At 44.1% G+C, this 71,481-nt stretch overlaps 2 protein-coding genes across 4 annotated transcripts; one reads left to right on the forward strand and one right to left on the reverse strand.

Moving 5' to 3' along the window:
* The first annotated feature begins 310 nt into the window (after positions 1-310).
* EBPL (EBP like) lies at positions 311-41,670 on the forward strand. The gene is made up of 4 exons (XM_014851429.3): positions 311-708; positions 34,498-34,567; positions 39,671-39,809; positions 41,142-41,670. Exons 1-4 carry the CDS (start codon positions 541-543, stop codon positions 41,380-41,382), a joined length of 618 nt encoding a protein of 205 aa, XP_014706915.2. The 5' UTR covers positions 311-540; the 3' UTR covers positions 41,383-41,670.
* Positions 41,671-68,741: 27,071 nt separating this feature from the next.
* Positions 68,742-71,191, reverse strand: ARL11 (ARF like GTPase 11). Of its 3 annotated transcripts, none has more exons than XM_014851426.3 (2): positions 70,811-71,191; positions 68,742-70,012 (listed from the first exon to the last, which is right to left on the reverse strand). In XM_014851426.3, exon 2 carries the CDS (start codon positions 69,992-69,994, stop codon positions 69,446-69,448), a length of 549 nt encoding a protein of 182 aa, XP_014706912.1. In that variant the 5' UTR covers positions 69,995-70,012; positions 70,811-71,191; the 3' UTR covers positions 68,742-69,445. The 3 variants fall into 3 exon arrangements, with proteins under 3 accessions (XP_014706912.1, XP_014706913.1, XP_070376727.1); XM_014851427.3 differs by having other exon boundaries at positions 70,717-71,188; XM_070520626.1 differs by lacking the exon at positions 70,811-71,191 and adding an exon at positions 70,627-70,792.
* Positions 71,192-71,481: the final 290 nt, after the last annotated feature.

Here is a 71,481-nt window from a genome sequence, read left to right on the forward strand (position 1 = left end):
AGATAAGGTGGGCAAAAGCTTCTAGTGCCCAGCCAGCATGACTTATCGCTCCTCTCTCCCATACTTTTACTGCTTTTCTGGATTTTTAAGAAATAGGGTCAGAGTAAGCCACAAGGGCTTTAAAAAGCCTGCTGGTGGCTGAAAACACCCTTGGCCGTCACCTCTCCTGCAAGACTAGAAAGGACCTAGTTAGAAACTTTTGTCCTTAAAATTCTCCCCAGTCCATTGGCAAAATTTCTCCCATTTGCACTTCACGTTGTGGCTTAAGGTTTTGAACCGTGTTAAAAATCAAGCCTCATCAAAAGGTGTGGCCCTCTGATCGGTCCTTTGGGCTTGGTCTGGGAACATGTTTGCACAACCCGACTCCAGAAAACCCGGGGATTCAGCGGGCTGGCAGGAGGCGAGGCGGGAGCGGAAGCCGCTCCGGCCCCGCCCCCTCCCGCCAGGCCCCGCCTCCCCCTCCCCCGCTCCGCCGCGCTTTTTCTGGGCGGGCTCTCCTTTCCTGGCCCGAGAATTGGCAGCCAAGCCGGAGCCGGCTGCATGGACGCGGGCTGGGAGCCGGGGGCGGTGGGCGCCTCGCTGCTGCTGTGCGCCGCGCTGCTGGGGGCGGGCTGCGCGTTGGGCCTGCGCCTGGGCCGCGGGCGGGGGGCGGCGGACCGCGGGGCGCTCGCCTGGCTCTGCTACGACGCCCTGGTGCACTTCGCACTGGTAAGTGGAGTCGCCCCGGGCCCCCCAAACGCCGGCGGAGCCCGCCTCCCTCGGGATCCTTCCCTCCCGCTCCCCAGGGAGTTTCCTGGAAAGCACGGGGACGAGTTGGCCGCCCCATCCCCTACGGCGGGAAGCCCGCGGAGCCCGGGAGGTACCTGGAGGCCGTTGTACTCGAGGCCTTGTGGCCGGTTGCGGCACCTCTCGGAGTTCCCGACTCTCTAAAGAGAGCACAGCTTCCCCAGTGGTGCCAATTCCTCTAGCAAACAAAAAACAGAACACCCTGAAAGTTGTTATTTCTGTACCGTGTTATGTTGGTGTGATTTTAAGCTACTCAAAGCCTTTGGCTTGCTTAACTTTGGAACCTGCACATAAATGTTGAACCGAAAATAATTGGGAGTGAGGTCGTTTCTGAGGGCTCCAGAGGAGCGGGCAGAGGTGATGCGGCCGCGCGGAGTCCGAAGACCGAGGGCCTGCTCCCAGACAGAAGAACCCGCGTGCCTTATCACCGTTATTGAGTAATTGCTGTGTGCAGACACACTACTGTGTTTAAAATTTCTGATCTTTACAGCATCCTATAAACTAGTTATTGTCCCTATTTTCCAAGGAGAAAACAGGCCCTGCGAAGTTAGGTGACTTGACAATGCCACACAGCAGACATGCTGGAGTTAATTTGTTGTGGCTTCTTTACATGGCGCCAAGCTTTAGGAAACTCGTCCCTAAAAGTTCAAGCCACTTTATAAATAGCCAGGAGGGTTGTATTTAAGGGAATTCTATTGAAATGCTCACCCCCCCCCCCACCCCGGCACACACATGCACTCACACTTTTTCTAAAAGTTTTTTAAACTATGACAAAATATCTTTTTTGTAACTTTGACCTCGCTTAAATCTAGACCAACCTGTGGCTCATGTGAAGCTAAAGGCTATGGCATTGAGAAAGAAAAAGCAAAGTTCAGTAATCAGTCAGGTCTGTATGTTTTTATCACTTGTATATGTGCACACACCAGATGTTGCTGGAATGATGAAATTCCCTCTTTCCTAATAATTAACTTGTGGAGGTAAGAGACAGTGAATATTTCCCTCAACTGCTTTATTTATAGAATTGATTTTTAAGTTATCATTGAACAAGGTCTCTCAAAAAAACAGGCAGCAAAACAGGTCGCTAAGCCCACTTAAAGAAAAATGTATTATAATTTTAGACATACAGAAAAGGTATAAAAATACTAAAACATATACCCATATGTCCACCACCTAGTATAAAATTGTCTACTTTTCAAGCACAGACTCTTACAGGTTACACCACACGTGGCACCCTGATGGGTATCCCGATGTCTGGCATCTTTGCTCCGCTCTCCCCTCTTCCTGTTCTGAAGGAAATGTCCTCCACACCACCTGCCCTGTGCCATTTACCTGTGCCAGCTGTGAAATGTTCCACTGTCTGAATGCACCATACCTTAGTTCTTCAATTCTGATGTGCACATTTTTCCACATATTCAGACAATCAATGATGAACCACTGTGGACCATTTTATTGATATTTGATCTGAAATTGGGATGTATCTTACAGTTGATGATGAAATATGGTATTTAACCAGCCCATGTTAATGGGCATGTCTTTATTTTACTGTTTATACTTAATGCTTCAAGCAGCATCTTTGTATACGTATCTTAGAGATGGATGAGGAGGGTGCTCGAATGTGGTTATGTGGTTGAGGCCTGCAAGAAAAATGCAGACCCATATTATCTTTGGTTGGGAGTTTATTACAAGAATATCCAGAAATGTGACACGAGCTAAGATTGGAATGTAACGCCTCCGAGAGAACTAAAACCTCAACTCCCGTGTTCATACCAGAACCTGAGCTGCCCCTCCTTCCCCCTTTAAACTTGACCTCTCAAATGGGAGGAGGGGTTTGGATTTGTCGGTCACCATCAACGCAGAGCTCTCCTGTTGAACAGGGTTTCAAGCCAGGCATTCCCAGAGGGAGGTCAGCATCCTGATGTCCAACCAGAATGTAGTTACCTGGGCTGCAGTTCAGTTCAGTTGGTTATGGCTAGGATGAAGGAAGGGCAGGCTGACTTCCCGGCAGTGCACCCGGCGGGAGCCATGGCAACAGACATAAAGAAATCAGTGGTTTGACTCACCAGGCTCAAAGGTTGCTCTGGGTGGTCGTGCAGTGGTGCTTCGTGGATGTTCCCTCATCTGCCATCTAAGTGCAGCATTCTGGGCACGGCCAGAGCATGGAGGCAGAATGTTTGCCTCCATTTGGGAACCATCTTGAGGTCCATATTGACTAGAGCACAGAGTTCACCTTGGGAAGAAGTGAGGGGACAGGCTGGAGAGGGAGCTTGGATGACAAGACTTGGATTCTGCAGTAGGAAGCCGTTGAAGGATTTCAGGCAAGGAAGTAGCATGGCCAAAGCAGATCTTCGGAAAGATAAGTTGGTGGTGATGTGTGAAGTCAGAAACTGAAGGGTCTGAGATTTTACCCTTCTTACAAGTTAACAGGTTAGCTTGGTTGATCCCCAAACCCCACAGGGCAAGGCAGTGAAGGCCAGATAGTACCCGCACATGCCCTGGGGACGTTACAGGAGAGGAACCCCCAGTTAGGCTCCCATCTTCTATGGTGACCTGCTCATGCTTCTCTCTGGAGAGAGACCTTATCTTTACTCAGGAGTGTAAACAAATCTCTGGAGAGGAGGAGCCCAGGTCTTTATCTCCACTACCCTGGAACATCTCAGGAGGGAGAGGCTTCTATGTTTTACTCCCCTGAATGTCTCCTTATATAAATATTCTTAAATCGGTGTAAATGCCTGTGCTCAGAGACCCCAGACGTTGCAGGAGGATGAGGTATTCATGGAGAATTCTCTCCCAGTTTGGTGCAGGGTGGATTGGAAAGGATCGTAAAGGGGCAAGAAGATCAGCTAAAAGCACTTGCAGTGTTTTAGGAGTGAGCTGAAAAAGCTGAGCTAGGGTGGCATTGGAGGTTATAATGGGAGGAAAGCCAAGTACGAGAGGCTTTCCAGGGGAGAATGTACAGGTCAAAGTGACCGATTGTACATCCGGGGTGGAGATGATCTTGGGGTGTAGAAACTGGCTGACGCGGGTGATGGTGACAACGTTAACAAAGACAGGAAAGTGAGATTTTAGAGCTATGAATCTGGGGTTCTGGTGTGTAGTTGAGAGGAAATGGCGAGAAGGCAATCAAAAATGTAAGGCAAGTTGAAGAGACAGGGCAGACTAAAGAGAGTCGGAAGTTCTTTACCGCACTGGAGGAGACAGTGGGAAGCCCTGGGGACGAGTGATTTTTCTGAGCAAGAGAGAATAGAAAGGTGAAAACGCTGAGGAAGGAGAGCAGAATCTTTTAAAAATGTGTGTACTGAACAGTCAGGATGGGGAGAAAGTGGGCAAGACCAAGAACCAGGGTCGTGCTGGCTCCTGGGACCCCAGGGAGGGAAGTTCGAGATCACTGTATAGTGCTGCAGCACCGTTGAAAAAGAAAAAGAAAAAGGTGAGGGCTGGGCGGGAGCCTCTGGGTCCAGCAATCGGAAGTCCTTGGTAGAGTGGTTTTGTCTGAATAGAGGCACCAGAAGCTGAAGGCAAGGGCGTAGCAGGTGGGGTAGAGAAGAAATGGAGGCAGCATGTGCAACACCGAGAGAGAGTTGGTAGTGGGAGGAAGGAGAGTGGAGGCAGGTAGCTCAAGAGACATGGCAGGGGCAGGCAGCCGACTCTGGGTTCTGTTTAAGGGGGGAAGGTCTGAGTGCATCTGTGAGCAGGAATGTGATGCAGGGAACAGAGAAGGTGCAGACACATGTGCTGGGCAGCCCCTGCTGTCTGCTGCCGCGTGAATAGACGTCCGGCAGAGCTGCATCAGCTTGAATCTACCGCTGTCCTCTGATCAAGCCCCTCTGACTCGTCACTCCCACTTTTGACTCCCACTGTGACTCGTCACTGTGGAGCTTGGCTTAGGCTCATCCTTCAGGGTGAAACCTGGACGTCAGTTGTGTCTCCATTCATTCTACACGAACGCCCAGGGGTCGTCTTTCTTTAAGAAATCCTGAGGCCCCGTGGCTGCTTAAGTCCTTATTAATTTGGATATTGGGGGCATTACCCTTTTCCATTTAACGTCACCATGAGTTCCTCCCCTTCTGCTACAATGCTTTTCAGCCTCCCATCTTAGAACTTTCTAAAAATTTCTTCCTCATACTACTTGCTTTATCATTAGGTCTGACGTTGCCTCTTAATTCACAGTCTGTTGCTGTCTCCTGTTTCCTCTTTCCTTTTTTGGTGGTGTTGTCTTCATCAGTTTTGCCCTAAGATAGATGTCCTGTTTGGTAAATGAATTCATCGTCCTCATGCTATTTGGCAGATGTGGTGAAGCACAGTTGGTTTAGGTGTATATTAATGGTAAAACTTTGTGCTCGTTAATTTTATGTGTCAACTTGACTGGGCCGGGGGATGCCCAGATATTTGGTCAAACATTATTCTGGGTGTTACGGTGAGGGCGTTTTTGGATGAGATTAAGACTTAAATTGGTAGACTGAGTAAAGCAGGTTGCCCTCCCTGGTGTGGGTGAGCCTCATCCTATCAGTAGAAGGTCTGAATAGAACGAAAAGGCTGGTCTTCCCTTGATTCTGTGAGAATCCCTTCCGCCTGACTACCTTCAAATAAGAACATTGGCTTTTTCCTCCCTTCAGTCCTGAACTGAGACAGTGGCTTTTCCTGCATCTCAAGCCTGCTGGCCTTTAGACTACAACCACACCATTGCTTCTTGTGGTTCTCAGGCCCCGGACTGGGGCTGGAACTACACCATCAGCTCATCTGGGTCTCCAGCTTGCTGATTCACCCTGCAGATCACGGGACTTGTCAGCCTCCATAATCACATAGCCAATTCCTTATGATAAATCTCCTGATAGGTGGGTATTTATAAATAGATATAGATGTATATATACACGTATATATCTCTATACATATATAGGCATAGATATGGATAAATATATAGATGTGTCTCCCATTGGTTCTGTTTCTCTGGAGAACTAACACAAGCTTAGAAATGGTGCCAAATTGAAAGCCCAAGGGAGGGCACCCATAATGACCCACTGTCTGTTTTTTAGGGTGTAGGTAGACAGCCCTTGTACTTCTGCAGACCAAAATTCAGTCTGTTTTCTAACCTCATGAACAAGACATGTCACCTGGCAATAGGGAGGGCTGTCTTTTTAGCCACATCTCAGAATGACACACTTTTCTGTTGTTCCTCATTTCCACAAATATTTGAGTGCCTACCTGGGTGCCAGATACGGTGCTAGACACAGACAAAATGGATGGCTCTTGTCCTCTCAGAGCTTATGGAATAGCAGAGAGTTTTTCTTTTATTGTTTCATATGGAGAATAATAATTACTAATGTTACACCCAGTGTCAAACCCGTATGAGAAATTTATGTGTAAGTGCTAGGAGAAGCTTAGTTTCTCCTAAAAAATTGGTTTGTCTATTTCTCTCTGATAACAAGAACAATATAAATGTTTCTCCCTTTTCACTTTGGCTGCTTGGAAGCTCAGAACCACATTAAGCTCTGTAATAACAACAAAAAATGGTCTGCATATATATGTTCTTATTGATCCCTGATCTGGATTCTTATTCATTTTTATATTTTTTAATAACTAATGTTTAAAAATTCTTATGTATATTTTACCATTTAGTTGACTGTTTTTGTTGTAGTTGACCTAAAATCTTTTGTATAAGGAAAAAGTATGTAAATACTTTAAAATTAAATTTTAATGCTACTAAAATTTATTTCCTTTGAAATGAAAAAGACATTCTAGGGAAATATCTTGTTTGTTTCCTTTGTAACACTAAACACAATGTGTAACTGTTTCCTTTGTCTTCCTGTGTCTCTGGTACCGGGCATGGTGCCCAGCTTGTAGGAGCTCTTCTGTATTTGTTAATATCGAATGAGAGGAAGAATGAGTCTATCCTTTTCATTTATAGTAGTATTAGTCATTTACATTTTAAGCCTCAAATTGCTCAGCTGTATAAAATGTCAGAGTTCTTTTTCTATGTCAGACAGTTTAAATTGTGTATTGCCATGATCATTTTAAAATGTGTAACATTTACATATCTAAAAGGAAGAAAAGGATAAAATTACCCGGAGGTAATTGTTGTTAGTATTATTAAGAATAGTCTTCCAGAATTTGTATGAAAATATATATCCAGATAAATGTTTTTCAGAGTTCTTTTTACAAAAATGGGGTAACACTATTCATTCCTTGTTACTTTTTCTTTCATTCACTCTGTTCAGTGACCATCCGTATCAGTATCTATTGAACTACCACGTAATTTTAAATAATTGCAAAGGATTTCATTATACTTTGTATATAATTTATTTAACCAATCCCTAATTGTTGGTCTTACAGGCTCTTTCCATTGCTAGCAGTTATACAGAATGCTCTCTGTGCATTTTCATGCACTTGTCTATTTACCCAGCATGAATCCTGAAAGTAGAATTGCTGGCTCTAAGCGAAGCTAGTTTGTAAAGACTCCACAAAGATGGTACCCATTTGCATGGCCTTCTCACACCCATCCAGTGCCAGGTATCATTATCGTATCAGATACCTCATCAGACCCTTGATGATATGCTCTGCTCCAGCCACCACTACCACGACCAACTCCGACTTCATTAGGGCCCAAGCAGAGAGCACCCACTCTCACCTCCTGCCCCAGGCCTCTTGGATGCCGCCCAGGTGTGAGATCCTTGGGACTCACTCAGCTCCCTCACACATGTCCACAGAATGAAGCTTTGAGAGTGGTATTTGGGAGCCATAGGATAAATTCTTCTTCCCTCCCCTCCAAACACGGACTCCCCAGAGAAGCAGTAGTTCATACAACCTCTGGAGTAACTGAAGATGGAGAGGTCAGTTAGCTTGTTACTGAGTAGTGCTACTAAATTACTAAACTCAGCAACCCAGCCTCACCTCCTCCTCCTCCTCCTCCTCCTCCTCCTCTGTCTGTTCCCCCTCCTGCCTCCCTGGGAAGCAGTCCCCATAAAAGTAGTAGAAATAGGATAACACTTTCTGGGGGACCCAGGCAAGATACCCTTTTTCTTATTCGTTGCATACTATTCCATCACATGGATATACCATAATTGAACCAACCATGCAACTTCAAGTTATTTCTAATTTTTTTTTCCTGCCACTAAAAACAAACAAAAAACTAAACATCCTTGAACAGATATCTTTACTTCTGTAGGAGAAATTTCAAAACTGAGATTCTGGGTCAAAAAGTATGTCTCAGGAGGTCTGTTTTCCTACCACAAGATGTGTCATGTGAAAAATAGCTCTTCTTTCTTTTATTTATCAAAATAAAAAAAAGGTAAATGTGTAAGGTGATGGATGTGTTAATTAACTCGATGATGGGAATCGTTTCACAATGTATACGTATATCAAATCATCACATTGTATGCTTTAAATATCTTACAATTTTTTGTCAATTATACCTTAGCAAAGCTGAAAAAAATAAAAATAAATTAAATTGGCAAGCTCCTATCCTGCCTAGGAGTGGGAAATTTGACCTCAGTTATTAGAGTCTTCTCTCTTTTTAGGGTCTCAGGAGAACCTGGGAGACTTACATGATTCCCAGAAAAAAGAGATATCTGTGCTTTGCTCCATCCTGATCACAGCTGATACCCTCGTTGACTAAGCCTCGTGTTCCCATGTTTTCCTGAAGGAGGGCAGCTCCGCTGTTTCTCTGCTAGGCTTTGGGACAGGAATCTGGGGCTTGCATCCTGGGCTCCACTTTCTATAGCCTGTTTTTCTATGCAGCTGTTCGTCTTGTCCTCATTGATGTGAAAGAGGTGGTCATATGTTAGAACAAAGAATTTCACCCACATTTTATTATGCTTTTTTTTGACCAAGAAAGTGTCTCAACTCCATTTGTTGACTAATCCATTCTTTCTCCGCTTATTTGAAATTCCACCTCTGTCACATACAAAAATCTTTTATATGCATAGATATGTTTGGAGATTTTTAAAATTTTAGGTCTGTTTTATGAATCCTTTGGTTTCAGTTCTGTCCACTGCTTTTTATTATTTTAGCTTTATAATGCATTTTAATGTCTGATAAAGCAAACTTCTTACCACTCTTTTCCAAACACTTTAAGATTTATTGTATATCCTTCCAGACAAACTTAAGATTCACTTTGCCAAGTTCTAAAACTTGGTGTTTTTATTGGAGATTTTCTTAAATTTATAGATTAATTAGAGATTAAATGATATCTTTACAATACTGAGTCTTCCAAGAACTGAGTGAATGTCAATTTGTTTAAATCTTTTGGTATAGTCTCTTAAAATTTACTTCTAAATATTTTTTATTTTTATTGCTACTTTGTGTATTTTTCCTTTGTGTTCTAGCTGATTATCGCTGCTATAAGTGAAAGCTATAGGGATATATGTGTATCTGAGCCATCCACTGCACCACCAGGCCAGCCCCTGATCTCCTTTCTTGTCGTTGAAGTTTTCCTGTTTCTAGATTTTCATATAAATGAAATCATACAGTATGTAGTCTTTATTTAGCAAAATTTCCTGAATAGTATCCCACTGTATGGATATATCTCAATTTATTTACCCATTTACCTGTTAAAGAACATTTAAGAACATTTGGGAGGTCGGCCCGGTGACACAGCAGTTAAGTTCACACGTTCTGCTTCGGCAGCCCGGGGTTCACTGGTTCATATCCTGGGTGCGGACGTGGCACTGATTGACAAGCCATGCTGTGGTAGGCGTCCCACATATAAAGTAGAGGAAGATGGGCACCGATGTTAGCTCAGGGCCAATCTTCCTCAGCAAAAAGAAGAGAATTGGCAACGGATGTTAGCTCAGGGGTAATCTTCCTCAAAAAAAAAAAAGAACAGTTGGGTTGATTCTACTTTTTGACTGTTAGAAATAATGCTGCTGTGAGTATTTGCTTACAAGTCTTTGTGTGGGCATATGTTTTTATTTCAGTTGGGTAAATTCCTAGGAGTGGGATTCTTTAACTAGAGTAGAAACTGCCAAACTGTTTTCCCTGCCATTTTCCATTCAGCAATACTTGAGAGTTCTGGTTGCTCCACATCCTCATCAGTACTTAGTGTCTCAGTCTGCTAGGGCTGCTAGAAAAGAAAAATCACAGACTGTTACTTCAACAACAGACATTTATTTCTCATGTTCTGGAGGCTGGGAAGTCCGAGATCAGGGTGCCAGCATGGTCAGCTCTGGTGAGAGCCCTCGTCCTGGCTTGAGACAGCTGCCTTCTTGCTGTGGCCCCGCATGGCTGAGAGAGAGCCCTCGTCTCTCTTCCTCTTCTGAGGACACTAATCCCATCCTGGGGGCCCCACTTTATGACCTCATCAAAACTTAATTAACTCCCAAAGGCCCCCCCCACCTCTAAATACCACCACACTGGGGGTTAGGGCTTCAATAGATGCATTTGAGGGCGACACAGACATTCAGTCCATAACGCTTAGTATTGTTATTTTTGTGTTATTTTGTTTTAGTCATTCTAATAGATGTGTATGACCAGAACTCATTGTAGTTTCAATTAGCATTTCAGTACCATCTGGTGATGTTGAAGATCTTTTCATATGTTTATTTGCCCTCTGTATATCATCTACTAGTAAGCGTGTTCAAATCTTTTGCCCATTTTTTAAATTAACCTTTTTCTTCTGAGACAATTGTAGGTTTACTTGCAGAGAGAGAATACAGAGAGATCCTATTTACACTTTACCCAGTTTCCCTGATGGCAACATCTTGCAAAACTGTGGTAGAATATCACAGTGAGGGGAATGACATTGACACAGTCAAAAGGCAGAACAGGGAGCACATTCTCAAACACTTACGAAGTTACAGATCTGTCAGCAGCCCCCCAGCTTGGCCCCCAGGTTCTCCGGTGAGTAGGACACCCAGCCAGTGGCCCCCCTTCCTTTGGACCTGTGTTCCTATCCAGGTTTGTGCTGCTGCCAGCACCACATGGGCTGCTGTAGCCAAGGAGATTCTAGGCTGCAGTGCTGCCCCCCCGCCACCACAGCCCTGGTCGCTGAGCCTGGGGAAGCAATAACCGAGACCTAACCTGCTGACAATGGCCAAGACTCTGGAGAGTTGCCTTGTACCTCACAATCCATCTTGGGGAAGCTCAATGATGCCCGCCAGGGCTCCAGCAAAGCAGTGGCATTGAAGGTTTGGTGGCCCCACGGTTGGAAGAGCTTTGGCAGTTTAAATGCCTTGGGCAGCCTCAGTGAGTGGTGGGCATCTCCTCAAGAAGAGGGTTCCAGAAGCACAATCAACACAACTCTCCCTTCAAATGCAGAGAGCATCACTGGGGCTGTGGGCACCTCTCCATGTTCTCACTACTCACTCACTCCTCACTCTGCCACCACTTGGTCCCTATTCTGGGGTGACCAACCGTCCCAGTTTCCCGGTGACTGAGGGCATTCCTGAAATGAGTTGGTCACCCTACCTGCTCCTCTTCTTTCACTTTCTGCCTATGAACATTTTCTGTGTATCCTTGTCCTTCTGTCTCTATCAGCTCTTCTCTGTCTTTTCTGTTGTCTCCTGTCTTGTCCCACCAGAAAATCCACCTCTGGAAAATGTTATCTCATGTACCTGAAACTGCCAAAGGTAAAGAAATAGCAACCTGAGGACATCAAAACCATATTCTGTTTATATTTAAACTAAAACAGAACAATAGCTTTTAAAAAAATAATACAAAAAGAAGGGAATTAGGCAAAAGAAAGTAAGCTTGTTTATCCGAAGTCTTTAGAATGATTAGTTCCTTGTGGGGAAAGGGTTTTTTACATATTCTGGGTACACACACACACACACACACTCACACTCACACTCACTCATGTACCCAAAACCCAACTCCAACCATGTACCCTGGGAGAAACCCTTTCTGATGGCCCAAGGCAGATTTCATCACTGCTTTCTGTTTAATCATTATTTTCAATATTTCCCCAACTCTTTGTTAACTCTCTATCACGGTATTTTGCAGGCTTTTTTTTTTTTTTTTGAGGGGTATGGGGAAGTTACTATCTCCCTTGAGAGGCTTTGAGTCCCTTGGGGACAAAGACTATTACTTCCCATCTTTGCATCTTCAAAGATGCTCTGCCTGGCTGCACAGTTCATTTGCAAAGCTGATTTCATCCCAAAGACCTGTTGACCTAGAATAAGTAAACAGCCAGTTATTTTACCAGAATAGGTTTATTCAGGAACAGCAAAGAACTGCAATTTGGGACATGTGATCTATGGTGAACCACACACAAGTCTGGAGAAACAAAGGAGAGAAATGTTCTTTTATGAAGTTGGGAGGGGCTGTTGTATATGAAGGGTCCCTTGGAGGAGACTGGGAGTTCCAAGTGTGGAGACTTCTCATTGGCTGAGCTGTTGCTGGGCTAAGAGGAATCTCTTCCTTCTGCTGGGGTTAAATACTGTCACTTCCTGTGGGAGATGCAAGGTATTGTCTCTTCCTGTTGGGATCTGTAGTGTGCTTTGAGTGGCACGTGTGTGAGAGTTCTCTCTTCTGGCCTCCTGACTTTATTCTAAATGAGATTTCTGTTTATTAATTTTCACATTTTTCCCTTTTGATCAAGATCTTTCTCTGAAAGCATCACTGATCAAGGGTCAAGTTTTTCTGGATTCAGTGGCCTTTTGTCCCTCGATGCCAGGAAGTACCTTTCCTGGATGTCATGTCCCACATTGGAGGGAAAGTGAACAGATTGGAAACCTATTGAGATCACAGTCGAGTAACAAGGAGGGGTAGGAGGGAAACCTCTCAAGCATTTCCCATCTCAGTCTGTATCTTTTTAATAGGTCTGGTCTGGACATCATCAGATGTCATCTGCTTCAATTCCAGGAAATCTTTACCTTGAGGTCACCAAACGGTGTGTGGGTCCATTCAGAATTTGGTGCTTTCTGTAGACATGTCACAGGAATTCAAGAGACTATTTCCTGGAGTTTGGCTGCACAAGGTTTAGTCAGCAGTACCTGAAGGGGCCTTTCCAGCGAGGCTGACGAGGGTCTCTCTGGAGGTGTCTTTCCCAATAGACAAAATCTCCAGGTTGCAAGGTGTGATGCTCAAGATCTTCGTCTCCCTGGAGCGCATTGTGAAAAGATCGTTCTACCAGAACACAGTTATTTTTGATAGAAGCAATTAGGCCTTTACAATATTAGAGTGTATCTCCTTTTGTCAGCCGCAGATCAAAAGAGGCAGGTGCCAGGTGCGTTGGGCATCCTGTGACCATCTAAAGGGTGAGAGCTTCTGATTCCAAAGGGGGTAGGTCTGAGATTTAGAAGGACCAACAGCAGTGCTTTTGGCCAAGGTATTTGGAGAGTCTCTACAAACTTTGCCCACTGGGTCTTAATAATGCCAGTTGGGACATTCAGTTAAACCAGAGGACTGAGGGTGGTAGGCGCAGTGAAAGTGATGTAAAACCGGCCAAATGGCAAGACCTCTCAGAGCACCTGACTGGTGCAATGTGTTCCTCAGTCACCATGAAGTTCAAGACGGCTTCCCCAGGAAGGGGTCATCTTTTCCAAAGGGACTTTAGCCACAGATGAGGCAGCAGCCTGTCTATAAGGGAAGGCTTTAATTCAGTGAGAAAACATACAGGCCATGACTAAAACATATTTAGCATATTTGTATCCATGAAACAGAAGCAACTGTATGAAATCCATTTGCCAACCTCAAATGGGCCATTAGGCAATTTAAAATGTCCAGAAGCAGTGTGAACAGGCTTTGCTGGATTATATTTTGGACAGGTGTGACAAGAGAAGTGGGTGCTTTTTGCAGCCTTATTATCCCCCATCAATGTTGATTCATGAATGCTATCATTTTGTTAGTGGACCAATGGTTTAATGTATGTGCCATGGTCAGGAGTGGGAATTTTAGGGTCTGGCTTGCTACCTGGCCGGAAACAGAGTTTTCTCTTTTTATCAAACCAACAATTTCAACAAGGTTGAATTTCCAATTTTGGTTTTCCTTTTCTGAGACCGATTGTTGGGCTTCTCTAGCCAGTTTTTCTAAGTTATCATTTGGGGAAATAGCCCTTTGGACCATGACAGAGGTTTGGCCGCTATTGATTCCTTTAAGAGCAGCATTCATTGCGGAAGTGTCAGCAAGGTGATTCACTTTAGCTTTCAGAGAGTCAACTTTTTTTTTTCTTTCTTTTTTTTTTTTTGAGGAAGATTAGCCCTGAGCTAACTACTGCCAATCTTCCTCTTTTTGCTGAGGAAGCCTGGCCCTGACCTAACATCCATGCCCATCTTCCTCTACTTTATATGTGGGACGCCTGCCACAGCATGGCTTTTGCCCAGCGGTGCCATCTCTAGTAGACCCGGGATCCAAACTGGCAAACCCCGGGCCGCTGAGAAGCAGAATGTGTGAACTTAACCGCTGTGCCACTGGGCCGGCCCCAAGAGAGTCAACTTTAGAATGCCCCAGGATCTTAATAATAGCTAAAGTGGCAGGTAAAAGTATAGCATCCAATAATTCCTGAACATAAGGGCCATCTTAAATTTTATTTTCATTGGAAGTAGGAAACCATGTTGCTTCCACAACATTCCAAAATCAAGAGCCACTCCAAAAGTGTGTCTACTATCAGTATAAATGTTGGCAGTTTTGCTCTTGGCTGGGGCGCAGGCCCACGTGAGTACATATAATTCGGCTTGTTGGGCTGTGGTAGCCAAGGGGCAGAGGTGCTGTTTCAGTTACATGAAAGGGTGATAATATTGCAGACCCAGCACAATATTTACCATCATCACCTTTTAAATAAGAACCACCAGTGAACCATGAGAAGTCAGCGTTACTCAAAGGAGTTTCCTGCACTTCACCATGAGGGTCAGGAGGTGATCTGCCAGTGTTAAGTAGTCCGGCCGGACTTCATCGGTAGCAGAGGGGAAGAGAGCAGGGGGTCGAGGTGATCACAGCGTGAGGAGTTGCGTGAGGGGCGGTGAGCAAAAGGATACACAGGAGGTGAGGCAGCCGACTGCAGAATGCTGAGTGTGGTGAGAATTCAGGAGGGCTTCAGCTGAATGAGACACGAAAATGGTTAAAGGGGATCCCACAACTATTTCCTCGGCGGCCTTAACCAAAGGGGCAGTGGCAGTGACGGCTCTAAGGGAAGGGGGGTCTCCTCATGCCACTGGTCCAGTTGCCGGCTGTAATACCCTGTGGGTCAACGGGGGTCCCTGTGTTTCTGGGTGAGCAGCCCCTTCCTTTTCATACACAAAAAGGAAAAAGGGAAGCTGATAGTTGGGATGCCCAAGGTCAGGTGGGCTCGTTAAACTCTCCTCTAAGGCTTTACAGACTTATGTCCTCCTGTTCTTCCATGAAATTGCTTCAGGGTTGCTGTTCTTGAGTAAAACATACAGAAGTTTGGCCACAAGAGAGCAACTTGGAATCCAATTTTGACAATAATTAATGTGAGAAAACCTCACAGTTGGTACTTAGTTTGGGTTTGGGGAAACTTAGGACCCCATAGCAGTTTCAAAACTATCGCTGTCCAGCGTGGTTTGCAGAAAAGTAAGTTTGGGGAGTTCAAAAGTTCCTCATAATGGCTATTGGTAATCTAAATTAGTTTTAGTTAAATCGGTCCATGTAGTTAGAAATGCGCAAAAAGAGAGACTACAGTTTTTAAACATAAAACTAGCTGGGGTCTCTGAAAGAGGGAAGTGCCCTTAAAACATTTAGATGACTGGGATCCCATTTCTTATAAGTTCTTCTCTAGAACAAAGAAAAATTCCTAAACAGCCTTCAGGCCAAATGCCAGTACAGTTCCCATAGAAGAGCCTGATTCCAAAGGATTCGGACCAAAGGCTAAAGAAGTACTCACAGAAACAGCACTGTTCCAATGGGAACAGCCTTATTTCAAAGGAGTCAGGCCAAAGCACCAAACGAGTACTCACAGAAAAGATAAAGCCTTCTATGGAAAGGACAGGGCCAGATAAAGCCTGACGAGCTTCAAAATGCAAAGAGGTGGCCGGCCCAGTGGCACAGCGGTTAAGTTCGCATGTTCTGCTTCTCGGCGGCCCCGGGTTCACCAGTTCGGATCCTGGGTGCAGACATGGCACCACTTGGCATACCATGCTGTGGTAGGCGTCCCACATAGAAAGTAGAGGAAGAGGGGCATGGATGTTAGCTCAGGGCCAGTCTTCCTCAGCAAAAAGAGGAGGATTGGCGGCAGTTAGCTCAGGGCTAATCTTCCTCAAAAAAAAAAAAAAAAATGCAAAGAGAGTGGAGCTTGAGATCCAGGAGAAAACCTACCCTCAAACTCCAGAGTCAGCAAGAAAGCAGTGAGCTCCATCGGCTCTGTAGGCACTCCACCTGTTTGCCCACCAGCCTTGGAGTTGTTGGGGGTCTTCTCTGGATCCCCATATGAGCCACCAAATAAGGTTGACCTAAAACAAATAAACAGCCAGTTATTTTACCACCAAAATGGGTTTATTCAGGAACAGCAGAGAATTGCTATTCAAGACATGCAGTCTCTGGTGAACCACTGTCAATTCCAAAGCAACAAAGGAGAGGAAGGTTCTTTTAAGAAGTTGGGAGGGGCTCTTGTAAACGAAGTGGCTATTGGAGGAGACTGGGAGTTGGAAGTGTGGTGACTTTTCATTGGCTGAGTTATGGCAGTCTCTCATTGGCTGAGCTGTTGCAGAGCAAGGAGGAATCTCTTCCTTCCTTCTGCTGGGGTCAAGTAGTATCGCTTCCTGTGGGAGATGCAAGGTCCCAGTCTTTCCCAGTGGAGTCTGTAGTGTGCTTTGAGTGGCACGTGCGTGAGAGTTCATCTTCTAGCCTCTCAACTTTATTTTAAATGAGGTTTCTGTTTATTAATACCCACAGACCTCAAGATGTTTTATGACCATCAGCTCCGTTAGCTCAATGAAAAGCAAGTTGGCGAGTTGGTGTTTTCCACTCATCCATGGAGAGTTTGTTTTTGGCTGTTCAAAACAGTGGCCCCAAATCTCAACCAGTTTGAGGAAGAGATTTGAAGAAACTTTTGTGTTACCCAAGATTTTACTTGCATGGTACACTTCTTTAGAAGTCACTGTCCTGTTTGAGCACATTGTTTATTTTTGGGAAAAAAAGAAGAGGGCAGTGTGGGTTGCTGGTTTTCTCTTTAGGATACAAGTTCCTAAGGACAGCAGTATGCTCTGTGTCAAACCTGTTAGTTAAGCTCTTTGGGGCAAGAACCTCTGAATCATTTATTTGAGCTAGTTCAAGTGACAGATAAACACACCTGGCGACAAGGAGCATGGCAGGTCATGGGAACTCAGCAGAAGCTGAGATCTAGCTGAGCCTCCTGGAGTCTCGAATTGGAGGTTGGTTCTGAACCAGAGGCAGCCCTGCGTTAAGATGACTGTTACCCTCCTCGCAGCTCTTGCCTCTAGGCTTGCTTCTCTTTCTGCTACTTGCTGGCTTTCTGACACTTTATTCTTTTTCTGTGTCTCATAGCATCTACTCATATCCATGTGTTATGGGTTGAATGGTACCCTCCCCCAAAGAAAACCATGTTGGAGTCTTAACCCCCAGTACCTCAGAATGTGGCTCTGTTTAGAGATAGCATCTTTACAGAGATAAGTTAAAATGAGGTTGTTAGGGTGGGCCTTCATCCAATATGACTAGTGTCCTTATAAAAAGGGGAAATTTGGACACAGAGACATGTGCACAGGGAGAACACCATGTGAACATCAAGGTAGAGATCAGGGTGATGCTTCTATAAGCCGAAGAATGCCAAAGATTGCCATCAAACCACTAGAAGCTGGGGGAAGAATATGGAGCAGATTCTCCCTCTCAACTTTCAGAACGAACATGTCCTGCTGACACCTCGATCCTGGATGTCCAGCCTCCAGAACTGTGAGACACTAAGTGTTTGTGGTTTTAAGCCCCCAGTTTGTGGTACTTTTTTATGGCAGCCCCAGCAAACAAGTCCACCATGCTTCCTGGTAACTGGAGGTTATTCATAGTGTTGATTTGTTCTAGACATCTCATGACCTCTCTTACATGTTAGTTTTCAGAATCAGTTTGGATTTACTTTCTGTTTCTCAATTTGTGTTCCAGAGAGTGAGAATTTCATTGGCCCGGCTCCTCCCTGTTTGAGTGTGGCTTTTGGATAGGCTGCTTCGTAGGCCAGCAGCCAGCCTAAGAGTTGTCTGCTCTGGAGTCATAGCATCCTCCTTGTCCCTCCTTCTCCTCTGGTTCTGTCACCTGTAGCCAAAGGAGTGGCTGTCACACTGTCAAACACGGTTTCCCACAGCTGTTCAGTCCATGGGGACTGGGTATAGACTCCCATGCTGGGCACAGCATGCATCATGACCAAAATGTCTAAAGGAACACCCAGTACTGTGTGTGGAAAATGAGAAAACCACGTTAGTCTAGGAAGGGGCTTTAGGAGCCAAGTAGTCCTATCTTCCCCTTGAAATAGGAATTTTACTAATAGCCCAGACAGATATAGGGTCATCTACCCTTTGCTTGAAAGCTTTCAGCCAACGCCATCTTTCCAAATGGAATAGCTCTACTTATAAGAGAATTCTTCCTTATGTTGAGCTGAAATCAGCCTCCTTGTGACTTCTACTCATTGGTCTTAGTTCAGCCCTATTGGGTAATCCAAAGGGAAGTTGAATCCCCATCCACACAGCAGCTCCACCTAGTCCCAGTGCCTCCACCATTTCTCGTGACATGGTTTGCTGGTGCTTTTCTGTCCTGTCGCTCACCCTCACACATGCCACAGGTTGCCTTACCTGCAGTGCTCGTTACTCAGCACTGTTCTAGGGGTGGGTCTGACCATTATTCCAGAAGCCTGGGGCAGATGGGAAGGTAGAAAGACTGTAGGCTTTGGGGTGCAACAGATGCATTCTTGAATGCTGGCTCTGCCGTTTACCACCTGCGAACCCTTGGGCGGTACCTCTTCCCCTACTGCAAATCCTTTCTGTAGTGAGGGGAAGGAAGGAAACTTCTTCTGTCTCGGTTTCCTTATTATCTTACTTCGGGCTGCTGTAACAAAGTGCCACAGACTGGGTCACTTACAAACAACAGATACTCATTTCTCCAAGTTCTGGAGCCTGCAAGTCTGAGATCAGGGTGTCAGTGTAGTCAGGTGAGGACCATTTCTTGCTTCCTAGCCAGTGACTTCTCGCTGTGTCCTCACATGGTGGAAGGGGCAGGGGATCTCTCAGGACCCTCTTTTAAAAGGGGCCAATCGCCTCCATGAGGGCTCCACCCTTATGGCTAAAGCACCCCTCAAAGGCCCCACCTCCTAATACCATCATCTTTAGGGGGTAGGATTTCAACATATGAATTTTGAGGGGAACACATTCAGACCGTAGCACTTATCTATAAAGTATGGAAATAATATTTTCTTCAAAGGGTTGTTACGTGGATTAAATAAAGCTTTGTAATTTAGGGCAGCGCTTCTCAAACTTGGATGGGCGCAAGAATCACCCGGGGATCTTTGTACAAAGCGGATTCTGATTGCATCAGTCTAGGGCGGGCTCCGAGATTCTGCATTTGTAACAGGCTCCCAGGTGACGCCCAAGCTGTGGTTCATGGACCATGTTTGAATAGCAAGGATGTAGGACACCTGGCACAGTGCCTGGCATTTAGCAGAGCTCAATAAATGTTCATTCTCTCTTCCTCTGTCCTTTTCATGACCCCTTCTCGCCATACTCCAAACTTAGATTAACCTTTAATTTTCATCCCATCCCTATGTCATAAAGTGAGAATGCACACGTCCAATTAAGATAAGCCTTGGAAGCTCCCTTCCAAATCCTTCATCTGAGGAGTAAAGACTGTCTTGGCAGAGAGGGGTACATTCTTAAAAGGGGAGAAACGTTTTTCAAGTCCTAAATCAAACACTAAGCTGCCATGCTGTAGGAACAATAGAGCTTGTGTGGCTGTTTGTCACCCGAAGTTCTGAAAGGGCCGGCCGGGTCTGTTGTTAATATTAGGAGACAGCCCATCTGCTGGGGCAGCTTCCATCAAATGGAAGTTGTCATCTCATTAAGTGGATGACAGCTGGGCAGCATACGTTGATGAAGTCACCAAAACCTTGTCATTGAGGTGCTGTAGGAGGCTGACGCAGCTGATCCTTCCGGAAACAATATGTATGCTGTTGCCATGACATGGAAAAATCAAGTCTGATTAGGCTGAGATTTTGTGAGTCAGATTAGAAAATGCTAATAAATTTTGGCAGGAGCTACATACTGATAATTCTATTCTTTATTTTCTCACTCTTAATAATGAAGGCTGCACTGTTTTCTCTGGTTCTTCATTCAAAGACACTGAAGAAAAAAAAAAACCTCGCAAATACATCCAAATATAAATTCAGCCTTTACAAATGCAAACACAAATTCCAAAAAGAAACTGTTTTTCTTTTTTATTTCTATAGTGCCTTTTGCTGCTAAATTTTTCTTAAGGGTTGAAATGAGTCAATTGAGCATTCTCTCAAGTGGTCAATGAATTGAGCATTCTCTCAAATGGTCAATGAATTATAGACAGTGGCTTGCACAGCTCAAGAACTTTTTTTTATCTGAGCTTTACTTGTAGCTGTCTTAACGTCTATAAAATACATTGTTAAAATTACGTGTCTGGAACGCCTTTAAGTGAAAAATGAGACTCTCCTTTGTTACTTAATTTTATTTGTCATGATACATTTTAACTTTTAAGCTGATTTTGTTAGCAGTTCTGTTAGATAGATATAGTTCAGTTATGTTTTAGAGCATTGAATATAAACTTTCATATTTTTTTTCCTTTTTGTTTTATTGAGGTCATAATAGTTGATAACATTGTGGAATTTCAGTTGTACATTATTATTTGTCCATCACCATATATATGTGCCCCTTTACCCCTCATGCCCACCCCTAACCCCCTCCTCCTCTGGTAACCACTAGTCTATTCACGTTGTCCATGTGTTTGTTTATCTTCCACATATGAGTGAAATCATATGGTATTTCTCTTTCTCCATCTAGCTAATTTCGCTTAATGTCATACCCTCAAGATCCATCCATGCTGTTGCAAATGGGATAATTTTGTCTTTTTTATGGCTGAGTAGTATTCCATTGTATATATATACACACCACATCTTTATCCATTCATCAGTCGATGGGCACTTGGGTTGCTTCCACATCTTGGCTATTGTGAATAAAGCTGCAATGAACATAGGGGTGCATAAGTCTCTTCGAATTGCTGATTTCATGCTCTTTGGATAAATACCCAGTAGTGAGATAGCTGGGTCATATGGTATTTCTATTTTTAATTTTTTGAGAAATCTCCACACTGTTTCCATAGTGGCAGCACCAGATATTTTTTGTCTTGGTGATTATAGCCATTCTAACCAGTGTGAGGTAATATCTTACTGTAGTTTTGATTTGCATTTCCCTGATGATTAGTGATGTTGAGCATCTTTTCATGTGCCTATTGGCCATCTGTATATCTTCTTTGGAAAAATATCTGTTCGTATCCTCTACCCATTTTTTTGCTTGGCTTGTTTGTTTTTTTGTTGTTGAGTTGTGTGAGTTCCTTATATATTATGGAAATAAACCGCTTGTCAGACATATGGTTTGTAAATATTTTCTCCCAGTTGCTGGATTGTCTTTTCATTGTGTTCCTGGTTTCCTTTGCCTTGCAGAAGCTCTTTGGTCTGATGAAGTCCCACTTGTTTATTTTCTAGTTCCCTTCCCGAAGTAGACGTGGTATTCAAAAAGATCCTTCTAAGACCAATGGCAAAGAGTGTACTGTCTATATTTTCTTCTAGAAGTGTTATGATTTCGTGTCTTACCTTCACGTCTTTCATCCATTTTGAGTTAATGTTTGTGTATGGCTAAAGAGAATGGTCTACTTTCATTCTTTTGCATGCTGATGTCCAGTTTTCCCAACACCATTTATTGAAGAGAATTTCCTTTCTCCATTTTGTGTTTTTAGCTCCTTTGTCAAAGATTAGCTGTCCATGTGTGGTTTTATTTCTGGGCTTTCAGTTCTGTTCCATTGATCTGTGTGTCTGTTTTTGTGCTAGTGCTACACTGTTTTGATTACTATGGCTTTGTAGTATGTTTTAAAGTCAGGGATTGTGATGCCTCCAGCTGTGTTCTTTTTTTCTCAGGATTGCTTTAGCTGTTTGGGATCTTTTCTTGCCCCAAAAATGAATTTTAGGATTCTTTGTTCTATTTCCATGAAGAACGTCATTGGGATCGCATTGAATCTGTAGATTGCTTTAGGCAGTATGGACATTTTAACTATGTTTATTCTTCCAGTCCACGTGCATGGAATATCTTTCCACTTCTGTATGTCATCACTGATTTCTTTCACTAATGTCTTATAGTTTTCATTGTATAGTCTTTCACCTCCTTGGTTAAATTTATTCTGAGATATTTTATTCTTCTTGCTGTGATTGTAAATGAGATCATATTCTTGAGTTCTCTTTCTGTTAGTTCGTTATTAGAGTGTAGAAATGCAACTGATTTTGTAAGTTGATTTTGTACCATGCAGCTTTGCTATAGTTGTTTATTATTTCTAATAGTTTTCCGATGGATTCTTTAGGGTTTTCTGTATGTAGAATCATGTTGCCTAGAAACAGGGAGAGTTTCACTTTTTCCTTTCCAATTTGGATACCATTTATTTCTTTTTCTTGCATAATTGCTCTGGCCAAAACCTCCAGTACTATGCTGAATAAGAGCGGTGAGAGTGGGCACCCTTGTCTTGTGCCTGTTCTCACAGGGATGGCTTTCAGTTTTTCCCTGTTGAGTATGATGTTGGTGGTGGGTTTGTCATATGTGGCCTTTACTATGTTGATGTACTTTCCTTCCATACACATTTTATTGAGTTTTTTTTTTTTATCATAAATGGATGTTGGATCTTATCAAATGCTTTCTCTGCATCTGTTGAGATGATCATGCGGTTTGTATTCCTCATTTTGTTAATGTGGTGTAACACATTGATTGATTTGTGTATGTTGAACCATCCCTGCATCCCTGGTATAAATCCCACTTGATCATAGTCTATGATCCTTTTAATGTATTGCTGTATTCGGTTTGCCAATATTTTGTTGAGGGTTTGTGCACCTCTGTTCATCAGTGATATTGGCCTGTAATTTTCCTTCTTTGTGTTGTCCTTGTCTGGCTTTGGGATCAGGGTGAAGTTGGCCTTATAAAATGTGTTAGGAAGTGTTCTGTCTTCTTCAGTTTTTCGGAATAGTTTGAGAAGGATAGGTATTAAGTCTTGTTTGAACGTTTGGTAGAATTCCCCAGATAAGCCATCTGGTCCTGGACTTTTATTTTGGGAGAGGTTTTTGATTACTGTTTCAGTCTTTTTACTTGTGATTGGTCTATTCAGATTCTCTATTTCTTATTGATTCACTTTTGGGAAATTGTAAGAGTCTAAGAATTTATCCATTTCTTCTTGATTGTCCAATTTGTTGGCATATAATTTTTCATAGTATTCTCTTATAATCCTTTGTATTTCTATGGTATCCATTGTAATTTCTCCTGTAATTGTAATTAGAATTTCATTTCTAATTTTATTTATTTGAGCCTTTTTTCTCTTTTTCTTAGTGTGGCTAAGGGTTTGTCAATTTTGTTTATCTTCTCAAATAACCAGCTCTTAGTTTCATTGATCCTTTCTACTGTTTCTAATGGTTCCAATGTCATTTATTTCTGCTCTAATTTTCATTTCCCTCCTTCTGCTGATCTTGGGCTTGGTTTGTTCTTCTATTCCTAGCTATGTTAGGTATAGATTAAGATTGCTTATTTGAGGGGTTTTTTTTTGCTTGTTAAGATGGGCTTGTATTGCTATGAATTTCCCTCTTAGGACCACTTTTGCTGCATCCCATTTGAGTTGGTATGGTGTATTTTCATTCTAATTTGTCTCCAGATATTTTTCTATTTCTCCTTTAATTTCTTCAAAGATCCATTGATTGTTCAGTAACATGTTATTTAGTTTCCACATATTTGTCACTTTCCCATCTTTTTTATTCTGGTTGATTTCTTGTTTCATAGCATTATGGTCAGAAAAGATGCTTGATATGATTTCAATCTTCTTAAATTTATTAGGCTTGCCTTGTTTCCCAATTCTCTGTCTTTGAGAATGTTCCCATGTACATTTGAGAAGAATGTGTATTCTGTTTTTGGGGGGATTTTTTGTTTGTTTGGAGGAAGATTGGTCCTGAGCTAACATCTGTTGCCAATTTTACTCTTGTTTTCTTCTCCCCAAAGCCCCCAGTACCTACTTGTATGTTCTAGTTGTAGGTCGTTACAGTTCTGCTTTATGGGATGCCACCTCAGCATAGCCTGATGAGCAGTGCTAGGCCCGTGCCCAGGACCTGAACCAGTGAAACCCCAGGCCACCAAACTAGAGTATACAAACTTAACCACTCAGCCATGGGGCCAGTCCCCAATCTTCCTTTTTTGCTTGAGGAAGATTGTCTCTGGGCTAACATCTGTGCCAGTCTTCCTCTATTTTATGTGGGATGCTGCCACAGCATGGCCTGACAAGCATTGCCAGGTCTACACCTGGGATCCGAACCCATGAACACCAGGCTGCCAAAGTGGAGCACATGAACTTAACCACTACACCATGGGCCAGCCCCTGTATTCTGTTGTTTTTGGATAGAGTGTTCTATATATATATCTATTAAATCTGTCTGGTCTAGTTTTTCATTTAATTCCGCTATTTCCTTGTTCACTTTCAGTCTGGATGATCTATCCATTGATGTAAGTGGGGTGTTAAGGTCCCCTACTGTTATTGTGTTGCTATTAATATCTCTTTTTAGTTCTGTTAATAGTTGCTTTCTGTACTTTGGGGCTCCTGTGTTAGGTGCATATATATTTATAAGTGTTATGTCCTCTTGGTGGAGTGTCCTCTTTATCATTGGATACTGCCCCTTTTTGTCTCTCCTTGTCTTTCTTGTCTTGAAGTCTATTTTGTCAGATATAAGTATGGCAACACCTCCTTTCTTTTGTTTGCCATTAGCTTGGACTATCATCTTCTGTGCCTTCACTCGGAGCCTGTGTTTGTCTTTAGAGGTGAGATGTGTTTCCTGGAGGCAGCATATTGTTTTTAATCCATCCAGCCACTCTGAGTCTTTTGATTGGAGAATTCAATCCACTTACATTTAAAGTGATTATTGTTATATGAGGGCTTAATGCTGCCATTTTATCACTTGTTTTCCAGTTGTTCTGTATTTCCCTTGTTTCTCGTCCCATGTATTTCAGGCTGCCAATTCAGTTTGGTGGTTCTCTAGGATGGTTTTCTCAGTTTTCTCTTTATTTATCATTTGTGTCTCTGTTCTGATTTTTTCTTTAGTGGTTACCATGAGGTTTGTATAAAAGATCTCACAGGTGAGATAGTCCATTTTCTGATAGACTCTTATTTCCTTAGTCTAAGCAGATCCCTTTTTCTTCCCCATCTAATTTATTGTTGTCATAACTTATCCTGTTTTGTGTTGTGAGTTTGTGTTAAAATATAGGGATGATATTTATTTTTGATGTTTTCCTTCCTTTTATTTTTAATGTTATAATTAAGTGTTTTCTAACCTGTTCTGATAGAGAGCTGCAATTTTCTGATTTCATTTGCCTATTTATCTCCACGCTCAAGCCTTTGTAAACCCTTTTTCTTTTTCAGGTATGAGGGCCTTCCTGATCATTTCTTGTAGGGGGTGTCTTATGGTGGTGATGAACTCCCTCAGCTTTTGTTTATCTGGGAAAGTTTTTATTTCTCCATCATATCTGAAGGATATTTTCACTGGATAGAATATTCTTGGTTGAAAGTTTTTGTCTTTCAGAGTTTTGAATATATCATTCCAATCTCTCCTCGCCTGTAAGGTTTCTGCTAATAAATCAGCAGAAAGCCTGATAGGGGTTCCATTGTAGGTTATTTTCTTCTGCATTGCTGCCATTAATATTTTTTCTTTGTCATTGACTTTTGCCAGTTTTACTAATATATACCTTGGAGAATGTCTTTTTACATTGATGTACTTAAGAGTTATATTAGCTTCTTTTACTTGTAATTCCAACTCTGTCCCCAGGTTTGGGAAGTTCTCAGCTATTGTTTCTTTGAATAAGCTCTCTGCTCCTTTCTCCCTCTCGTCTCCCCCTTGAATACCTATAATTCTTATGTTGCATTTCCTAATTGAGTCGGGTATTTCTCGGAGAATTTCTTCATTTCTTTTTAGTCTTAGTTCTGTATCCTCCTCCATCTGAATCATTTCTATATTTCTGTCCTCTAAATTGCTAATTCTGTCCTCTATAATATCAGCTCTATTCAAGGACTTACGATTTTTCTTTATCTCATTCATTGTATTTTTCATCTCCAACATTACTGATTGGTTTTTCTTTATAGTTTCCATCTCTTTTGTGAAGAATTCCCTCTGTTCATTAATTTTATTCCTGATTTCATTGAACTGTCTTTCTGAATTTTTTTGTAACTCATTGAGTTTTTTTATGATAGCTATTTTGAATTCTCTGTCATTTAGCTTGTAAATTTCTTTGCCTTCAGGATTGATTTTTGGGTACTTCTCATTTTCCTTCTGGTCTGGAGTATTAATATATCTCTTCATACTATTTGATGGGGTGGATTTGTGCCTTCGTGTAGTGGTAGCATCTGGCCCTAGATTCCACCTACTGCCATTGGAAGGTGGGGGGAGGTGGCAGGAGCTGTGTATTCTGAGCCTGCCACGACCCCTGGCAGCTGTGCCTGACCTTTGGTAGCTATACTGACAGAGCCCATCTCTGTTCGCCCACTTGCCACTGCTAATTTACACACTGTATGCACCGGCACTCTGGCAGGGTCCCTTGCTCGAGCTGACTGCAGAGCTAGTGCACCAGGCAGGAGATGAGGCCCTTTCTTTCACGTGTGATCCAAGGAGCACTCCTGCTTTGCCTTTGCTCTCTGCCCTCCCGGGCTCCTCGGCTTTGTGAATACATCCCCACAATTGCTTTGTCTCCTCACTGTGGAGCTTTTGTACAGGCTGTGAAGGAACTTGGAGAGCGAAGGCATTCCACGGAGGACTGCTTTGTCCTCCTCCTCTCAGAGCTGAGCACAATCCTGTGCCCTAGGTTGTTGAAGTTGGGGGAGGCAGAGGCTATCCTCTTACACCCTTCCACTGCCTCCTGGAGGGTCCAGCACCTCCACCTTCAGCTGTGGCGCTGTGTGGGTCCCTCAGACACCTGTTGTGTTGTGTGAAAGTCCTCTGTTGGTTTATGAATGTCCTTTTCATTGTTTCTTAAGGGGGAAAGTCTAAGGGAAGACCTCACTCCACCATGATGCTGATGTCCATGATGCTTAGTCCAGACTTTCTTATGTTTTTAAACCAAAATTCCTGATACACAGAACTTTAAAATTTTTTAAATAAATAAGCATTATGGAATTTTCCTCATCACCCTCTGGGTTAATAGTAGAAAAACTAATAGCAGGAAGAAAATATTTTAAATATTTATTGCTACATAATAACATAAACATGAAAATTTTCTTGAAGGCTGTGGTGAAACCCAACAGTGGTGTCTCTGGGGAGTGAGATTGGGGGTCAGGAGAGAAGGAGACTTTACCTTTCACTCTATACCTTTCCATATAGGTTTTTTTTTTTTTTAAGTTTCAGCATGTATCTCTTTTATAATAATTTTTAATAGTTACAATAGTAAAGATACCCCACCAGAAGAAATGTCAGAAGAGTAAAGAAAAATCCACTGGAAAGTCAGCACATCATAGGTGTTGTGGGAGCCCAGATGTTGGGTGGGCCACCTCAGCTGTGACAGGGGACAGGAGCTGTTATCAGGGTGAGCAGGAGCCCAACTCTGCAACTTCTCTGCAGACCCAAATGGACAATAAGAGAGAATTCACTCAGCGTGTCACCGAGAGCCAGGAGGACACCAGAGCTGGCATTTTGATGGCTGGTCATTCACCAGAAGGGCGTAAGTAATTCAAATAGGGAATATGAGTAGTGAGAGTTTTTTCCTTTCTTTTTTTGGTCACGATCACTGGCTCTCCTTACTTTTCATCCTTTTTGTGCAAGTATCTGTGTGTGTGTGTATGTGTGTGCATGTGTGTGTGTGTGTAGGATACTGTGGTGCTGGCAGAAGAACCTACAGAAGGTAAGCAGGTTTGCCCTGTGGTTCATTGAGGCTCAGATAATCTGGAGACTCACAGTAATGATGACTGTTGAAACACTGGTTTGTTTGATATTAAAGTGCATCTGAAGGGGAAAAGGATAGCAAACAGCTTGCTTTAGGGATGAGCTTGCTCTGCATGCTGTGTGCTTGAGACCTTTTCTGGTTTTGCCGCAGCTATGCTAGTTTAGGCTGATCCAGACACAGACATCTAGGCTGCTTTGGGTCTGGAGGGGATCCTGGGAGAGCTAATCTCAGGCTGTCTGGAGTCCCAGGTGCTCAGTTTCTTGTGACTGTGGTCCAGAGACTCTGCCTTGTGTTAAGAGCATGAAAGCAGAAGCCTCTGGGACCCCAGGATCCTGAGTCAGGAGTCCAGAAATGCAAGGAGCACCCCTCTCTGAGCTCTTGCTCATACTGCATCAAGTGCTGTGGCTGGTTTCCTCTGTAGGTGCAGCTTAGAAAAGTTGCTATACATCTTTTTAAAGTTAAGTTTTACTTGTAAAAGTTTCACACATTCACAAATGTAGAAAGAGTAGTATGATGAAGAGATCTACATTTTCAAGTTTTGCTGCACTTGCTTTGTTTGTCACTTTTTTTCTTTTCCTCCTTCCCTTCCTTTTTCTTTGTTATTGCTGAAGTTTTAAAGGGCATCCAGATCCCCTGTCATTTGACCCCTACATTCTGAGTAAGTCTATCTCTAAAAATTCAGGTTGTGCTTCTTAAGGGACTGGTGTCTGCCTCTCAGACCACTGTAGGAGTACAGTAGCACAGGAGTCCTTGAAGACATCTTCATGCCCCGTCAATCATTCAGGGAGTCTACCCTAGTGGTCACCACCATCTTGTCTTTCCCATGGAGCATGGGCATTGGCAGTATAGAATTCGTGGCCCATGCCCATGGAAATGCTAGGGCTTAAATGGGCTCTGACCCCACAACCCTCTCTTGGCTCCCTCCCACCACACCTACCTGTCTCTACCCAGACCACTGCTCATGGACCTCCCAGTGGGGTCAATGGACCTCAGCAATTATGAGTCTTCCAAGTGCTGCTCTCAGGACTTCCAATCTTGTGTAAGAGATGCTCTGTAAAAAGATGAAGACGTAGATCTAGACTAACTGCTCATTACTCTTTCATTCATCCAGTTAGTCATTCATCAAACATCTGTTAAGAGCTTTACTCTGTTGCTTTTTATTAATTAGAGAATTGAAGCCCAGAGAGGTAAAAGTAGCAGGGCATGTAAGAAATAAAATCTCTTGTACTTGTTTTTGTTCAAGCTTACCCACATCTCCAGAGTGCAACACAATGCTCTTACCTACGCACCTATTTGAGCCCTCCTTCCCAGTTATAGCAACACCCTACACCTGGCCTTTTCTCCCTACTAAGCACCTTTCATCTGATCCTTAGAACCTCAGGTGCTTCTTGAGCTCAAATGTGAATTTTAGTTCCAGATGGCTAGATCTTGACCATACATCATGATTAAAGACTTTTGGAGCTGATAACCTTCCATGTTTATTCTGCAATTTAATAAAAACTTCATGCTTCAGAGCCTAGAAATAGGTTTAAGAGGGAAGGAAAAATACTTTATGGTTCATTTAATATAAAATGTGAATTCATGGAAGGAACTATGTCTGTCTCCATTCTCTACAATTCTATAGACAATTTTGGCCCTTGGCAAATAGTAACTAATGTTTTCATGACTTTGATCTTAGGTCTCTGTCTGGTTAGAACAGATTTGGTTCAGAAGCCCCCAAAGAATCTTTAGGCCCATAACAGTTGGTCTCATTCTGAAGCTGAGGCCTCTGCCCCCTGCACCTAATTTGCTCAGTTTTGCATTGAGTCTGTTACTGATGGAGATTCAACTGCAGACAGTGCAGCCTAGACTGGTGGGCCTGTGTTTGTCAATTTACATTTCTTGTGGTGAGTTCCTTTAGGATAAGATCAGGCCAGTCTAGGAATCACAGAACCCTCCAGGGATGGAGACTTAATTCCCTGAAACCATGATATTGACACACTCACCACTTTCACTCTGTTCTTTTCCTGACTTTAATCTGATGTCTTTCCTGTTGTGGGGCACGTTGAGACTCAATGGTGTAAGGAAAGGTTACAAGCCCTTAGAGTTGTCTTGAGGGAAGAATCAAATGGTTGCTAATGGTACAGAGCTTACTTTGTGAAGGAAACGCGTGCGTTTGTGTATCTGTTTGACTACCTTTTTACGTAAAACACAAGGGCAATGTCCCTATGAAGAACCACTGTACCATACCGGTCTACACTGACCCTCCAGACCTACCCCAAGTCTGTGATGATCCTATTTCTCCTGTTACATAAGGGTATTTCCTCCATGTAGAAAATGTTTCGGCCAAGGATCTTTGCAACCGTGTGTCTGAACCCGTTTCACCTCTGCTATAGCTAAGAAAAAACTGAGGACAAAGAAATTAGGAGACCCAGCCAATACCGCATGATTTAAGGATAGCTGTGCAAAGTCTGGAGATTCAGTCTAGGGTTGGCTGTTAACGCTCACCATCCGTGTGTTCTGTGTTTATTGCATGTAATCAACACATGGTCCTGATGCTGAGGAGCTTTGCTAGTGGGGGAAATGGACAGGGAAACAAATCGTTATCATGCAGACTGGTCAGTGAGTGGCAGGATTGGGTCCAGGTCTAGAGGTAGCACCGGGGAGAGAAGGAGTCACTGGGGCTTAAAAGACTGAAAAGAAGGTCCCCAGGTGACAAGAGAGTAAAGGCACTCAAGATTCCCTGCAGACCCCTTGCTCCCCTGATGGAGTGACAGGGCTTGCTCTCAGAGTCTTTGATAGTAGCCCCCACTCTGCTTTACCAAATGTCTTGACTTCAGCAGAATTATTGATTAATCTTGCCCATGCAGCAGTCTAGCCATTGAGTTCAAGTACCAAGGGGTGATAACTCCACCGCAAATTTTTATATTCTTAACAACAAGAAACAAACAATTAGAAAATGAGCAAACGGCTTTAATAGACATTTGTCCACAGAAGATATACAAATGGCCGATAAGAACATGAAAAGATGCTCAGCATCAGTAGTCATTAGGGAAATGCAAATCAAAACCACAATGAGACACCACTTTATTCTCATTAGGATGGCTATTGTAAAAAACAACAACAACAACAAGGGAAAATAACAAGTCTTGACAAGGATGTGGAGAAACTTGGAACACAGTGTCCTGCTGGTGAGAATGTAAAACAATGCGGCCTCTGTGGAAAACGGTGTGAGGTTCCTCAAAAAGCAAAACGTAGAATTACCATACAATCCAGCAATTCCACTTCAACATAAATACCCAAAGAAATTGAAAATAGGGACTCAGACAGATACCTGCACTCCAGTATTCATAGCAGCATTATTCATGGTAGCTAAAAGGAATTCATTATGTGAACTTATCATTAATTCACAGTTAGCAAATACTCAACACAAAATACCATCCTGAGTTCTTGAGGATTACGAGAGAGAAGACAACATCCCAGACCCCAGAGATGTGTGATCCAATGGGCGCTGAACCTCCATAACCAGCAGACAGTTGATTACAGAACACAAATTTAGTAACAAGGGAGAGTGAGAAGTTAATCCTCAGTAGAAGGTTTGGGGAGGTTTCTTGGAAGAAGGAGGGTTTCAGCTGGGATTTGAAAAAGGACTAGAACTTCAACAGGTGGATGTAAAAGGGAACCAATCTGTTATATGCTCATAGGTCCCTGCATGTTGTTGAATGTCAGGTCCCCATCTTCCTCTTATCCACAGAGTTGCTTCTGATGAAAGATCCTGGACCTAAGGTCGGAGTCCATGTTTTGCTTATGGCTCCAGTTGAAGAGGTTGCTAGAGGAAGTCACATCTAGTTTTAGGATGAGATCCACCATCTAATTTTAGGAAGTCCTTCGTCTTACAGATAGATGGACTGAGGCCTAGAGAGGGTCAAATTCAACCCAGTCTCATTGCCTCTACTGGCCATTCCAGTGGATGTATTTTGTCTAGAAAGTTCCCAGGCCAAGTCAGGGAAGTGGTCTGGATTTCCTATGGCTCTGCTAAAAATAAAAAATCAATTGGTGAAAATAAAGAATCACAAAGTGGACTGGAAGTACTTCTTATTTTAAAACATTGCTATTTATCTCATATGTAATTTTTAAAAATCTCCTTTAAAGAATAGAATTTTTACATATACTCTGAGATGAACCACATTTACCAGTTAAGTAACTTACAAAGTGTCAAGAAAAGACAAAATAAGCCAGCTTCAAAACTTCTATTCAACAGAGCTTGGAATGGATAAGAAGCTGAAAGGTATTAATGAGATGTGGAGAAAGTCAGGTTTCTTCTCTCAATCAGAGGAAAAGAAAGGTGATTACCAACTGTAGCAGAAATAAGAATGTCTTAAAGTCACAGCCCAAATACAAAGCAAACTAAAATATAGCATGATTTTGAGAAATTTAGGGATGTAAGAAAGAATATTCCATTTGCCACCTTCTCCTTAGGTGAAACAAGAGTCAAAATACTGGGTCTGTAAAAAAAGAAGTTGTGGCCTATTGCAGTGAACGATATTTACGTAATCACCATGTTTAAAATGCTGTTGACTGGCTTTTCAACGTTAAAATCCACTTACAGATAAAATAGGTAAGAGGAATATATTTACGGAACAAGAATGGAAGTGTAATCAGTCCCAACAATGTACAAGCAAAGTGGAGAAGTTGAGAGGTGGGAATGGTGGGGGAGAGAGAGAGCCCGGTGGGGCTGTCACATTCTTCCTATATGACAAGAAGTCCAAATGCTGCACCACATTGATGCGTGAGTAAGCTGAGGTTTTAATTTATTACCTGAGTTACAAATTTGGGTAACTAGATTGGGTAACTAATAGAATTAAAGAGAACAATATACTCTAGCTATTTGAAGGGGTTCAGAGCATGCCACTCCAAAATATGCCACTTTGGCATATTTGTTATTTTGAGCCGAAAGCACTTGAGAAGAGCGGGTGCAGGAAGAACTCTCTGACCTCCCCCTTTCTTCCTAAAATCAAGTCATTAAGTTCCCGTGGGAAAAGTGCCCTGCCTGTACCAGGAAGACAGGAAGGTTCTTATCGCCAGAGCCTGGGCCTCAGTGCCAAAATGGACCTGTACAAGCAAACCTACTGAAATAACTCTTATCTTCCATTAATTTCCCCCATAGGGTTCTTAGTCACTTTCCCACAATTTACTGTCCCTAACCCAAGTCCCTTTGTCTTGTCACATCCCCTTAATTTATCGTTCTTTGCGTGAAATGTATATAAGCTTTTGGGCCTAACAGCTTCTTCAGGTGTTTGTTTTCCTTTCAAGACTCCTGTGTACATGTAAAAACGTTAAATAAAATTTGTATGCTTGTCTTCTGTCTTATGTCAGTTATTTCTTAAGCCAGAATCTTAAGGTTCTGGCTACAGAGTATAAGAGGGTAGAAGGAAGGTTTTCCTCCTCTACACTATCAAAAACTGGAAGGACTGAGAAGGGGAGAGGAAGCAGTATAAATTAAATCATAATTTTTCAGGATGCACAGTTAATTATAATGTCTACAGAAATAGCAGTCTAAGTATATTATGAGTTATGAAGATAATCCCCAGAACTAAGACAGTGATTCTAAGTAGCAACCTCTGGGAAATGGTACTAAAAGTGAGGGAGATGAGGCAGAGACACAATTTTAATGTCATATAAGCAATTGCTTTGGTAAAAAAAAAAAATGAGAAAAAAAGTTGTATTGACTGGCAGCAAAATTTGTTCAGAGGAGTGACATGACAGTCAGATATCCTAGTGAACTCTAGTTAATTAGTTTTTGAAATTTAGTGATGAGAAAATACTAAATGTAACTACAGATATTTCACTGCCGAAAATTTAACATGTAGCCTGTAGGGGCTGGCCCCACGGCTGAGTGGTTAAGTTTGCACGCTCCACTTCAGCAGCCTGGGGTTTGCCGGTTCAGATCCCGGGCACAGACCTACACACTGCTCATCAAGCCATGCTGTGGTGGCGTCCCCCGTAGAAGAACTAGAATGCCTTACAACTGGGATATACAGCTATGTACTGGGGATTTGGGGAGAAAAAACAAAAAAGAAAGATTGGCAACAGATGTTAGCTCAGGGCCAATTTTCTTCACCAAAAAAAACCCCTTTATAAAACCCTCCAGGAAAAAAAATGTAGCCTGTAAGCTTTTTTAATTTTCTGAAATTTGCCCTGATGCAGGAAAAAGAATTAATTCAACTCTGATAGGTGAATATCACTTTTGTTAAGAAAGAGCTTGGATTTTTTTTGAGGTGAGACAAAATAAACTGCTGTGAGGTACTTCTCACAGGTGGAAAATGCCTGGCATACTCCAGAATTTAGCCTATTTAATATAACATTGAAGCTCTTTCCTTGTGCAAAATTTTCAACTTATCTTTTCCCCGTAAGAACACAGCTCTGATTTAATAATGCCAATCATTGAAAAACAGCATTTACTATATAAACATTCACTTTGGACATAGTTATTTCCAAGACCTGGGAGCCGGGCTCCAGGATCGCACCCCACAGGGCTGTGTAGGTGCAATCTTCAGGTCAGGTGCACTGACTGGGGTGTAGGCTCCTGGGGAATGCTGCCAGGCAATGCCACGTCTCCGCGGTGCCATCCTGTGGTTGTGATGCGAAATTAGAGCGTATTTTCCTTTTCTTCTCTCAGGAAGGCCCTTTCGTCTACTTGTCTTTGGTAGGGAACATTGCAGATTCTGATGGCTTGATTGCTTCATTGTGTAAGTAATTTAAAACATTTGCATTTAAAATGTTTGAGATTAATTGCAAGTCAATTAAATGAGTGCCTGTATCACGTATTGCATTATTTCATTGATATGAAATGTCCAGAATAGATGACTCTATAGAGACGGATTATAGATTAGTGATTGACTAGGATTATGGGGGGAGGGGTGGGGGAAATGGGAGATGGGAGTGACTGACAATGGGTATGGGTTTCTTTTGGGGGGTAATGAAATGTTCTCGAATTAGATGGTGGTGACTCCAATCTGTAAATATACTAAAAGAATATGTAGAATTGTACACTTTAAATGGATGAGTTATATGGCACGTGAATTATATCTCAGTAAAACTGTATATTAAAAAATGTTTGTAGTGAGTGCAGATTGAAGAGCTTGCAATATTTAAGCTGGGTGTTCATACATTTAATACCAACTTTCTTCTTATTGTGTGTGTGTATATATATATATTTGCGTATCTATTATATATATATATATTATATATATATATATATATATCTGTAGTCTTGTAGATAATTTCCAAAAATCTCCCTGCTCTGCGGAGGTATTCACTAGTTTTCCCTATCTTCTTCATGCTCACTGTAAATCAATCAACATTCAGTCAGTCAGTATCGACGCCCTCCCAGGTCGTATGTGAATTTTGACAAATAGATGAGCTGTGCAACAACAGGGTCCTTTGCCACTCTCATGGAACTGCCTTGCACAGGATAACTTCTTCAGACTTCATGTCTGAAATTCTGCATTGTTCATCACCTTTTTCCCGTGATTCTGAAATCATATCCTCCAGCCCGGATCTGTGTTGGGACAGCTGTTCACCACTAGTGTTAGGAAACTTCTAGAGAATTGAGTCAGCTACAGTTTAGTGCTTCTCAGAGCAAAACATGTGTCCTCTCTGATGCCTCTCAGGTCCTCGCCAGTGTCGCTCAGGGAGCCTGCGCCCCCGCACCTGGAATCCCACTCCTTCAGTTCCAGGGTCTGAGTGAAACACAGCGGAGCCCTTTCTGGTCATTAGGCTGGATTAAACTGTGCTTGAGAACTGCCGGGGAAGCCCAGGGGCTGAAGGACCCAGCCCAAGTCATTGTCCTTCTGTCCTGGTGGCCCTGCCTGGCATCAGAGAAAGGGAACAGCCCAGATTTGGCTCAGACCCGTGAAATGCAAATGTGTAACATGATCTTTATCCGTCATCTTCAATTTACATTTTCACCTTACAAAAAGTGGAAACTCATTTAATAGAGGTGCCCTTTATTCTCACAAAAGTGATAATCCATGATGTAAATAATATAAGGCAGTGCTTTTCGGATTTTAATGTGCACAGAATTGCCTGGGGCTCTTGTTAAACTACAGATGCTGATTCAGAGGGTCTGGGTTAAGACCTCCCACATGTTAATCGGTGGCCCGTCCTTTGATTCACCAGGATATAGAGCTGGGCTACAAACATTATGTAGACCCCATTAAAGAAAAATTATTCTTTAATTTTTAAAGAGGAACCAGTTGCAATAGGGGTCTTGCAGTAGGGAAGAGAGATCAGGCTCAACTCTAAAAGCAGCGACGACAAGTGGGGATTTACAGCCAAGGAGCCAGGTAGGGGTCAGTGGATGGAAAATTACTAAGAAGAAACATCAAGACTACAGGGATTCTTGATAGAGCAACTGAGTAGGATTCTTGCTGAAGGCAGGCCAGGTGATAAGATGGAGAGGGTGGGCGAGGAGGAATTTGATCAAATATCAAAAGTGATCAGATGTCTGCACCCCCACATTCATAGCAGCATTATTTACAATAGCCAAGACATGGAAATAACCTAAGTGTCCATCGACAAAGGAATGGATAAAGAAGTTGTGGTATATATATATATATATATATATATATATATACACACACACACACACACAATGGAATATTATTCAGTCATTAAAAAGAAGGAAATCCTGTCATTTGTGACACCATGCATGGACCTTGAGGGCATTATGCTAGGTGAGATAAGCTAGACAGAGAAAGACAAATACTGTATAATCTCCCTTATATGTGGAATCTTAAACAAAGAAACAACCTAAACTCAAAGAAACAGAAATCATATTTGTGGTTACCAGAGGTGGCAGAGGGCGGGGTAATTGAATGAAGGTGGTCAAAAGCTACGAATTTCCAGTTATAAGATAAATAAGTACTGGGAATGTAATGTACAACATGATGACTATAGTTAACACTGCTGTAAGTTGTTAAGAGAGTAGATCCTAAGAGTTCTCATCACAAGGAAAAAAACCAACTTTTTTATCTTATTTTTTTGTGTTTATATGAGATGATGGATATCAACTAGACTTTACTGTGGTCATCGTTTCATGCTATGTGTCAGTGAAGTCATTATGCCGTACACCTTAAACTTACACAATGCCGTACGTCAATGATGTCTCAATAAAGCCAGGGGAGAAAAAGGCTGATAAGATACCAAGAATGGGGGACTTTTGCTAAACTGACTCAGCAGGATTCTTGCTAAAACTGGACTAAGCAGGCCAAGGACACACCCCAAGGCTAAGGCCTTGTCAAGAAGAGGGCTCAGAAGAGCCTGACTCGAGCTCCGTCAAGAAGAAAGTTGTTGTCGCACTTACCATCCCCTAATCTCCTCCGTGGCACAGCTGTGGCTCTGCTGCTCCAGCCCTTGGTGTGCGTCTTTCCTTCTAAACCTCTGTCTACGCCTGGCAGTCAGTCACAAAATAAATGATAACCGTCACATCCTTAGGCTTATTGGTGCTCTGTTTGTCCTTTTGCTGACTAGGTGTTTAACCAGCAAAGAGATGGTCAAGGTTAAGCAGCAGAGGATGCCAGAGGCGTGATGCCCTGGGACCTGTGGGTGGCCGGCCTGCTTTTCCCATCCTCCCCACCTTCCTCTCCAGCATTAACCTTGCCCCCCCCTGCCCCACACACACACACACACTGTCTTCTTCAGCTTCACTGAATTAAATGTAGTTTCAGACATTCCATGTTCTCTCAGCTCCAGGCCTTTGCACATGCTCCTCCCTGAAACACCCTTCTCCTTCACCCTGCCCAGGGCACCTCTTGTGCTGTAAGGCCTCAAATGAAGATCCAATATTCTGTGTGCCTTGACATCTGGTGAGATCCAGAGGGCTCAAAGGGCTAACTGCGAGTCCCCTCCCCACTCCGCTTCCACCTGTAAGGTCCCCAGGCAAACAACCTTCCTCGCGGCGGGGACCAGGCCCAGTGCCTGCATAGGGAACCAGGGCTCACCCTCTCCTCTTGTTACTACCAGCCCTGCTTCCCACAGCTCCTCCTTGTTCACTCCACTTCCAGTGCAACCGCCCTGTGGCCCTTTGTGGCACACTGGCCTCCTCCTCCAGGCTGTGAGCGTAGGTGACTAATGAACTGCCCTCAGCCTCATCTGTCCAATGACGCTCGTTGTGTGGAGGGCCCTCCCCATAACTCAGGCAGGAATCCCACTCTCACCAACAACACCTCCTCTTCCTCATCTGGCTTAAGTGCCACTTCCTTCATGTCCCCATACTCTGTCACATCACTTATTGCGTGGTTTGACCTCATAGAATGTGCACCACTGGTGGGCAGAGTTTGTGTGCTAGTGTCTGCCGCATTCTTAAGGCCAAGCACAGAGCCTTCCATGTGCTCCAAAAGATTTGTGTTTTTTGTGAATGTCTAAACAGCCACTAATCTCTTCGTCCCGAAAGCAGTGGCATTTTACTTAAGTGACATTGCTTTAGATTTTGGATGTACTAGATGGTATGTTTCACCTATTGTATATATGTTTAAATTTAAAGGAAAAACTGTTACTTTCACTATTATGTTGTTTTCCAGTTAGTTCATGGCTGGCAGTCAGCTAAGGCCAGGCTGGACAGATCTGCCTGGTCTGCTCGTTGTGTCTGGCCTTTCAGAGTCTCCTCTCAGCCTGTGTCTGTGTGTTATCTCATTAAATAGCTAATCCTGTTTACTGGCCGTCCTTTCTCTCAGGACAGCCTTTCATTAGAACCCTTTGTCCCAGCTCCAAGGGATCCTGACTCTGGCCATTAAGAGACTGGAGCTTTGTGCTGCTCAGACCAATCATGACATAGTGATTTTTGATCATTCATACCTTTTCTAAATAATATGAGAACAGTGGTTAAAGAGAGAAGAGATGGGTTTTTTTTTACTTTGATGATTTGAGATCTTAGGACCTGCATGTATTACTTTGATAAATTAAAAAGGAAAGAGAGAGGGAGGGAGGGAGGGAAGGAGGAAGGAAGTGGGGGCGGGGGGGAGGCGGGGAGGGAGGAAGAGAGGAGAGGAGAGATGAAGGGAGGAAGGAAAAGAGAGAAGGAGGGAGGGAGGGAGGGGAATGTCTTCACCCAGTGCCTACCTCTCAGTCCAGCTCTAAAAAGATTTTCTGGCCTCATGGTGCTTTCTAGAAGAAACCTTCCCGATAATCGGATCTGGAAAGATTTCTTAGGGCTTACACGCTCCCTGGTCAGCACAACTGAGGCTTTGTGTGGTGGTTGTTGTTGGTGAATCCTGTCCCCATAGCAGACTGAGGCACCCCCTCTGTCCATTTTGGATTCGTTGTAGAGTCTAGGCTGTGTCATTATCATTCCCCTCCTGCTGCCCCGTCAGCACTCAGTTTCTCTTCAATTATTAATAAACTTGTGTTTTTTATAAACATTTCCTTTAAAACAATTTTCCGGCATCTCAATTATACTTACAGACTTTGTATTGAAATTTTGAAGTAAGGAACTATGAGGCATTTACCAAGGTAATAATTAAAGATTGTCTTTGCAAAATCTGACTCGGCCACATTAACTTAGAATTCTGCTGCTGATAATGAAAAGGGAGAGGGCGAAGAGGGCGCATATGTGAAAGCACCTTGGAAACTGTAAATTACTTTACAAATATAACACCATACTGTTGTTACTTGTGTCAGGTGGCAAATGCGTTTTAGTCTCGGGGTTTCTCTTGCCTTCCACTGAGGCGTGATGAAGAATGTGGAGAGAATGGCAGTTCTGCTTATCTCCTCTGTAAGGGAAAAAAGGTCATTTCCCTTGACTGTCATAAAAATGATTGCCAGATGAGTGACGAAATGTATTTTGTTTTTAGGGAAAGAATATGGCAAAGCTGATGCAAGATGGCTTTATTTTGATCCAACCATTGTGTCTCTGGAAATGCTGACCGTTGTCGTGGATGGGTCTCTGGCATTGGTCCTCATTTATGCCATAGTCAAAGAGAAATATTACCGGTAAGTGTCTTCTCCTGTCCCACTGAAAAAGGAGAGGCATTAGCTGTCCCAACACCTAAGTGACATTTGGAGTAGATTAGATCACATTTCTTTATTAGGTGAAAAGCAGAGTAGAAATGAAAATTGTTTGATGTTAGATAAGGATCATGGTGCCACCAGGATAATTTTAGACTGTTCAAAATAAAAAATGTGAGAAAAGTGACTGTAGTAACAACCTAGTCACTGGAGAGGTAAGCACAGTGTTAACAGCATTGGATGGTTTGCCACCAATATTTTTGGAGAATAAAAAGGTAACATTTCTATCCTTTTTTTCCCCAACTCACTCTAGAAAATGCCTATTCCACCTGACACAAAGTAAATTCTTTATGTAATTCTGAGTTAGACGTACAAGATAAGTCAGGAACCTTTTCAGCAGCATGTTGTGGAGGGTACAAAGACGGCAGAAGCGGAGGAGGTGGAGAAAGATGGAAGACTAACCCTCCACCAGTCAGACTCTGAGACTTGATCACACCACCCTCCCTTTTCCTTCCTCTCCTTGCGGACACGTGACCCGGGCAAGTGGATTGCCACGCTGGGGATGACTCCATGAAACAATGTGGAGTAGGCACAATTGCATTCAATTTTCCACCATCTTGTATTGAAGAAGTCTTGTCTAAGGCTTCATCACAAAATTTCAGATTTGAAAGAGACCTTGAAGGTCATTTAATCCAATCCCCTCCCCACAATTTCACATAGATAGTTGGCAAGAAAAATTAAATGTCTCCCTGGTGCCTTTATGTATCTTTGACTCCGTGATCTTGATTGCAGACTTACTACATGCACCCATCTGTTGATTGTTTCAAACACTGATAATATCTGTGTTGTTGAATACTTACTATGTGCCAGGCACAGCGCTCAGCCCTTTATCTACCTATCTCATTGAATCTGCACAATAGTATTTGAGAAAAGGACTATTATTGTTATCTCCTTTGACAACTAGTGAAATTGCAGCTTGTAGCAAGATTCACATTCAGGTCTGTGTGCTAGGTCAGGGGTGACCTCAGTAAAATCTTCCTAAGACTAGGACAGGACACCTGAGAGACCTATTTAACTCTGAGAGTAATCTTCTAGAAAGGGTAGTGGTGCTCCTCCCAGGAAAGCATGGGTCTCTGTTAATTAGATTGGCCTGCCCCATCAAAGGGGTGCTACGTGAAACCTGAGGTCCAACTTCGGAGAGGTTTTCTGCCTTGGAAGACTGTGTTGATGCTGCCATTAAAGAAAAGATGTCGTGACTCAGGGTGCCACACTGTGCCCGGCTGGCAGTTTCATCCCCTGTTTCTTTCTCTCTAACAGGCATTTCATCCAGATTACCCTGTGCGTGTGTGAATTGTATGGCGGGTGGATGACCTTCGCCCCAGACTGGCTTATGGGAAGCCCCAACCTCAACACCAACAACTGGCTCTACTTTTGGGTCTATCTGGTATTTTTCAATAGTGTATGGGTCCTGATCCCAGGACTCTTACTGTGGCAGTCGTTGGTAGAACTCAAGAAAATGCATTTCAAAGGAACCAGTTCAAGGAAAAAGTTTCAGTGAGTTTTCAAAATCATAAACAATAATTATCTTGCTTTATGAGCCAGAATAGATCAAACCTTTTTGTTTGGCCAAATGTAATACATTCCAGCCTACATTTTCTTTTTATATTGTTGTTCCTGAACAAGTTATTTCAAATTGATTGTAAGGTGGCAAGTTTTATTGTTGTTTTTTTCCAATTAAATGGCAATGTAGGGAATAAATTTTAATTTGCAATAATAACACATTTAATTATACATTTTTATGGCTAGTATTAATTGTTCCACATTAATAAAGCCTCTTATCATAAAATACTGTAAAGCATGTTATTAATTTTTTATCCAAAGAGCATGTTGCTCCAACTTTAATCTTCCCATTAGTCTTTTAGTTACCAAAGTGAAACCAGAAATGAAAGGCATGCTTCTGTTTTACATTTGTACTTTATCAAATTTGTGAAGCTAGCAAAAAATGATAGGAGTAGGAAGTTGTGAGTGGGCTCACTCCTCATGAGTGAACACTGGGGTCTCACACAGACAGCTGATTCGTTTATATCTGTCCTTTTTCAAAGAGGAAGATTTGGGATACCTTACAGACCTACAAAGTGCATTACGATAAAAAGTCCATCAGGAACTAGGAACATAGGGAAAGTAAGAGTGAGAAAGAATGAGATGAAGGTAAAGTTAATATGGAAAATGCCTGCCGTAACGTCGTATGTAATTGATAGACGTGAAGCACAAATTTGGTGCTTACCTTCAGGTTCGTGAGGGAAACATGACCACATTGTGTTTCATAGACACTAGTTTTGAGAGATGGTTAGAACGATTCTATCGGAGATGTGGAGCAGGTACTCACATGAACTTGTTTACCACCTGCCTTTCTTACTAGACTGCAAGTTCACAGATGTGTTCTCTGGCTGGAAAGGTCCCTGGCGCATGCACCAGGCACTTGATAAGTTGTGCTGGATCCTGTCACTCAGAGAGCTCAGTCTGTGTTCCCCCTCCTTCTATGTTTCCATCTTATTCTGCAGAGAACTGTAGCTTATGGTCCTGGGTTCAAAACTTGTTTCACCTTTCACAGGTACTTGAGAGAGATTTGGAGGGTGAAAGCATGGAGACTGTTTTCAACTGTTCTTTGGTTTTTTTTGTTATTTTGTGGTGGCAAGCGAGGTCATGGAAATGTGAGGGTTTGGGGCATTAGCACACCAAGTGTTCAACTTCCCAGGTATTGAGAGGCAGTTGTAGTTGGGGCAACAAGAATAAAGGGTTTGTGGGCTGAGTAGCTCCAGGGGTGGTCTCACTGGTAGTGCCTCCCTTGGGAGGGTCCATTCTGCAGTCATCTGGGAGTCATTCCTGGAAGCTTAGCCAAGCACCTGCTCTTGCAGCCCCCGGTGGTTTTTGTAAGCACCTAATTCCCTATAATTAAAACACCAGAAGTTGCTCCAGAAAACACCTGGAGTAATTGCTGTTTTCTACACTTTTATCCTGAATGATACCTGACTATGGTATTGAATAAGTGTAGCCACGTAAGTTTTAGGAATATTGTATTAGCACGTTAAAGGCTGTAGGAGTCCTGCAGAAGTGTTTAACCCAACTTTTCCCAGCATGTGTAACAGACCACTTCAGCAAGTGGGGTGATGTTTCATGGAACATCAGGTAGGGAAACAGTGAGTAACTCAATTCAGTATTCATGAGATTAAAAACAAACCAGTTCTGGGGCTGGCCCCGTGGTCGAGTGGTTAAGTTCGCGCGCTCCGCTGCAGGCAGCGCAGTGTTTCCTTGGTTCGAATCCTGGGCGTGGACATGTCACTGCTCATCAAACCATGGTGAGGCAGCGTCCCACATGCCACAACTAGAAGGACCCACAATGAAGAATATACAACTATGTACTGGGGGGCTTTGGGGAGAAAAAGGAAAAAATAAAATCTTTAAAAAAAAAACAACAAAAAAAGCAAACCAGTTCCCAATAAACAATTACAATAGAAGTTTTAAAAATACCATTCACTATAGCATCAAAACATTCCAATATTTAGGGAAAAAATGAAAGATGTGCAACACCTACACAAAAGAAAAAAAGAAACTATAAAACTTTGAGAGAAGTTAAATAAGACCTAAATAAGAGAGAGATGTCACGTTTATGGATTGGAAGGCTCAATATTGTAAAGAAGGCAGTTCTCCCCAAGTTGATCTATAGATTCAGTGTAATCCCAATCAGAATCCCAGCAGATTTTGTAAAAATGATAATTAACAAGTTGATTTTAAGATATTTTATGTAAATGCAAAGGGCCAAGAAAGCTAATAACTTTGTAGTAGAACAAAGTTGGAGTACTTATTCCACCAGACATCAAATCTTTTTTTTAAATTATTTTATTGAGGGGGCTGGCCTCATGGCCGAGTGGTCAAGTTCACATGCTCCGCTTCAGTGACCCAGGGTTTCTTTGGTTCGGATCCCGGGTGCAGACATGGCACCGCTCTTCAGGCCACGCTGAGGCGGCGTCCCACATGCCACAACTAGAAGGACCCACAACTGAAAAAAAAATATATATATATACACACCTATTTACTGGGAGGATTTGGGGAGACAAAGGAGAAAAAAAAAAGATTGGCAACATTTGTCAGCTCAGGTGCCAATCTATAAAAAAAAAAAAATTATTTAGGTCATATTGGTTTATAACATTGTGTAATTTCAGGTGTACATTATTATACATTATCAGTTTCTGTATAGACAGCATTGTGCTAACCACCAATAGTCTAATTTTTATCCATCACCATACATATGTGCCCCTTTAGCCCTTTCTCCCACCCTCCCATTCCCCTTCTCCTCTGGTAACCACTAATCTGTCCTTTATCCCTGTGTTTGTTTATCTTTCACATATGACTGAAATCATTTGATGTTTGTCTTTCTCTGTCTGGCTTATTTCACTTAACATAATACCCTCAAGTTCCATCCGTGTTGTTGCAAATAGGATGCTTTTAACCAGACATCAAATCTTAATATAAAGGTACAGTAATTAAGGAAATGGAGTATTGGCACAGGAATAGTCAGATAGACCAATGGGACAGACTAGAGAGTCCAGAACAGACCTTCTCATATATGGACACTGGATTTATGACAAAGGTGCCACTGCAGAACAATGGGGAAAGGATGCTCTTTTCAATAAATGGTGCCAGGTCAGTTGCATGTCCATATGAGAAAAAGTGAATCTGGATCCTTACTTCACACCATGCACAATATCAATCACAGGCGAATTGTTGATTTTAAAGTGAAAGGCAAATGATAAAGCTTCAAGAAGAAAAAAATAGAAAAATATATTCTTAAAAAGTATACAAAAAGTCGCAATGTTTGGCAGTACATATAACTGACAGAAGATCCAACCCAAGTATAGTTAAAGAACTGTAAATCAATTAGAAAAAGACATGGAATCTAATAGAAAAGATGGCAAAATATTCAAATAAATACTTCACAAAAGAGAATCTGCAAATGAGAATTTGGGAAATGAGAATTAAGACCACCATAAGATGTTACTACACACCTATCAAAATGGCTAAAAAGAAAAAGACTGACAGCGATGAGTGTCAGTGAAAATGTGGAGCAACTGAAACTCTCATGCACTGCTGGTTGGAACGTAAAGTGGAAAACTGTTTTGAAATAGCTATGAAAGCTGAACATGTGCATGCCCCATAACCCAGCCATCTGACTCTCAGGTGGATACTGCACAGAAATGCTTACTCAGGGCGCCAGAATGGCAGCATTATTCATAGTAAGCCTAAACCGGAAACAATCTAAGCAAATCCTTTGTGGTATATGCATACAATGGACTACTATACAATGAAAATCATAGGAACGAAAATTAACACCCTACTTCTACTCATAACAACATGGATGAATTTCACAGACATACTGATAAGTGAAAGAAGCCAGACTAAAAGAGTACATATTGTATGATTCCATTCATGTGAGTTTCAAAAACAGAGAAAACTATGGTGCTAGGAGTCAGGCCAAGGGTTGCCTTTGGGGAAGAGGGTGGGTGATGGTGAGTAGTCATGAGGGGTCTTCTGAGATGCTGGTAATGTTCTATTTTTTTTTCATTTGAGCAGCAGTTTTAATTTGTGATAATTCATTCAGCTATACGCTTAAGAATGGTCTGCTTTTCTGTTCATATGTCATAGTTTAATTTCAAAAGTTTAGGAAATTCCTGGTATGAAGACCTGAAAAAAAATGGCTCCAGTGGGTCCTCATGAAGAGCATGCTCTGTCTCGACAACAGATGCAGTACAACTCGGGCCATTCCTGACAGTGTCCCCGATGTGGGCTGAAGGCAGGATGCCAGAGAGAGAGTCCGTGCAGGCCTTTCCATGAGGGATTACCTCTTTGTTTCCAGTACTTTGCTTTCTGCTGACCTGGCTCAATCCAAGGGTTAACAGAGTAGAGAAAAAGGGATGGGCTGCATATCCTGCAGGCAGCCCTGAAAACACGATTTCTCTCAACTGAGTTTTTGCTGAGCATTGAGTGGGAGAGCAATGGAGATCGTAGACACTGACAGGAACTTTGGGTGCAGATACACTCCACTGCCGAGTCAGGAAGGATCTAAATGTTTTAACTGTGAAGTAAATGAGTTGGGAGAAGGGTTGGTGTTGCCGTATGAAAGTCTTAACAGGTCACTGTGAATAGAAACCCATCTCCCTGTCACAGGGAGGTGGGGCCAAGGTGTGCTAGGTAATACTGTATTTTATTAATACTAAGATATTCCTTCCCACATTTTAACATTTTAAAAATTTCTAATTTTTATGCATGGGGCCGGCCCAGTGGCATAATGGTTAAGTTTGTATGGGCTCTACTTTGGTGGCCTGGGGCTCACAGGTTCGAATCCCAGGCACTAACCTATGCGCTGCTCATCAAGCCATGCTGTGGTGGTGACCCACATACAAAATAGAGGAAGATTGGTCCAGATGTTAGCTCAGAGACAGTCTTCCTCAAGCAAAAAGAGGAAGATTGGCAACAGATGTGAACTCAGGGCCAGTCTTCCTCACCAAAAAAAAAAAAAAAAATTTAGAATGCATTTTACAGTGGATGTGTCATAGTTTAGTTGGCAGTGATATTTTCTTTCAAAAATATGATGAGTCTTATAATCGATGGCATCTTAGATTCAGTTAAATCAGTCACGACTTTCAATGTGGTTCCCCTCCTCGAGCCCCAATATCTCCAACTACTTGGAGGTGATAGTTTGAATTTATTTTAAAAGTCTAAATTTTGCTTGAGACCTTAGAGATCATTTACTCTAGTACCCACCACTCCCATTTTGTCCCATTTGTTGCCCAGGAGCCAGCCGTAGAAGACATATTTGGATGAATATATAAAATGATTTGCAGTAGGTCATGACTTGCTTACATGGAAGGTAACTGGATTTCTGCAAACAGTCCATCCCTCCCCAGTATTGTTTACACCATAAATTTCCTTTGAAAATTCTTCCTTTCCAGATAATGTTGAGGTAAATATCAGCATAACCCATCTAAACTCGGAGTCTAAATGATGAAGTTTCCTTGTATTTAAGTATGTCAGCTCTACAACTCCTGAAGTATTAGCACTGGGGCTCCAGGAAAAGTCTACAAATTGCAATGTGAAATTGTAAAATAAAATTTTGCTGAAGGAAGGCTTGATGGAAACCGAAATGCAAAAAGCTTGGAGAAGGTGACGGCCCTGTGGCTGAGTGGTTAAGTTCATGCACTCTGCCTTGGTGGCCCAGGGTTTGCCATTTTGGATCCTGGGTGTAGACCTACCCACCACTCATCAGGCCATGCTGTGGCGGCATCCCACATAGAAGAACTAGAATGACCTATAATTGGATATACAACTATTTACTGGGGCTTTGGGGAGAAAAAAAAAAAAAGAGGAAGATTGGCAACAGATGTTAGCTCAGGGCCAATCTTTCTCACCAAAAAAAAAAGCTTGGAGACAAATCCTTTGTTTGTTTTTCTTTATTTTTAAATTATTATTAAAATCTGTGAACCGTTTTCAGTTTGTTTGTTATGAAAGCTGGAGTTTGGATTTAAAGATAATTTATAAGATAATTTACTTGGGCAAAGCCTTGCATAGGGAAGGTTAACCATTGCCATCCTTAATTTTAATTAAATGCCCACCAGGTCACAGGTAGGGCCTGGCAGGCCTCCTCCACGCAGGGCCGTTTTGGAATCTCTGCATCTTCTCTCCCCCTTCCCACTGCCTTGACACCCTGGCAGACCCCAGAGCTAACAAAATCCATTTCCCACCACCACTCACTGTAGGGAGCAAATTGCATCCATTAATTTACATTTAGGTGTTAATGATTAATAGTGGTTTGATATATTACCTTTCCTGAATATATTTGCATTTAAAAATGTTACACAATTGATACATGTTCATTGCTGAAAATGGAAAATTCAGATAAGCAAAAAGAAAAAAAATTACCCCCAGTGTCATCAGAGAGAACCAGTAGTACAAATTTAGGTTCTCTGTCTGAAGCCCTTGTCTGTGCATGTACTGACATTTTGGGGAGAGTTTGACCTTCCTTCCTCTCGCTCCCCTGCCCTGAACTTATCGAAGAACTAGCAGTTGTACATGTGCGCACAAAGCCGACCGTGGATAGTGTTACGGAACATGCCCCCATTCGTGAGAATTCATGCGCTCACGGAGGTTGGTAGGTAGCGGTTCTCATTTATTTTTGGAAACCAGTTTCCTTAGATGCTTATGTTGATGCAGATCAAGTTGACATCTCAAAATATTTGGTTGGCCACCTCCCAGCTCTTCAAGGGAGGGATCAAGTGTGCTGAGTGTGCTGTGGGGCTGTGTTCTAGGTGTTTAATCCTCCCCTTCCAGGAGGTGTCCCTCGGTCCCCTGGGAGGCAGAAGGGCAGGATTCTGACGGTTTGCATCCCTTGTCTGTGTCACTGAAGCGGCCCCGAGTGGCTGTGCATTGTTACTTTTGACATCCACCTTCACAGATGCACAGGAGCCTCTCAAGGCCACACTGAGAATCCTAGAATCTTATGCTGCTTAAAGGGACCTTGGAGAGGGCCAGTTTACACACGTGGAGATTCAGACTCAGAGGAGTTAGATAACCTGCCCAAGGCCACACAGCTTTTTAGTGAGCAAGGACCCAATTCCCTTAAAAGTGATCTTTCTCTTCCAACAGTGCTACACATGTCCCCAGGAGCCCACAAGTTGTAAAAATTATTCAATTTTCTGGATTATTTTTATGATCTAAAAGATTTAACCTAAGCACGTTTCTGATCATCTGAGTCTGTTCATTATACTTGAGTGGCCTCTTTATTTCAGTTTGATTTTGTGTTGTCCTGTTAGTATTTTTCACTGGTTGGACCACATGGTCAGGTGACAGCGGTTCACGTGTGATACACGGGTTTTACTAGGGGGCAGGGTGACAAAGTGGAGGACACGCTCTCAGGGGTCCCCACTTTTTCAAATTTGGGCAACGCTGCAGGAGAGCTCACCACTTCTTGTTCCCCACACATGTGTTTGTTGAGCATGCATTTTAGTAAAAAATAAACCTACTGTCGTGGCCTCTCATTTCTGATTCACAGTATTGTGATGAGAATAAAGTTGAACAGATTTTTTGGCATTTTTTGGTTACGTTTTGGGAGTCGGACTGACTTCAGTTCTCAGAGGGGTGGGATCTAATTAGTAAAAACTGGAAGCCGGAAATGGATTCACCGGCATGCCCCCCAGCGCCCACGATTTGAAACGTCTCCTTAAATTCAGTGCCTGTCCCCCAGAGCTGATCACAAGTATTCGTGCTCCCTGTAACAGTGACATCTGGTGGCCCTGGGGTAATAGGACAGCAGCGGAGTCTCCGATCTGTGGATTTTGATGAGATGACCTTATTCCTGCCGCCGTGGGAGCCACTTCCCTTTCCTAGGGCACCCCTCCCCTCATGTGACGCATCCCTCTCCCATCACCCCACATCCGGTGAGCACCTGGTTCCTCGGGGCGCTCTCTTACCAGCCCTGCTGGCTCTTGAGCTGCAGACAGGCTCCTGATAGCTGCCTGGGGGAAGAGGTGAACCTAACCCATCGAGCCCATGTCAGCTGCCATCGGCCATGTTAGGCCAGGCCTGACCTGGATTCTGGTGCTGGAGGGCCAGTGATTTACTGCCTCCCCGGGCAGCAGGTGGCCGGGGTATTTTTAGTGTCTGGAGCCTTTAGGAGAAGGGTTGGGTGGGGGTGGGAGGCAGCAGTGAGGTCTGGGGGAGTCATTCTTCCAAGGTTCAAGTTCAAAGCCACCTTATTGTGGGGGTCTCTTCCCTAACCTCCTGTGCGCTCTCAGGCTGTTGGTGCAGGGGTCCCCACTTTAAAAACCGTCTTCTCGCATCTGTCTGTCTTTTTTCCTTTTCCTGGTCAGTTTGTAAGCTCGAGCTAGAGAAAGGGATAACTTTAGGATGCCACGTTGTTTGGTGTCTTGGAACAGGACTGGATGCTGTTAACACCCTGCATGCATACTCATTCCACTTCAAGCCCTTTCTGTTCATTGTGTGATCTGATCCTCACACCGACCCCGTGAACTCTGTGGACAGGGGTCATCATCTTCCTTCTATGGAAGAAGAACCTGGTGATGAAGGGTGAGCATCTGCCCAATGCCAGACAGAGTGCATGTGATGGAACCTGAAGCCAGGCCTTGCTGTAAGCAGTGCTGAGTTAGGACCCGCTTCTGCAGCTCCTGAGCAGTGGGATTCAGGGCAAGACATTTAACTGCTTGGTCTCCTTATCCAGAAGCTGAGCATCGTGGTACTTGGCACATACAGTTATGAGGATGAGCACATAGTAAGCATTTAATAAGCCGTTCTTATCCAAATAAAAGCTCACATTTATTTAGCTCTGAGTGGGTCCATGGTCCGGGTCCTGAATATACAACATCACCACTTCCTTCATGTGAGAGAAAATCTCAGAACCAACCATTAAACATGCCAGGGTGTTCAGGCCTAGAGCAGAACAACTGCCCAAAACTGGGCTTCTAAACAGACCCACTGGAGAAAACACAAGGTAAAAATTAAAAAGCCGCTGCACTGGAAGCTTTGTCAGTCCGACCATCTAAGACTGGATTTGAGTTATATTCACACTGCAGTTACTTGGTGGCGTAAATGCTTTTGCAATCCCTTGTCCTTGGCATCCTTTTGTTTCCTTTCTAAGGAAGCAGTCTGCCTGTGCCTCAGGGGACAGGGATTTTTGTCAGCACCTGAATGGAACGGTAGTCAGCACCATGAGAGACCTGGAGAAACCGGGACAATGAAGCTACCGAGCCTCCTGCGGGGAGCGAGTTGGGGATGGCTATGATTGTAGGTTGTCAACTCCTGCGTGTCACTGAGACCAGGTGAGCTGGACACCCTGGGCTTGTCCTCCCCACAGCTGCCCCTCCTATCTCCAGAGCCAAGCCTGACGAGGCATGCAACTGTGAGCCTCGAGGTCCCCAGCTTGTGGAGAGGCTGCTGTAGACTTGATTTTAGTTTTGCGTGGGTTTGTCAACATGCCGTGGATCTGTGGGCACACTGGGTCCCAGCCTCCCTCCTGGGTGCCTAGGAAACTTATAACCGGACCTCTACCTGCATTTCTTTGTTTATTTAGCCGTTCAGTTTCTATAAGGGCAGAATCTGTCTCAAGCCTCAATTCATTTGCCTGTTGGCCCTGAAACTAAGTAGACCTAGACAGCGGAGAGTAGCTTGGCGGCAATGGTGAAGGTGTCTACATACAAGGAACCAGATCCTTTTCCCGTTAGTACTGGTGCCCAACTGATGCCCAGCCCCGACTCTGGAAAGTGTTATCAGTAGTTTACTGGTTCACTGTAATGTTCTGTGTAGAAAGGATGCATGGCCGTGATCAAACACTGTACCGTATCCCCACCCACCATGCCTTAGAGATTGGCTATTCTCATCATCATATTTAAGGGCTCGGAGATGTCCTGCAGTAGAGAAATGTGTTTAATTCCATTGAACTCAGCATTTCCCCAGTTTGTTGGACCATGGAACTCTCTTTTGAAGTCAATAGCTCGTCATGTCCTTCAGAAATAGTGTATCACAGAACCCACCTTGGGAAGCACTGGCCCAAATCAAGCTACAGTCAACTCGTGATAGCTGTCAGCTGCCTTGACCCGTGGCTGCATTCCGCCCCAGATGGCCTCTCCTTCGTCACTGATCCCTTCTGAAAGTGAACCTGAGCTCATGCCATCATGAGCCAGCCCCACCTGGCCCATCTCCCTGGTTCTAATCCCGCTCAGCCCTGTCTTTCTACCTCATTCCAGTTCGCCTGTAGCTGAGCCATCCTGGGGCAGCAGAGGAGAGAGGACTCTCCTGCATCTTCATATCTGTCACAGCCATCTTCGCTGTCCCCGCCCAGATCAACACTCAGAGAGTGCAGCTCACCTCGAGGCTGGGAACCCCTTGGACAGACATCTCTTGCTCTTCCCTGCTTCCCTCCCTTCTGGTTCCTCATCCTGTGCTCCCAACATGTGTTTGGAATGCCATGGGCCTGGGAGGAGGCTTTTATTAGGTGAGCCAGTCCAGCACAGCCTCATTGCTAATTCAGAAGACTTCAGCGCTGGCTACCCTGGCCAGCATTCTGATATATCACCCCATTTTTTCCTTGAATACAAACAAGTGAACCACAGCCCTTGAATCTGCCTGTCCTTCCTCCCGGGTTTCCCTCCTCTCCACACTCCCAGACCCCAGAGCTTTGGTTGAGTCTCTCCCACCTGGCAGCCCCATTCCAAGCAGAGCTGACACTGCAGGAAAGACGAGGGATGCTTTATTACAGGGCTGGGTGCGATTGAACCCCAGTGGGTCCTGCCCAGCTAAGGTGCATTTCTCGCCCTGCTTCATGATGCTTTCCTGCCCTCTGCTTTGGTCAACGTCGTAGAGGAGTCTCTGCTTGGAATCCAATCCCGGATCTCTGGCTTCTAGAACCCATTGCCTGCTCTTTACCCTTTACTAAAACCTGCTCTCAGCATAGGATCTCATCAGTGCATTCACATGACGTTAAGATCAATTTAACACCCCCTAAATGGGAGAGCTTTTTACGGCCAGGGACAATGCCTAGGTGTGAAACTGGGAAACCAAGGAATTTAAGAGTTCTAATATGCAATTTCACACAACTTAAAGCTGAGAAGTAGCGTTGTCGCCACCCCCTCCTCCACAACATCCAGGGGTGCGTGTTCGTTCCCTTGACATGACCACGTTTATGTTGGACTCTCCCGTATAAAACGTCAGAGCATATGCTAAGTAAGTAGGAGGTCTTTTTCCATCCGCCACCCCTTTCTGAGGTGAGAACTTCTTTTCTTTAGCTCAGAAAGACTCAAACTATTTTCCTGAGTTGTACTCAGGATGCCATCCCTCAGCTTCATTTTATAAACCTGTGAAATCTTGATATTAAACCTAGAGAGGCAGTTTCCAACATTCAGTGCCTGTATTAACCAGCTAATGCTAAGGGAAGAAAAACCCACAAAAATCTCAGCAGCGTGCAAAAATAGGCATTGTTCTTCAGAGTTCTGTGTGTTGTCTGGAACTTGGCTGATCCGGGCTAGGCTCGGCCGGCCGACTCTCCCCAGGCTGCAGTGGCTCAGTGCCTCTGCCTCTCACTTCAGGTCCCTGGAGCGCCTTGGGAGCTCTGTTGTACATGTCTCTCATCCTGTCCTCCTTAGACAGCAGGCTAGCTGAAGCTTGTTCACCATGCTCACCTGTGGCACACAGCAAAAAGCCGGAGGATTTCCTTTGCTAGTTGCTGTGAGTAGCATTTTGTTGCAAAGATGCTACAGGGAACCCAGCCATCCTGGGAAACTTCTGAAGGTGAAATAGAAAGAAAAAAAAAGAAAGAAAGGGGAAAAAAGACTTGTTTCTTAGTGGCTGGTTTTCACAGCATTACTCCCCCAGGAAGCTCCTCAAGAAGCTCACAGGCTCCCTGAGGCCAGGGAACCGGGACACCACCAGAGCGATCCTGAGGAGGGACAAGGCAGCAGAGGGCCAAAGCAGACAGCAGAAGCGCAGTGTGGCAACCAAAGAACTCGTCCGTGGCTAAGGGAGGCGAACTTCACGTGCTGACAAATGGACGGCGAGGAAAGCACCAAGGAAGTGGGGGCCCCTGAGGCCCAGTCAGGTGAAGATCAGCTCTACCCAAGAATCAGAACAGGAGGGACTACCGGACAGACAGGGCGGAGACCCCGACCGAGCCCACGCTGGTTGACTGTGTACACCTAAACTCACCACTAAGTAAGCATGGTTACCAGCGGTGTTTTGGTTGCTCTCAACTTATTTATTTATTATTCAACATGTAGTTTTTATTTTTATAAAAAGAATACAGGAATCTGGTTTAAGAAGTGAAGTAAAAATAGAGGCTTGTAATGGAAAACAGCAGTCTCCTGCCTCACCCCTGCTAACTTCTAATTCCTTTTCCCCAGAAGCTACTGTTTTAGCTGCGTCTTCTGGCATTTTCCATGTTTTTCCATGCTTGCATTGCTGTTTCTTGATTTTTCAACTTTATGCATAACCTATGCTCTTCCTACCTTGGAAGACAAGAATTTAACTCTCTTACACTCTCCCCCATGCTCCCCCTCACATATGTATTTCCCTTCACCCATCTTCCCAATTTAGATATTTTGGTGGAATGAATATTTAGTGTTTATATTATTCTGACTATGTACAAGTTGTTCACAGCTGAGCCATTTATTGTACTCTGATTACACTTCCTTTCTGTGCAACTTTTTGTTTCCCCAGGAGCTGATAATTGCCTTTTTTTTTTTTCTATTTGTTTGCTTAGTTTTCTACATACTTATCAGTAATACAACCCTAAACTATGAAAACTGAAAATGTCACTGATGTAATCAAATAGACAAGGTAAACTATTGGTTTTGTTTCTTTGTTTTTTTGAGGCATCTTTCTTCTGGAAACCATTCGTCCTCTTGCTCCCATCTATACAGGTTGTCCTGGAGGCCTCTGCATAGCTCTTGTTCTGGAAAGGCCTTTGCTTCCCTCTCATGTCTAATTCCATATTGCCTGCATCCCATGTCTTTGTTTTGTTTTATTCTCATAAAAGGTGCACGAGTTCATGCATGTCTGAAAATGTCATCACTCTTATCTTCACGATTGATTGACAATTTGATTGGGTACAAAATTCTAGGTTGGAAATAATTTTCTCTCAGAGGGTTTTCTTTTGCCTTTTTATTTTTATTATTTATTTATTTTTTAAAGATTGGCACCTGGGCTAACAACTGTTGCCAATCTTTTTTTTTTTTTTTTCTGCTTTATCTCCCCCAAACTCGCCCTGTACACAGTTGTATATCTTAGTTGCAGGTCCTTCTAGTTGTGGGATGTGGGATGCCGCCTCACTGTGGCCTGACGGGCGGTGCCATATCCACGCCTAGGATCCGAATCCTGGGCCGCCGCAGTGGAACGCGCGAACTTAACCATTCGGCCACGGAGCTGGCCCCTTCCTTTTTATTTTGAAATAATTTTAGACTTATAGAAAAGTTGCAAAAACATTACAGAGTTCTATCTAATGCCTTTATCCAGCTTCCCCTAATGCTAACATCTTACTTAGCTATAATATAATGATCCAATGAAGAAATTGACTTTGGTAAACTACCATTAACTCAATTACAGACTTTGGATTTCACCAGTTTTTCCAATAATGTTTTCTAGGATGCAGTAAGGTTCCCACGTTACGTTTGGTTGTTGAGTCTTCTTAGTCTCCTCCAATCTGGAACAGCTCCTCAGGCCACCGAATCGGAACATGTACACCCAACTGCTGTGCCATGGAGCCAGCCCGTTATTCCTTTTTTAATTAATAAATATATTGGTAGACACACTTTAAGACTATGCAAATATCCTACTTATCCTCAAACTTTTACCCACTAATTTTAGCATCCATTGGTGAATCTTGCCGGTGAATCTTGCCTACAATTATTACTGCAATATTCTTTGTTTTTTAAAGATTGGGACCTGAGCTAGCATCTGTTGCCAATCTTCTTTCTTTTTTTTCCCTTCTTCTTCTCCCCAAAGCCCCCCAGTACATAATTGTATACTCTAGTTGTGAGTGCCTCTGTTGTGCTGTATGGGACGCCACCTCAGCATGGCCTGATGAGCGGTGCCATGTCTGCGCCCAGGATCCGAACCAGCAAAACCCTGGGCTGCTGAAGCGGAGCGTGCGAACTTAACCGCGGGGCCACGGGGCCAGCCCCTTATCACTGTAATATTCTTAATGGTAATTTTCTATTTCTCATTTCTCTTGCATTTATTAATGGAATTCTTTTGTAGGGTAGAGCTGTCTCTTCTCCATTTATTTATCATTCATTTATTTATATCAGCATGGACTTATAGATATTTATTTTGTTCTAGGGGCCATAGTACAATTTCATTGTTCAAATTGCCCTCAGAATTGAAGGCTTTGCTCCATTATCTTTTAGACTTCAGTATTGCTATTAAGAAGTTTAGGGACCAGCCCCATGGCCGAGTGGTTAAGTTCACACGCTCTGCTTCGGCAGCCAGGGGTTTCGCTGGTTCAGATCCTGGGCGCAGACATGGCACTGCTCAACAGGCCACGCTGAGGCAGCATCCCACATAACACAGCCAGAGGCACTCACAAGTAGAATATACAACTATGTACTGGGGGGTTTTGGGGAGAAGAAGAAGAAGAAGAAAAAGAAGAAGAAGAAGATTGGCAAGAGATGTTAGCTGAGGTGCCAATCTTAAAAAAAAAAGAAGTTTAATGCCATTCTGATTCTTTTTTTTTTTTTTTGAGGAAGATTAGCTGTGAGCTAACATCTGCTGCCATTCCTCCTCTTTTTACTGAGGAAGACTGGCCCTGCCTGAGCTAACATCCACGCTTATCTTCCTCTACTTTATATGCCCACGCCTGCCCACGACATGGCTTGACAAGCAGTGTGTAGGTCCGCATCTGGGAGCCGAACCAGCAAACCCTGCACTGCCAAACATTCAGGCCACCGAAGCGGAACATGCGAACTTAACTGCTGCACCACCCGGCCAGCCCCGCCATTCTGATTCTTGATCTTTTATATATGACCTGTTTTCTCTTTTAGGATGTTCTGAAATTTCATAATATTGTGTTTTTGTGTTTATCTTCATAAAAAATATGTTTGTATTGGGCATTTCACAGACCCTTTCAAGCTGGAAATTCATGTGTTCTGGGAAATGTTCGTGTTTTATTTATCTGAGAATTCACCTCCCTCTACTCCTCTCCTATTTCTAGAACACCCATTATTCTGATGCCAACTTTTGGACTAATCTTCAAGTTTTCTTCTGTTTTAATTTCCTATTTTTCATGCTTTATCTTTGTTCTACTTTTTAGGAGATTTTTGTGTCTGCTTTATCTCCCAAGTTCATATTGGATTTTTCAGTGTAGATTTTCAAGAGCTCTTTCTTGTTTTCTAAATATGTTTTATAGCGATCTTGCCTCATGGCTGTGCTGTCTTCTCTTGTTTCTGAGAACACTTATCAGTTGGAGGAAGTGTTCTTTCGCTTCCTGCACTGGTCTCTCTTTCATCTGAGTTGCTTTTTTCCTGTTTGTTTTTGGCTCTTTCGTGTTGGAGGCTTTTTCTCGGAGGTCCTGTCATCCTTTGTCGCCTGTTCACATCTGAGTAATGCCTTGCGCAGGGTGTTCACACTGTGCCCGCTGTTACCCACGGGCCCTTGTGAGGGAAAGAGTGGACCTTTAGCAGGGAGACAGATGTGGCCGTCACTGCCTTTGCCGAGGGGTCAGACTTCGCTCCACTGCCAGTGAGATACGCAGATGTCCCCTGATGTGACGCAGAGTGGAGTAGAGAACTTCACCCACGTGTGTTGCCAAAACAGTCTGATCTGCATCCCGTCGTGCCTTTAGGTCTGACTTCCAGTTGGCAGGATTCACAAGAGATACAGGGACAAGTTAAATGACACCACAAGCAAACAATTAGACAAATCAGATGTGAAATCTTCCTTCGGTTAAATGGCCTGGTCCCTTCAAAATGTCAACAATATGGGGCAAACAAAAGGAAGGGCGACTGTTCTAGGAAGGAGAGTAAAGAGAAATAATAACCAAATGCAATGACATTCTAGGGACAATGGGAGAAATTTGAATATGGATTGAATATTAGAATATGCTAGGGAATTATTTTAAATTTTCTTAGGTGTGATAATGGATTTGAGTTACGTCTGATAATATCCTTATTCTTTGGAGATACTGAAATATGTAGGGGTGAAATATCATGTCTGCAACTCATTTTCAAATGTACAGAAAAAATGTATGGACACATATATATATATAAAGATAAAACAAATATGTTAAGATGTTAACAATTGCAGAACTCAAGAGGTGGGTTTTTGGGTGTTCATTATACTGTCTTTTCAATTTTTCTGTATGTTTACATTTTTCCATAATAAAAAGGTAGGTGGAAAAAAGAGAAAGATACCAAAAAGCTGCTAGAAGCTTGTGTAAGCCCTAGGGACATGGGCAGGACTTATTAACTGGTGAGCCAACTATTTCATCAGAGGACCTTCAAATGTCAACATCATTTGCCTTCTCTCCAGCCTGTCAGAATTCCTAGAGAGGAGCTCCCAGACCCCGCGTGGGGTGTGTAAACCTCACTGCAGCACGTGGGAGCTGAATGGGGAAGGGGCTGAGCAGCCTCATCGGTCAGTTCACAAACGTCCACTGAATTCTCTTCTTTCCATAGATGTCTCACCTCATCCTCAACTGACTAACGCCTCCAGAGCCTAAACCAACAGGACTCTACTGAGCAGCAGAGGGGTAGTTGAATACAATAGTGAGGCCTGTGGGTCTGTCTCTTTGTACAGACTTTCCACCAATTCTGTTTTCAGCCCCACTTTGAAGTTCCCTGATATTCCAAGTCCCAAAGTCTCCTGGGGTTTGGTGCAGAAGGGCTTGCTTATCCACTGGGAGGCTGTACAAAGCGTGGTCTTGGGGCCACATCTCTGCAGAGGGTCAAATTCTGCTGCATGACCTGGGGCAAGTTATTTAACCCCTTTGTGCCTCATCTCCAAAATCAGGGTATGAACTCTTGCATTGTTGGGGGATTACATGAGTTAATACACCTTCAACACTTAGACTAGTGCCTGGCACAAAGTAAATCCTTTGAGCTATACAGACACACACACACATACACCCCCACCCCCAGCCAACTTAGGTTTCCACTTTCTCTGGTCTATAAGGTCACCTTCCATCCTCCGTAATTTTATTGCTATCTCAAGCCTGCTACTCTCTCTTCTGCTTTCTTTGTCTTTGGGGGGTTTGGCCCTTTTTTATAATCTCTTTGCTGTTTCTCTAGTGAGATTTGGGGAGAGAGTAGAATTCCATGTATGTTGCATTTCACAACATTAGACCACGAGTTTCACCGACTTTCTTTCTTTCTCTGTCCCTCCTAAAGACACCCATCAGGTAGTATATTCATCATATTCTAGCCTGAACTCACTGGAGTGTTGCAGGCAGAGCCTAAGGAGTGAATGTCTAGGCTTCTCAGTCAGGTCTCCAACCAGCTCTTAATGTTCTATCCAGACAATGCCTGAGAAGTTCCCCAGGATGAACTGCTGGTCGAGCGTTCCATGAGCTCCTTTCTAAAATCTCCTGCATCATCGTCACTGGTGGAGGGGGAGGAAGGGCTCGTGGCAGGGCCACCCCAAAGCTTGTAGGAGAACTTTGTGACCCATGGCTGTGTCAGAACAAAACAACCAGCAGGCTTCTCATCCCCACTCCCAGAGCTCTTGATTCCTCAGGATCATCTGATCGACCTAGAGAACTCGAGCTTATCTTCAAAGTGGTAGAAGGGGGTCCATTTGCAGATGACTTGCTTGAAGAGTTTGGAATATTGGCCTAAACAAATGGACTCCCTCCCCAGGTAGGATTAGGCCCAGGGATTTGTGATCTTCAGTTCTTTTTCTTCCTGGGTTATGGATGTTGTCCTACACTCAGAGAAGCCCCACTCAAAGTGTAGGATACAACTGAGGAAAAAGTGGCTTTTCCAATTAAAGACTGAAGCCACCTTCTGGCTGCTTGTCCCTTGTGATGAGGATCAAGGCGTCCTGCCCTACATACTGATCTATATCATCTCTGGGAAGCATAAGATGTCCTGACTTAATCCGATCTGATTGCTAGCCAAAGTTACAGGACCACCCAATAACAGACCCCAGCTGCACTGATACCATTTTAATGACTTTTTACATAATCTTTCCTTTGTCTTGTAAAGAGAACTCACATACCTATGCCTTAAATTTGGCCCTACCCTCAACCCATGTTTGCAGCTCTTACTGCCCATGGGTCTGTCCCCATGCTACTCCATGCTATTCTCTGAATAAAAGAGCACTACTGCCAGACCTTGACAGTCCAAGAAATCTTTCTTTTGACTCCTTGACTCACGAGCCCGCATCACCTTGGACTTTAGCACTTTCTATTGCACAGAAATAAAGAGCTGGTGCTGCTGATTTTCCAGTTGCCATGCCCCACCCTTGTGTACCCTGCTCCGCACCCTGGGAAGCCAATCCCTGATGGAGACAATGGGAGAGTGGGAGGAAGGAGGGGCCAGATTATTAATTCCCTTCTCACTCCCCATCCTGAAGGGGTGCTCCTGGGCTAGCCAGTTAGTTCTGTGCTGGAGGCCACCTTTTCAAAGTGCCTGAGAAGGTGGCCCTCCCACACACCCAGACCTTCCCTCTTGGACCTGCTTTCTGCACACAGTAGGTTCTTGCTGCGTGGGCAATGACAGATATGTGGCCCACATTCATTATAGCTTTAGGCAAGTTGTGACATTCCAGCCCTTTCTTTTTTGGCAGCACCCCTATACTTCTTTCAGCTGTTTTCAACTTTGAGCTTTGCTTCTTATAAATAAATGAAAAGCAATAGGATATATTGGTGTATATGAGGAAGCCATTGGGTTTAAAACTAACTCGGTTTGACCTTGTTTTTCCAAAAGGGCCTGACATGGCCTGTTGAGCACGCATTGTACATCTACTTAAAACGTTTACAATGTCCCAAAGACAAGAATGACGACCTTAAAGATAGGGATGTAGCTTAATCTCTGCGCCACTGGGCTGGCTCTATATCAACATTTCTTTAAGGATAAGCATCTCTTCCTGGAAGCTAAGCTTTAATTACTGAACTGCTGTACTCACATTGTGACCACTGACCTGCTGACTACAGACCTGCTGTGTCAGCTAAACATCTCATGACAGTAATAAAAGAGACATTCCTGTTATCTGTGATGCATGCTCTTTGTTCCAAGACAATATATAGCCACTCTATACACCCCACTTCTTTGGTGCCCTCCCATCCTTGGGGAAGGAAGACCCTGGGCTATAATCCTCAAACTTGGCTCATAATAAACTCACTCCAATTTTGATTTTTTAGATTGATTATAGATTATTTGCATCAAGACTTCCTTAACAAAACCTCTCCTGAAAACATCTTGAGAATTCATTCACATTTAAAGGGAAATCCCAGGGATGACTCTGTGATTGTAGAATTTCAGAGAGGAGTGGAATAGAGTGTAGGGTTCAATGCCCAGGCTTCTGAAATCATTCCTATGGATTGAACCTACAAACCTTTGAAGGAGGAGGGTGCATTTAAAGTGTGTGGAGGAGACACTAATCATGGGCTTTTGCTTCTCAGTTGAAAGTGCTTTGGACTGGGGAAGGGCAGAAGAGAAGCACCAGAACAGAGATGTTAATAGAGGTGGTAGGGAGGAGCATGGAGGCTAAGGGCCTGGAGTTTCAGAATCACAAGAGCAGTCTTGGACCCTGCACTCCCACCACCTCTACCCTTTCACCAGCCATGGCACCCTGTTTACTCCAGAACAAATCTGGGTCTGAAGAATTCTAAGAGTGGGAGAAGGGGTCTGGCCCCCAGAACTCTATGCTTCATTTGCAATTTTAACGCTCTTTAGCATGACTTAATATTAATAGTGGTCCGTTGTTGAAAGTGAGACTGTGTGTTCAAGGGCGGGGACTGTGCTTGTAGCTCCTCCTTCTTGTAGCTCTCGCACATAGCTCAGTGCAGTGCACATAGTAGGTGCTCAAGAGATACAAGTTGACCAGATGAGCACATTATCTTACTGAATTCTCACCAGAACTTTCTGAGGTACCTCTTATTATCATTCCCATTCTGAACAGGAGGCAGCCGGGGCTTAGTTGGGTTAAATAATTTGCCCCAGCTTACCCAGCTGGTGAGGAGTAGAGCTGGTGTTCTAGTCAGTTCTGACTGACTTCAAGGGCAGGCTCCCAGCCCGCTCACTCAACTGCATTCAGACAGCACCAACTGAGCAGAGGGTGGGGCTTGCATCTCCATCTTGGTAGTGATTCTCTTATAGAAGAATTTTCATAACCCTGAAAATCTTTATATACATTTCTTTTTTTTTTTAAAGAAATTTATTTTTCCTTTTGCTCCCCAAAGCCCCCCCGGCACATAGTTGCCGGCACATAGTTTTAGTTGTGGGTCCCTCCAGTTGCAGCATGTGCGACACCACCTCAGCCTGGCTTGATGAGTAGTGCCATATCTGTGCCCAGGATTCAAACCGGTGAAACCCCAGGCTGCCAAAGCAGAGCCTGCAAACTTAACTACTCGGCCACGGGGCCAGCCCCAATATATACATTTCTTTGTATCCTTTATATTTTTTCTTCCAGGTTAAGCCAACCCTTAATGCCATACAAAATTGAAGTTTGTGGAATTCAAAGAAAAGGTAGAATAAAAATTGCAAAATGATATGGTGTCATTTTCATAATCCAGAGATAATTTATAATCATGATGCCTCCTTTTATTTGAAGAATTAGAAGTGATTTTATGAGAATTAATTTGTATAGGTTTGCAATTTCACGCTTGAAGTAAGCTGCAAAGATATCCATGTGTTCCAGGCTGCTGTGGGGAGGCAAGGAAGAAGGAATCGTTATTAGGTTTTAGCTTGAAATCTGAGGCAGAACAATGCCATTTCTCATGGAAAATTTTTAATACTTATAATCTGAAGCTGCATAACCATATTTCCTTAAGGGTGAATGTGTCAGAGGAGTAGAAACCAAGACAATGTGGTAAAAATAAAAGACTTTTTTCCTTTCTAAAATTGTTTTTGTTTTTCCTGAGCTGCTGCTTTTACGAGCCGTGTGGGTAGGGAATGCATGGGTCACCGTCCACTCCCGGAGAAATCTTTCTTGGTAAGTCCAGAGGCACTCACAGGGCTTCATAATCTTGCAGGAGGAGAGTGCCCTGGGTCAGACTGAATTCATGTCCATCATTCCTGATGAAGTGCCCTCCAGAAACCTTCTAGATGTGTTCGGGTTGATTACCCACGTCGTTTTACTAATCAGGGGAGCAACTAGAACCTCGCAGACCCAGGCCAGTGGGGTCTGTGGGGGGAAAGAGAATTAAAACCAAATCTCCTGCCAACCCAGAAAACCTCTCCACAGAGGTGGTAGAGAAAGAAAACAGTTTCGTTCTTGAATAAGCGTTAAGCCAGAATGTGATGTGCATCGCAGGCAAGGCGCTGAGAGATTGCACAGACGGAAAGAAATCTCAGCCTTTACACAGCCAGGCAGATACAGCCCGTTACCTGCATGGTCTCACGATAAACAATAACCAGTCCTCAAGTCGCAGGACCTGACGGCACCATTTGTCACACAGCGTTCATCCTAGATTCACTTGGAAATTGGGGTCACCATCTGTGTTAGCTAATTGGATTCATCCTAAAGAAAAACAAACTTCTCATGTCTTTATGACAGGAGGTTGGAGCACCGCTCCCGCCCAGTTAGGCTCCTCTCCTCGCACAGAGGTTGGGAGACAGGGGCCCCATCTCCCTTGAGGATTACATTTCAAAGGGATGGTGCCCAGGTCCTCAAGAAAGACATTCCTGAGCCCTAAACCTGGCAAGAGGCTCATTTAGCTTTTAAAAAGATTTGCATACATTTCAAAGAGACAGAGGAAAGAATTTACAAGTTTTCTAAAGGAAATGCTCTAAGAAAAGGGAGGGAGGAGAAATATCTTCCCCTATTTTCAACAGGGAGAGTTAAGCCTCTTATGTTTAACCTGTATTTGCCCTTACAGGCCCAAGAGGTTGCAGCAAAGGCTGGGGTTTCCACCTCCCACTCAGGGACTCTCCCATCTTGATCCAGGCTCAGGCAAGAGGCACAGACTTATTACCACTCTCATCATTCCTGTCTGTCGGAAGGCAGAGGATGTGGGGGCAGGGGGGTTCCTGGAAGAGAGCAGCCGCCCCACCCTTGTCGACTTGCATCATGTTGGTTCTGAGGAAAAGGCGAATCTTTTTTGAGGTGACCTCACCACCTCACCTAAGGCTGAGGCTGGGACTGACGTGTCGACGAGCGACCTAAAGCCTTGAGGACGAGAAGGAAAGGCAAGGTCCCAGCTCACCCACGTGTTGGGTGACACTTTCAAGGACACAATTACCCCAGCCTCAGCCGTAGGAGGCGAGCGTGTAGAATTGTGAGGATGGACAACTGAAAACCAAAACTCAGCAGGACCAAACCAAAACTCCACTCCTGTGGTTCTTACTTTCACCACAGGATTGATTCTGACCAAGAAGGGAAGGAGAACAATCTTCAAAATCAAAGAGTCAGAAAGGGAGAAACTCAACCTTCTGCACAAAGGGGTAATCAGCTCTCCATAGCAGAACAATTCTCATTGGACACAGCGGTTGCAGGAAAAAACCATCTGATTCGTTTATACGATTAAACCGTCTGATTCACCTATGCATAAGAAGGAAACAGACACGTGCTGTTCTGACCTTACAACCACATCCGCTCTGCACATTCCCGCTCCTTGCCTCACTCTCATGGATTAATGGGGGGCTGATGGATCTGAAAGGTGTGGGTGAATGGGAACAGGGACCTCTGAGTGAAAAATACTTCTAGGGGAAGGAGAGCACCATTTAAAAAACAAAATAAAACAGAGATCGGGGCGATCCTGGTGGCGTAATGGTTAAGTTCACAGCCTCCCCTTCAGTGACAGGGGTTCGTGGGTTTGGATCCAGCACGGACTTACACACTTCTCATCAAGCCATGCTGTGGGGGCATCCCACATACAAAATAGAGGAGGATTGGCACAGATGTTAGCTCATGGACAATCTTCCTCAAGCAAAAAAGGGGAAGATTGGCAACAGATGTTAGCTCAGGGCCAATCTTCCTCACCAAAAAATAAAATAAAATAAAAAATAAAATAGCAAGACTTGTTTTCCCTGTGTTGTGGCTCTGTAAAATATATACATATAAATACATGTATGCATATATACATGTATCTTTGAGCAGAAAAGCAGGAGGGGAGGCCCTTCTGTCTACCCACCCAGCCTTCCATGTCCCCAAGGGCTCCGGCCTGCCTCAGGTGGGGAGGCAAGAACTGAGGCCACCCTGCTGACTACTGACCGCACCCCCTCCCCCCCTCCCTTCAGTTGGTGGCAGCAAGGGGTGTGGATTCCCAGTGATAAGGGCCAGCCTTGACCTGTTGCCACTCCTGCTCCCTGGCGGGCAAGGCTAGCTCCCTCGTGGTCTTCAGGGAAGGTTTTGAAAACGGATGGGGTCCCACCCTCCCTCCAGAGCCCTTAGTGTCAGGGTGGAAGCAGAAGGAGGGATTGGTAACCCTGGAGTGGGGAAGGCCAGGCCACTGCCCAGACACAGTAGCACATCCTTGCCCGCCTCCCCCAACCCCCCGGGGCACTGGCTCTGGGCCCTGCGCCTGGTCTCACTGGCCACCTCTAGGGGCTCAGCCTTTCCCGAGGGTGGGGACCTGCACCATACCCCACTACCTGTGCCAGCCCTTCCACACTCTCCTCTTGGACACTTCTTGGCTCTAGGTCCCCACTTAGCACCCACCTCCCACACAGACTAAGAGTCAGGTCATTCTGAGTGTAACATGTTCTAGAAAGAGTATGTATGACTTTTTGTTGTTGTTTGAACTACAGAAGATGCCTGAAGTATAGGTTTGTGCTGCCATTTTGGCTCTCAAGCCAATGAGCCTCTTGGCGTTCTCATGTTTTGGATTTTGTTCTGGACAGTTCAGAGGACCTGGGGACTCCGTGCCATGACACTCGGGTCAATAGCTTGATTACTCACCCAGGTGTTTTATGAGCAAGTCTCAGTATCTGACATTGTTTCAGGATTTGACAAAGGCCATAGGATGTAAGGGACGGCCTCTCATCTCTAGGAATTTATGCTATGTCTGGGGAGACCACATACTCACATGTGGAACCTCCCCAGTTAAGGCGGAACCATGTTGGGCACTAGGAAGGGGGCCCTGGCCAGTCAGCACCACAGGAGTTCAGAGAGAGGATGAACGGGGGCTGGCGTGTGCAGGCAAAGCTTCCTGCAGAGGTGGGGTCCGAGGGTCCTTAAACAGTGGGCAGGATTCCAACAGTAGGCGGGGAGAGGAAAACCTAGGTCTGAGGAGGAGCAGGGGAGTCGGGAGGCTTCCCTAAGTGTGTGTGACCCTGGAGGACTGCTGCCACCTCTGGGGTCACTACTGCAACTACAAGCACTGTCTGCTGACATGGAAGGTTGACAGGCCAGGGCACACACATAGACGGGCATCCGACATCCCAGGAGGGTGCCCCAGGGCCTTGCGTCCTGTAGGATTCCCATGCTCACTGCAGGCAAGGGGGCTTTTTCCAAGGGACCCGATGAAAGGCAACTTCCTGGGGCTTATTAAAACCAAGCACATCTCTCTTCAAGGATCTGGAGCTGTCGGCACACCCCCAGACCTACCTGCTGGCCCCCTTGTCCACGTTTCTCATCCCGCGAGGAGCACACACCTGGGCAAGAGCAGGGTGTGTCCCAGTGTCAGAGAGGAGACTGGCCTGGCTGAAGCAGGGGGACTGTCAAGAGAATGGGGAAAAGATGCCCACAGCATGATGGGGATGCTGCGGTGACAGGATGTTCGTTCAGACCAATGTGCCAATAGTGTGCATATCAGTCAAAAGGCACTCTGGTCATCCTCTTACCTGTCTTGTTGCCTTCAGAATCCTCTCTCCACCCAAACATGGCTGCTGCACAGGTTATCTTCCTGAGTACAGATCTCATCATGTCACCCTCCTGTCAGCACCTGGGGAAGGCTCTGGGCCAGAACACGTTCAGGACATCTAGCCGCATGATACATGGATCCTTTCCCCTTACAGAGTCAGAGAAATGTTGAGTAAACTATAACCAAAAAAATATTTTATTTTAATATATGCTGTCGTTGAGCAAAAGAAAGGGAAATCCTCAAGTGGCAGCAATGAAGAGAGAAACCACATCCATACAGTTAAGTGTAAGCTGGAAGCCTGGAGCCCATGCAGATCCTAGAGGAGCCGAACTGAGGCTCTAGGTACTGGGCTGAGGTGACACATCTGTACGGAATGGGAGACGTGGCCTTACGCTTGCTGGGAGGAGAGAAACTTTTGGTCTGAGGTCAGCAGAAAAGCAAGAGCATCAAAGAGATACCCTTTCCTTAAAAGGGGATTCGAAAGTGCTGCCCACGAGCTCAGGGAAGGACGAGGAAGCACATAGCTTATCTTGGGACGTGGGCGCAAAGAAAAAATCATCTGACAGAAATTGAGACCCTGGAGCCCGTGCTCTCACACAGGAAAGGCAAAGCCTACTGAAGACAAGCTTGCGATAAAAAGCAACAAATCACGTAAGGAAATGAGGCTCCGTGAGCACGAACCAGCAGGTGCATCAGCAGGGTACCTGGTGTCTCGAGGACTGCAGATAATGGAACAATCTGAAAGAAGCTATCAACATGTCCATACCCAGCATTTCAAAAGCAGAACCCGGAGGTTCTGGCCCCTGTCCCACACTGTTCCTCCTATGTCCACCTTCTCAGTTCATGCCATTCCAATCCCTCCTGTCATGTAGACTCAAGGTCTTGAGCCGTCTTCAAATTCTTACTCTCTCGGCTTTTTCCCTTGGAAACGGCTCTCAATTTCCTCATCTCTCTTCCTTTCCTCTGCTACTGCGATGGGCATCTAGCTGGTCTCCCTGCCTTCCCACCCCCAGGGTCCCCTCTTTCTCCTTATTCCGCCCCCACACTGCCACTAAGTTATCCTCCTAAACGTCAAGTCACATGATTTCACTTCACCAAGCCAAACTCCTGATTATGAAAGTCCAAGCCTTTCCCAACTTAAACTTTTTTTCCAGTTTTATTTCCTATTTATTGTGCCACCCTCGCCCACTCCTCCACCCCTACAGCCACCACTCGGGTTTACTGATCCTTCCTACACTCTCCCTCGTGCTTCCAAGCAGTCTCTTCCCTTGGACTAGATGCACCCCCATTGCATCTGCTGATTGAAGGTCAACCTCAGCCTCAACCTTCTAGAAGTTTGTGGAACAATGAAGTCATCATTAGGGCTAGACATGTCTGGTTTCAAACTGCAGTTATGTCACTTAAGCTCTGTGCCTCAAGCAAGTTAAAACCTCTCCAAGCCTCAGTTCTTAATTCAATAAAATGGGAATGATACCTCCTTTGCAGAGTTGGGGGAATTAGAGATAATCTCTGTAAAGCACCAAGCACAGAACCTGACCCTGGTAAGTGCTCGATAAGCAGTTGCTGATTGAGCCTCTGTCCTCGCATTTTTATGGGAGCTATAGTCTACTGCTTCCCCAACCAGGGCTCCAGGAGGCCTGAGGCCTTGTCTCATTTGTCTTTGTATCTTTGCACTTTCCTGTGTCTGACTCAGGAAGTCTTGAAACACGTGAATTGACAAATATTGGAAAGAACTAGGCACACCTAACCTGAGGCAGGGAAGGAAGACTTTGGGTAGAGGGACCTTGCAGATCTGAGACGTTGGAAGGGTCTGGAAGGCCAATTTATATTGTGTCACTCCAGAGAGGGCAGAACTACCACCAGGAGCTATAAGGAGGCCGATGTTCGCCCAGGATGGGGAGGAATAGCCAACATTTAGAGCTGGTTAACACGAGAGCAGAAGCCAAATATAAGCCGTGTGCCATTAAAAAACTCAGATTATAGAAAGTATTCATTAATAACAAGAGTTATTTGTTTCTCTTATAGATATCTTCAAAATTCACACCTTCCGTCAGGAGGACCTGGTTCATATCTAAAAGCTCAGTGCCTTTTGCCACAAATTCAATGCTCTCCATATTTTTTTTTTATTTAAAAAAAATTTTTTTTTAAGATTTTTTTTCCTTTTCCTCCCCAAAGCCCCCCGGTACATAGTTGTATATTCTTCGTTGTGGGTCCTTCTAGTTGTAGCATATGGGACGCTGCCTCAGCGTGGTTTGATGAGCAGTGCCATGTCCACGCCCAGGATTCGAACCAATGAAACACTGGGCCGCCTGCAGCGGAGCGCGCGAACTTAACCACTCGGCCACGGGGCCAGCCCCTCTCCATATTTTTTGATTAAATGAATGAATAAACAAATGAAATCATTGATTAATCTGATCTTTATGGAAACATATGTGCTACAAGAAGGAAAAAGAGAAGGAAAAAAGAAATTAAAAAATGAAGCGTTTTAGAAAAAGACCAACACAAGATGACAAAAGGGTAGAGAATAGTTACATGGGATTGGAGACGAGGATAAATTTTGGAAGGCCCGAACCCCTGGCTGAGCGCCCCAGTGAACTTCTAAACCCAAGATTCTGTGGGAGCAGCCTTGCTGGCTCAATCCTGCCGGCCCTGGCTGCTTGCACTCAGAGCCGTCAAGGCACGTGCCCAGGGACTACTAGGGAAAATTGCTCGTAAGATCAGGACCACGTCCAGACCATATTCTCATCGGATTTTGAAACCTCTTTCCCTCCATGAATTTAGGTATTAATGTTACACAGCCACTTGTCACTCTATTATTACAATTGCTCTGGTCACACTTAGTAATGAGTTATTAAATGAAGTTGGTTGAGGTATATTTTTATCCTTAGAGTATCATTCAAAGAATAGTTGGTTTTCAACATAAACACCAGTGCCAAAAGTCCCAAAAAGAAAACATCTTGTCCAAGAGCAGAAGGATTTCTTGTTTGATAAACTGAGTTTAAGATTCTCAAGGGTTGGCTGGTTCTTCCAGTTCAGACGAACGAAGATAAGCTGCTTTGTGCAGGTCAAGACTTCCTGCTCTCCCCAGTCCCTGCCCTACCTGCGCTCACCTGGAGACACACCGCCTGCGGGACTTCAGGAGGCTCCTCAGGCTCTGCAGGGCCTCAGGCAGCCCCTGGCCAGTGAGGGCGCTGCAGGCCCGGAGCTCCCAGCAGCGGTCCTGGAATCTCTCCAGGCCCAGCCTGTCTCTGATCTCAAGCAGCGGCAGAGCATCAGGTGCCTCCTGCTTGTTAGCCAGCACCAAGAAAGGAACACCAGCCATGCTGGGGTTGTCTAGGACTTCCATGAGCTCAGCCACGGCCTCGGGCAACCGGGCTTCATCTGTGCTATCCAGCACATACACAAGGATGTCCGTGCCTTCTAGGTAGTCCTTCCAGTTGGCTCTGAGCTGAGTCTGCCCCCCGACATCCCAGAGAGTCAGAGACACATGCCCTGGGGCTTCAAGAGGCTCCACATTGAAACCGATGGTGGGCAGGGTCTCCACCAGCTGGTCGCCCTTCAGTTTGTACAGGAGCGTGGTCTTGCCGGCTGAGTCGAGGCCCATCATAACCACCTGGGCTTCCACCTTGTGACCTCGGGAATTCACAGAACCCATGGAGGCTGCTGCTAAATCCTAGGGGAGAAAGGCCAGGTGCACACATCAGCCATTCTTTTCTTAGGGAACGCAAACCCATGCAGGCGCACGGAAGAAGAGAGGCTACTCCAAAAGCAGGAAGTGTCTTTACAATGTCAGGTTTCAAATGCAAGCCTGGGCTCTGAAAGGGCTGGGAAGTAAGGGCGGGTGAGTCACCATCAGCTGACCTCTCTCCAGGGGGTGGGGGCTGGGGGCGGGGAGGGGGAAGCCCTCTTCAGAGAAAGTGGGCTCACATTCCTCAGCAGTTAGAGAAGGAGGCGAAAGGAAGCTCCAGTCAGACATTCCTAGTTCAGTAGCAATGACCAAAAGATGTCTTCAATTCTTGCTAGTTTGTGGCTTTTAGCCTCCTGTTCCTCCTGTAAGCCTGGACCCTGAAATGGACACTATCTTGGGTCCAGTGCACTGAGGGAAGAGGGTGGCCCCGGCTCATAGTAACTCCTGCTGCCCTTGGAACTCCCCGCAGGACCAGCAGCGCGCCCTGTAAACACTGGCTATTAATAAATACTGTTGACTGGGGACAAATTTACCAGTCAGAGCAAAGTGGTTTCTTCCAACGTCTTACCCAGGTAAATCACCTCTAGAACACTACTCACATTTTTCAAGAATCTCAAATTTTAAGCCTAAGACCTGTTCCCAACTTAGTCAGAGGAAACCTGGCTGGGACAGGTGAAGGGACATCTCACCACCAGGAGAATATTTCAGCTGCCCCCGGAGGAAAATAAGACAGCCTCTGTTCATTCCTCATCCCGGGGGTAGAAGAGAAAACACTGAAGTTACCTCCGTGTTATTAGGCTGTGGCCCAAAGCTCCTCCTCTGCGGCTCCTGTGTGGCTGCTTTCTGCCAGTCAGTAATGTCCCAAGAGTGAGATGTGGAGGAAGTGTGGTGACTGCTGCTGTTTCTCTTTTTTCTGCTTCCTTTTCCCAGGTGGTTGGGGGTTGGGGCGGGCTCCACTGCCCCTCCCTCAGCCCTAGGGGTCCCTGAGCAGTCCTCTGGCTGGGAAGGTGCCACCAGGTTGTGGCCAGCCCTTCAGCTCTGGATAGGGCAAGGTCCAGCACCAACTCCTGATTCTTAGGAGCTCAGACTCAATGCAGGAAGGAGAGTGACCCTTCGGAGCTGTGCCCAAGATCGGCTGCTTTCTTTTTCTCTTCCCCTTACAATCCTGTGACCTCCTGGGTGGGGAATTCTGAGAATTGGGCCTTTTCCTTCCAGCACATGCCTCAGTGTTTTTCTGCTGCCTGGAGATTCTGTCGTTTGCTTGGAACCATAGATGCTTTAAGAAACTGCCTAAGTATGATTAAAACACTCTAAAAAATAGGTGTATCGGTTGAAGGTAAACCGTAACAATTTAAAAGTTGTGTTACTGTGGCGGAACTACGGGCGACTGAAGTTATTGCTTAATTTTTTCTTGAACGATATCATTATGTTTTTCCCAGTAAAAAATAATATCT

The sequence above is a fragment of the Equus asinus genome, chromosome 11, assembly GCF_041296235.1.
Source record: "Equus asinus isolate D_3611 breed Donkey chromosome 11, EquAss-T2T_v2, whole genome shotgun sequence".
NCBI classification, from domain to species: Eukaryota; Metazoa; Chordata; class Mammalia; order Perissodactyla; family Equidae; genus Equus; species Equus asinus.

Bases quoted from the DNA above. Each gene is read 5' to 3' on its own strand.
- ARL11 (XM_014851426.3), bottom strand. From the start codon at position 69,994: ATGGGTTCTGTGAATTCCCGAGGTCACAAGGTGGAAGCCCAGGTGGTT.
- EBPL (XM_014851429.3), top strand. From the start codon at position 541: ATGGACGCGGGCTGGGAGCCGGGGGCGGTGGGCGCCTCGCTGCTGCTG. The intron at 709-34,497 runs GTAAGTGGAGTC...TTCTTCTCTCAG, and splicing joins CCCTGGTGCACTTCGCACTG to GAAGGCCCTTTCGTCTACTT. The intron at 39,810-41,141 runs GTAAGTGTCTTC...TCTCTCTAACAG, and splicing joins GTCAAAGAGAAATATTACCG to GCATTTCATCCAGATTACCC.